Source organism: Vitis vinifera, chromosome 13 (genome assembly GCF_030704535.1).
Source record: "Vitis vinifera cultivar Pinot Noir 40024 chromosome 13, ASM3070453v1".
In the NCBI taxonomy this organism is placed as follows: Eukaryota; Viridiplantae; Streptophyta; class Magnoliopsida; order Vitales; family Vitaceae; genus Vitis; species Vitis vinifera.
This window is the reverse complement of record NC_081817.1, coordinates 17,244,988-17,317,076: the sequence shown is the minus strand read 5'-3', so window position 1 is coordinate 17,317,076 and position 72,089 is coordinate 17,244,988. Positions and strand designations below refer to the sequence as shown.

At 28.9% G+C, this 72,089-nt stretch overlaps 2 protein-coding genes across 4 annotated transcripts in view; both read right to left on the bottom strand.

Moving 5' to 3' along the window:
* LOC100248996 (3-hydroxyisobutyryl-CoA hydrolase 1) overlaps positions 1–9,208 on the bottom strand; it is a 16,764-nt gene extending 7,556 nt beyond the window's left edge. The window contains exons 1-6 of one of the 2 annotated variants that reach the window (XM_010660703.3): positions 8,914–9,208; positions 6,888–6,968; positions 2,303–2,371; positions 1,815–1,878; positions 1,474–1,553; positions 1,300–1,383 (exon numbers count right to left, since the gene is read on the bottom strand). In XM_010660703.3, the coding sequence (XP_010659005.1) occupies positions 1,300–1,383; positions 1,474–1,553; positions 1,815–1,878; positions 2,303–2,371; positions 6,888–6,968; positions 8,914–9,030 (495 nt within the window). In that variant the 5' untranslated portion in view covers positions 9,031–9,208. The remainder of the gene's footprint in view (positions 1–1,299; positions 1,384–1,473; positions 1,554–1,814; positions 1,879–2,302; positions 2,372–6,887; positions 6,969–8,913) is intronic. The other variant, XM_010660702.3, reaches the window with a different exon arrangement.
* Positions 9,209–36,136: 26,928 nt separating this feature from the next.
* On the bottom strand, positions 36,137–57,287 carry LOC100260736 (3-hydroxyisobutyryl-CoA hydrolase 1). 2 transcript variants are annotated; one of them, XM_010660705.3, is made up of 14 exons: positions 57,010–57,287; positions 56,101–56,181; positions 49,664–49,732; positions 49,202–49,265; positions 48,861–48,940; positions 48,687–48,770; positions 39,271–39,355; positions 38,658–38,743; positions 38,416–38,537; positions 38,230–38,299; positions 38,025–38,123; positions 37,822–37,923; positions 37,701–37,742; positions 36,137–36,446 (listed from the first exon to the last, which is right to left on the bottom strand). In XM_010660705.3, exons 1-14 carry the CDS (start codon positions 57,124–57,126, stop codon positions 36,309–36,311), a joined length of 1,239 nt encoding a protein of 412 aa, XP_010659007.1. In that variant the 5' UTR covers positions 57,127–57,287; the 3' UTR covers positions 36,137–36,308. The 2 variants fall into 2 exon arrangements, with proteins under 2 accessions (XP_010659007.1, XP_002272772.2); XM_002272736.4 differs by having other exon boundaries at positions 38,239–38,299.
* Positions 57,288–72,089: the final 14,802 nt, after the last annotated feature.

Sequence of the window (72,089 nt, the reverse complement as noted above, 5' to 3'; positions counted from 1 at the left end):
ATGCAATGAAGAAGTTATTTGGTTATAGGGGTTGCTTAGTAATTTCAAGTACCATAAAAAGTAATTATGATACTTGCTTAGTAATTTCAAGTACCATAAAAGGTAATTGTGATACATTGCAATAGTCAAAATGTGATATGTCTAGCTAAAAGCCCAATATTTTACTCAAGAACACTGAACATAAAGACTAAGTATCACTTTGTAGGAGAAATAGTGAAAAAGGGTCAAATCCTACTACAAAAGATTTACTAATGATAATGTATCAAATATGTAAACCAAGTATATCATAATAAAGAAACTCATACAAGAGAGTTCATTCAACAAAAGATGGTTTGTTGTTACCCAATACTTAGTGAAGTTCACATAATAACTTTGGAGTATTCTCTTATTAGTAGAAAATTAAGTCTTCAAGCTAGAGAATATTAAGAAAAAACCTAACGCTGGACAAAAACTCTATGTAGTTAATCTTTGACTTAGATAATGCTACTAAGTCCTATGAGTCAATGTTTCTTGATAATTATACTCATGATTCAAACTAAAACTTTATTGGTACTTGAGTTATTATTTGACTTTTTCTAATCTTTGTTCAAAACATTGTAAAAAAGTACATTTAATGGTTTGAACATACTTCAATTCTAAGGATTTAGGCATGATAGCTTGAATTGCTAGAGTGTAAATGGTAAGAGTTTCAATTATTTATATTTTCAACTTCTTTCTTTTTTTTTTCTACAAAAAGACTACTCTTATGTTTCAAGCCACATTAAATTTCTTTCTTTCTTTTTCTCAATTTTTTACATTTGTTATTATTTTTCACTTTAATTGAAGATATTGAATATATGTGAACAAGATTCCACAACAATATGAACATAAATTCAAATAAACGGAAAAAGTAATTCTTTTCTTGACATAGTAAAGAAATGTCTATTTTATTTTATTTGTAAGCAAAAATATACCTGTTGTAGATTTTGGTTTACACCATTTTGTTTGATTATAATCATGGAAGTCATTCTAATTGCAAATAAGAATAATCTCCATATTTAGAAACTACCTATTGATTAAGATAGGAAGATACTTGATAGTGAATAGTTTATCTAATCAATTGATAAGGAAAATTTAATTGATAGACACCTACTTCATGGAAACAAAAAAAGAAAAAAAGAAAAAAAAATGAAAAAGGATTACAACAATGAATTAATAAAAGTAAAACATGGAAGTAGATTTCACAAAATAACATATTGTTACATAATAATATTAATTAGAGAGATATTAAAGAATAATAAGAAGGGGGTAGATAAATACAGTGTTCTCAGTGACAACCCGAAACATTGAATTCATGGACAATCCAGCACCTCCACCCATTATAATTCCATTAATAAGTGAAACCTTCAAGGAAACAAATAGATCAACACAATGTTGCAAGGAGATAAAATATTGTTGTTTATCACCTACATGTATATGTATATAAAGTCTCACCAACGGTTTTGTAGATGTTGCAAGTAAATAGTCTAAGGTGAGTTGTTTCTTGTAGAAGCTTGCACCAAAGCTCCAATGTCCTATTCATTTGAGAAATATATTAGAAAATAACATATATCCATTGACACCTCGATTAAAAAAAGAATACAATCTTCATATTAAAAGTCGCACTTTGTCATTGTTTTGTTATCTCTATTTCACTTGCAGGAAATGAGAGTATGTTCAAGAGTTAGAGTAATAAGCAACGATATATGCCTCACCCATATTATTAAAGAATATGAATAAAAATAAGATGATGAAGAAGATGAGAATAATGTAAGAAAGAAAATGAAAAGTCTCACCTTCATTTATAGAAAGAACCATTCCTACAACATCTCCACCAGCGCAAAATGTTTTTCCTTGTCCCTATAAAGGAAAATTTTATGAGAAGATACTATTAAATAAATTTAAAAATCAAAAATCAATTAGCCATGCATGTGTTAGACCCATAATATGATTTTACTATATGTTAGAGAATAGTAAAATTTTATTATGTTAGAGAATAGTAAAATTTTATTATGTTAGACAATTTACTAAAATGAATCCAAATTGTTACCTAAGTGTTTGACTAATAATGAGCATTACTTTTTATTTTCACTAAAGAATTGAAGCTTTTTGTTAAGTTCCTAACATAAGCATACTAATTTACTACACATAAAATGTTGCATTTGTAATAAGTTAAGAAAATCTATTCTAAATTCTTAGTATTCATTCACTATCACATGTTATAGCATGCCTTTAGTTTCATCGAAGTGTAGATTAAATATTTCTTGATATAGTTCTTCTTTACCTTTAAAATCAAAAGTTTGACAATGGGATCCTTCTCATACACTTCCAAATTCCTTAAAATTTGAGAAATCTGCACATAAAATAATATTCAATAAAACCATCTGTTAATAGTATCATTGGTAATTCAACATCCCATTTGTCCACATAATATGCATAAATGCATGAGAAAAGAATGTACATGCATGTGCAAAAAGAAAGCGATAGAAAGATCAAGATGTTCCAAAGAATATACATCCTCAATATGAAAAAAAGTAAATTAATACCTTTTATCTTTACACATAAAATGAAAATTATGATGCTATGAAAGCAAAAACTTCTTCAAAATCTTACAAAATAGTTGAAAATTAACTCCATTAATAGATACAAGGTGAAGAATCTCCATAGGTCAATAGTTTCTCATCATTATGAATTGAGGATTCATTCACCACATTTTATGTGCATAGGAGTTATTTTCTCAACATGCTAATTGAAATCATATATTGCATAATTTTTTTGTCTAAATCATATCCTTAGCTCTTTTTTCATGTCCAACATACTTCCCAACACCAATTAATTTTGCCTAGTTAGTTCTCTCACTTTTCCATTGTGAATTTGTAGTTGTGAGTAAAAGAGCTCAAAGGAATACCTTAAGGTATATCAAACAAGTAAGGCAAGCAAGGAGATTTATTAAAACATATAAGGAAGTCAACACTAGCATTTTGGGTGACATAGTAGGGCAACATGTATGGTCCATGTCACTCAGTAGGTGGCACCCTACCTTAGACACTTCCATGTTAGGTGGCAATCAAAGTGACATGTTGTCCTAGCTATTATCTCTCTTGATTTTGCTTAAGTTCGCATCCTTTTGCTTTTTCTCCTCTATTCTTGGATCCAGTAAGCTATTTCATTCTACTAGCTTCCACCTAGCCAAATACATATGGAAACAATTGAGGAGTAATATAGGCCTATTTTGCAACTAAGAAGAGATTTTTTTCGTGCCCCAAAGGAGTTAAAGTTCTTCAAGCTTCCAACTATTAATTTCCTTATAATCTATCAATTCTATTAGCATTTGTTTATCTTTTATTAACTTAAATGTGTTTTTGTTGGCTTTAAGTACTCTAATTTACCTTGTACAAATTTATACATCTTTGGTACAATTTTTAAGGTTATTAATGGCACTATTGGTTTCAATATTTTATTTATGAGTTTCTATATTTATGATAATAGTTAGTAAGTATTTTTATGAGCCAATGAGAAAGAGTCCATGGACACTTTCCTAGGGTATTGAACACACCTCTTATGTTAAGTTGATTGTAAAACATTCTTTTGCAACTTAGGTCCCTATTTTCAAATAAGAAAATTCAAAGTCACTTGCCTTAGAAATTAAGGTTTAAGGGTTGCTTTTGTGGGATTTTAAGTTCTTAGTGGTTTGGGATCATTTCACATTAATATTCCCCCTATTAGACCTATAAGTCTAAGTTTTGGTAAAAAAGAAATATGAGAGTCTTAATATGAAAAAATGACAAATGTTGCAATGTTGAGGCTTTTACAAAGAGAAGTATTTAGGTTTTTTTTTATTATTGAAAATCATCCAAGTAGAGCATCTTTTGGTGTTTCCAAGTGTAGTAATAGAAGAGTGTACATTTGTACCCTAGGGAAAGTCTAAATGAACACCAATCCTCAACCTATTTGGTCTAATTAACTTTTGCATGCCTTATTCTAAAATTTTTCCAAAATCCTAGAAAATGCTAACCTTCTCTATTTCTTCCAAATGTCACCTTAAAAATTCAGTCAAATAGTTTTTTCCCTCACTTCACATTTAATTCACTTTTTAAAATTGTACGACTCCCCTATACCTTCACCACTTCCTAAGATTCAATACATGACTCATGGGTTTTAAAACTACAATCACAACCATGTACTTGGGGATATCACATAGGAATTTTGGCAAATGGTAAATCTTTTGGCATCATAATGAAAAAGAGCATTCAAAAAGGTGTGATAGAAAACTTTTGTGATGATTTATTTGGTTGTGATTGATATCACAACTATGTAAATTCATTCTACTCTCAGTTCGTTTTTTGTTTTGTAGATTATTAGAAATTTTAATTTAATTGCATATAGATTGTTACTTTTTGGACTTGTCATTTATTGTTCCTTGTTGGGGAAATAGTTGTGCATGTATGTGGTAGATTTAGAAAGGCCTAATTAGACTAGAGATTGTAGTCAAGATAGATTAATTAGAGTCTCCCTTACCTAACCTACACAACTAGAGATAAACAAAGTGGCTTGCAATCAAGGATGAAAATATCAATTTCGACAGATATATCGGTGACTTGATTTTACGAATATATCATGATATATCGAGAAATATTAGTAGATATTTTGACATAAAATATTGGCAAGATGAAAATGTTGAAAAAAAATAACAAATGATAAAATAGTAATAACACATGTATTGAATTTTTTATTGAAGATATATTTTAAAAAAAACATTAATATATGGATAAGTTTTTTATTTAAAAATATTAATAATTTTTATTTATAAATTTATATTTGTCTTATATTTAATTAATATACAAAATATGTAATAAGATAATTTAAATTAACTTATTTATAATGATTTTATTTTAATTAATTTATAATATAGAGTATAAAATATATTTATATTTATAATTTATAAAAGATATTTATAATTTATAAATGATGTTATAATGTTTAAAAGATATGTATAGGATGTATACATGTATATTTTAATATACATTCTTAACAATAATGAAGTTGGAGTCCAACCCTAACATCCCTAGCAAACAAGAGGGAATGGGTTCCCCTCTCGATATGTGTGATATCGATATGTCATCGATAACTCATACCTAAATCTTAATTAATAAAGTGCAATAAAAAGAGAATAGAAAAGGAAAATGGGAAAGGAAATTAAATGAATAAATTGTATCATTTACCTTTTATAAAGACTTGAGAGTTTCACAATATTAAATTTCTCTTAGAATTCTACTTTTCTATTATATTTCTTATCATTTTCATTTTTCATCATTTTCAAAGAAGAAAAATCCACATTCATCCTACCCTCTTTCCTTTTCCATGTTGTTTTCAAGATTCAAAGAAGCCTAAAATCCACCTCAAGAAATAAAGATTTAGACAAGTAATCATGTAACACTAGAACCAATATCACAAGTGGGCGGCTTGAGGAAAATATCATGTATAGTGTTTGAAATGTGTTTTCTGTGTTAAATAGAACATTCAAAAAAACGTCTTATTTCAAGTAATGTAAAGGAATTGGAACAACATTTCAAAGAGTAAATCAGTTTTTAGTTGTACTTATATATTATAATTATGAAAATCATAATTTTCTTAACTTCTTACTTTTAAATTTCATGACAAAAATTAAAAATAATAGAGGTATCAAGCTTTTAATTTTAATTTCAAAATTTTAAAACAAGTTTCAAAATGGAAAGACAAACAACATACAACTCACCCACATCTTATTCTTTTTTTTTTTATCAAACAACATATTTTACATATGACCATGGAAAAAAAATTTACATGCACACAAAATCATAAAAAAAAAATTGTTAAAATAAATTTCTACTTCTTATTTTTTGTTTCAAAAACAAAAATAAAAATTAGAGTAAATAAACATATTTAATATTTATACAAATGAAAAGAATAAATGTAAAATGATATATATAAATATTTAATAATTATAAAAATTAAAACATAATTGTAAAATTATTTATTTTCTTCTAAAAGCGATAAAGCCTGAACTTTTGTGATTTTATAAAGATTTAATATTTATAAAAATTAAAAGCATAATTACAAAATGATTTATGTTTTTTTACCTTTAAAAATAATAACACCTAATATATAAGGTAAAATTTTGTCCATTGAACGGGGTTATAAACATATGACCCTAAATACAAAGATATGGATAATGAACAAAACAATAGAATAGGTATAAAGCAATGGAACTTAAATATAAAACAATGAGATCTGAATTATATACATGACACCACCTAATTGATCGTTCCTTTTTTTTATAATTTTAATAAAAATTTTGGTAAACTTGGTCTAATTAAGCTTATCCTATACAATTTTAATTAAGCTTATCTTACATGATTTAACTTTTTATTTATTTATTCATATAGTACTACAACAACTACAACTATTATTATTACTACATAATCCTACCACTACTCCAATTATTATTATTATGGATGAATTCCAACTAATCAAGTTTACTTTGTAACATCAAGAGACTAAAAGCATAGCGAAAAAAAGAAAACATATTAATAAAAAAGCTTAATTAATTATTTGTCACAATCAAGAAGAGGAATGATATCATTAAGTACAAAAAGGCAATTCATTATGATACTTGAGCAAGTAATCAATTGATGTAGGAAAAGAAAAGAAATCTTAAGTAATTAATATTAAACTTCCAAAATAAGTACATTCTAGCAAGAAGAATAAAAACAATATGATATAAAAAATAAACAAATACAAAATATAAGATCCATGAGATAATGAAACTTAATTAAAGAATTTAATCAACATCAAATATTTCATAAATATATGCAAAAAAACAACCATACCATTTCATAAGTGAGACTGTTTAGCTTGTGGGGTCTATTTAGTATCACCTTTCGTACACATGAACTTTCCTCAAAAAGGACCTTAAGATTGCAAATATATCATTAGATAAGCAGGTGTCAATATAAGTTTGTAAGATGAATACAACCTCTATGGGCTACTTAATAATATTTCTTTAAAATCAATTTGTTGGGTTAATTTTGAATCAAAAGTTTTCTTTCTAATTTATTTATTTTTGTTTGTTAAAGGAAGTCCAATGAATTGAAGAAGACAAAAACATATAATATAATATATTGTATTATATACATACATAGCATAAAGAAGGCCACCAACTTTTCTAGAAGTAAACTTAAAAACTTAGAATTTGGATCTTTTTTATTTTTCTATTTTTATTTTTAGACTCATTGAAGAAAATTTTATGTGATAAAATTTTATTTTGAAATCCTATCACAACATTATTTAAAATAAATAAATAAATATAAATTTCGACAAAATGATATTAAAATTTTAGTCTCCCCATCTTATCTCTTTATTTGAAATCAAATCTCTAATTAACATAATTCTAACTTATTAAACTTAATTTTTTTAGTATAAATTAATTATTTTATTACTTGGAGAAGGAAGAAAGAATGACAGAAATTTCCAAAAGAAATGAAAGGTTAAAGCTGCATGAAGTGAGAGAAGAAAAATCATTGCATTCGTATATGAAGCTCAAATTTAAACGGTGACTGATCTAAGAAGCATATTTACATAAATAAGATCCAGATTTCAATATCAATAAGCTTGAACACTTGTTAAATATCACAAACTTAAGCTAGCCTGAAATGAAGGCATGCAACCAAAACTCCAATGAACATAAATTCTCTTTTCTTTCTTTTTTTTTTTAAAAAAAAAATCTGGATAAGGCTCCAATGAGCATACTAAATGTTTATTCTGAAACAAATCATAGATGGAAACATTGGATCAAGTCATCATACCTACTTCCAATGCAACATATGAAAGAGGACAAAGAAAATATCGAGAAATTAGCCTAGTTTGCCTAAGCCTAAGGACTAGGAAAAAGAAAAACCCCAAATTAGTTCCTGGGAATTAATTCCTGAAGAGGACCCGCTGATGCAGGAACAGTTAATAATTTCAAGCTGAAGAGAAATTGAAGCTAAAAACTAATTGTTTGAAAGCAGTAGCGGAGGCAGAAAATGACTTGAGAAGAGGAGGGGGGGTGGGCATGCATTGACCCTGCTAGTGGTTTGAAGAAAGCAGCAATTTTGCCATAGAAATTCTAGCATATCCGAAAAGAAATAGAATCCACCTTTCAGTTAAAGTGATGAAAATGCCGATCATATACATAAATAGTTGGGCAAGCAAGGATCTAATGGAGGATAATTGCTCTACACAGTAGCAGGACGGCCAACTTAAAAAGGAAGGAAAAGAAAGAAAGAAAAACCCTGTTACATGTGCATGTCATGTGTTCGCTAGATACCTTTGTCCTGTAGTGGGAAAGGGTGAAACTTGCCCAGATCATTTCCTCTCTTGAATTTGTTGAATTTTTTAAGATATCTTCCACTGCATGTATACCGCATGGACAGATTTCTTATTTGAATTCTTTTCCTCATGGCAAAGATACCAGACTTACCTATCCTCAAAAGGATCCAGGCTTTTAAAATAAGGGGAAACAATGCATCTTTTATTTCATCTCCTAGAAATAAAAATACATAACTTTGTCTTAAAAAAAAATAATAATAATAATTAATTAATTAATTATTCAATTAAGAAAAAACCGAAAGGTAGGAAAACATCCAAATTAAAAACAATTCCACTTCATGCAGCTGCCATTCTTTCTTCTACAAACTGTTTAATTTCTATGTCATGCCACGTAAAAATGCTAGAGGCAGCAGCCTTCTACACCATACAGTTTTCTTATATGTTGATCACAAATTTGCTTCAAAACCAAGCCCAAAAAAATTAGAAATAATGTCGCAAAATAAAAGGAAAAACCCCTCCATGGATTAACAAGAATTAACCAGTTACCTGGTTAGGCTCCGGGTGGGACAAGAAGCGGGAAGCCATGAGAGATGACGGGAAGAAGCTAGATGACTTGGAAGAATGAGATAGATACAAACCAATGAGGATGAGAGTTAGTAGCATATGAACCGAGAGTATTTATGGTTGTTTTACGAGAGCAATAATGGATGGTTTCAGGGCATAGCATTGAGTGGTAGGGTTTCTGGAATTGCCTACAAGAGAATCGTGGAAGCAGAAGATTAAGTGGGTAAAGGCATGCACATATGGTAGAGAAAAGAAGGCTACAAAAACTCAAATTAAATGGTGTTTTCTTTGTTACTTTGGCTGGATTTTCACTTTTGAAGGAATAAATTAACAAATAGAGCTACAGGAGAGACATGTCTTTAATGAAACGCAGAAACTCAGGCAGTGTGTATTAACAGCTCCATCACCTACTCCTTCCCCTCATTTATTATTCCCTTTTGATCCCAAATCTGAAAAATGCAAGACCGTGATATTTGAGGAAAAGAAGATGATTCATTGGAGTTTGGTACAAAACTATTCCTTGAAAAAAAAAATCTAGAATACTTTCAAAAATATCCACCAATTAAACTAGTTTTTCATCGGATCATCTTTCACTTTATTATTATTATTTGATATCAAAACCACAGTTGATAAGTTCGGTTTTAGTTGTAAGGTTAAAACAACAATCATCGATAATGGTTTTTAAAACTACAATTTAATATAAAGACATAATAGTTGGGTAAATATTATTAAAAGCAATAAAGATTAAGATTTTTTATTTTTTATTTTTTAAAAAAGGGTTAATTACTTTTATTGCATACCGCATTCACTTTTTTAATGAATGTTGAAGCTTGAATTTGTATAGGATCCATCATAATTTGTATGAATGTTGATAATTTTTAGAAAATAATTTCTCCACATATATGTATCTCATAGTATAATGTCACAACTTATCAAAATAAAAATATCTTTAAAAAATTAAAAAATTAAAATTAAAAGGAAGAAGAAGAAGTATTTATGCATGCTATTGGAAACTAGGGACATATGGTACCCCTTTTTTAGGAATTTTAAAAAAGATGAGAGGGAAAAGTGATTTACCAAAATTTGAGAAGTAATACAAAAGAAAATCTAAAATAGAAATTAAAGAATGCTTAACATGTCTTTTTTTATCTTACTTTGAGTTATTTTCACACTTAACAAATTAGTTCCTGTTGGATAAACATTAGAGTAAATGGCAAAAATTAATATTATACTTTTGCTTGGGTCACAATTTAGAATCCATTAGTTAGTAGTTATAGAAAACTCTTTTAATATAAAAAGATATGTTATCAGATACTTAACAAAATTCAAATGACGCTTTTAAAAAATTTTAAAAAGTGTTTTATTTTTATTTTTAATTTTTTCTTTTTTTCTTTCTTTCTTTCTTTCTTTCTTTTTTTTTTTCATTTAAGAAAAGTACTTGATAAGTGATTCTCCTAAAAACACTTCTAAAAAAATATTGACACTAAGAATGCGTTTGGTGCTTATTTTAGAATAACACTTAAATGATAAAAATTTTCTAACATTAGAAAAATTAGAAACACTTCCTAAAATGATTATCAAATGAGTTTTTAAATACTTCAAATAAAAATATTATTAAACATACTCTTACTCCCCTAACCTTCTCTTCTCATAGGATTTCTGGTAATGGAAAAGCTCATATAAAACTTGCTTCTAAATGAAATGCAATATCTTTAGGCTAACGTTTGGTTGGCATGATAGGATAAGATAAGATATGTTATGTATATTCTAAAATATCATATCCCATTGGATAGGATATGCATATCCTTATATATGATTTCTAATGGGATATGATATCCTTAGACATACATATCCTATATACATGAAATTTTAGAGTAACATATCTCATTTAATATGTTATATTATTTTATATTTATATTTAATTTCTGAAATGAATAAAAAATAATATGAAATATACATTATTTTAAATATCTAAAACAAAAATTATATTACATTCAAATATTTTCTATTTAAAAAAAATGAAAATTTTGTTATGTTTAAGAATATTCATTATTAAAATATTTAAATTTTATAAATAATTTTTTTTTTATATTATGTAGTTTAATATATAAAAATGATTTATATATTATATATTGATATTATTTTATAAATAATTTTTTAGTTTTTCTTTTTTAATTATAAATTTAATTTATAATAAAAAAAATATTTTGTAAAATAAGTATATTAAAAAATAAAAAATTGAAAAAAAAAATAGATTTTTGATACATGGGATTAATTACATATCCCATATGAAAGGAATAAAAAAAAATTGTAGATAATATATTCCACCATTTATCATATTCCATATTTGATTGAATATAAGATAAAATAAGTGATGAAATAACTTATCCTATCTCATCACCAACCAAACATGAGATAGTATATAATATCTCCCTCTTATCATATCTTATGTTATATTTGGTCAACCAAACATGACCTTAGGGTTATCATGTTTACACATATAATGTCTAGAACTCAAGCTATTTAGATATCCATCTATCCATGGTATTGGAAATTAGAGAAATATTGGAACCACTTTTTACAAGTATTGAAAAGGAGTGAGGGAAAAATGATTTACCAAAATTTGATAAATGCTGGAAAAGGAAATCCAGCATAATAGTTAAGGAATGCTTAATATGGGTTTTCAGTTAGGTTGAGTTATTTTTAAAATTGATAAATTCAGTTCTGATTTGATTGGCTTCCTCCCAAAGCTTATAAAAGTAGCTTTATATGTTCAGATAACTTTAAAGATAAATTATAAAAATCACTATATCTATTTATTCCTCAAAACTTGTTTTTAAGGACTTAATGTTAACCCTAAATCATGTTCAAATGTCTGATATCCCCTTTTGCTAGGATTTTTCTTCAAAAATTGATAATAAATAAATAAATAAAATAAAAATCATGTGATTTAGGCACGTGAAAAATTACATTATGAGCTACCTAAATTACATGTGATGTTGGTATGGTTGACAGGTGTCCTCATGTACTGCCTACAATTCAGGTGGTTTACAATATTGGAAAGTAAGGAGAGATGGGACTCATCTTGAGAAATATTGGCAAGGAAAGAGGGTTTAAAATTTGAAAATAAAAATTAAAAGAATGCTTCATATGGCATTTTAAGTTCTCACTTGAATAGTTTCAGTGTTTTTGGCTTTAACGGAAAGGTGAAGGTGAAACCAAAATTTTTTAAAATTTTGGCATTGTAAAATTTTTTACAAATTTTGGCATTGTAAAAATTTTATCAAATATAAAAGAACTTTCAAAATCTAAAATAAAGTTTTTACAAGAGGTAATATTTTTCTAATTTTTATATTAGGCTCTTTTTGAAGTCATGAGCACAACAAAAAATAATCAAACAGATATAAAAGCTCTTATTAAGGTTAAAACAAATTAGTTTCTTAAAAGTTAATTCACATTGCACTTAAAACTAGTTTAAGTCTTTAAGGTAACAACCTAATTTCTCGATTTTAAAACTAAGTTTAAGGTAAATTATAAAAATCATCCTTAAATCATTTTTTTATAAGATTTCTCATTTGAAATGGATGGAGAAACTCATGCAATTTAGAAATATAGACATTACGATATTCAATAAAACTCATGCTTAAATCATATGTAATATCCACATGCTTGTCACATGGACTTATCCATTAATTTTGGACAAAAATCCTAAACACATAAGAGGTTATTCATTAATTTTGGACAAAAATTCCTAACACATAGAGAGGTTTAGTATATATTTGAACATAGTTTAGGATGGAATTTGCTTTAAAAAATTAAGGGTTAAAATAAAACAAAAGTAAAATTATAGAAGTAGGGATGATAATATATGGGTTTAGTAGGGGTATTTATCCCATTCATCTCACCCCTGAATACGACAGGTTTAGGACAAAGATAAAAAATGTTATAAGCTAGTTTGAAAATAATAATAATAATAATCGATCTGAGTCCAGATTTGAATAGTATCATGTCTCATCCCCTCTCGCTCAGTGTCATGTATATAATGAAATAGAAACTATTATATTTTTTCATTTTACCTTTTTTAATATATAAAAATAAATTATTTCTCATAAAAATAAATTATATAAATTTATGATATTTATTTATTTATTTATAAATTATATTTATTATAAATTTAACTGATTTTTTTTAAAAAAAATTGAAAATAATTAAACATGTGGGACAATACAAGTATAAGAAATTCTTATACCTAGCCCGTATCGCACCTTGTTTAATTTTTTTGAACGATGATGAAAATAGATTTAAATAATCCAGACAAGAATGAGATGGGGTTAATTTGTCCCATTATCATCCTTATATAAATATTTATACAGGAGCAAGCATTTACTACTGTACCACTTACCAAAGATTTATAGTTGTACGAGCAGCTTCTAAATGCATTGCAGGGAAAGTAGAAGAGGATGCCATCTTGAGCATATTTTGCAAAACAAGGCATCAAGAATTAAATATGGGACACCACCTTGTTATTAACGATGGAATTGAATATGATATAAATATCAACTTCATGTTTACCGTTTTTACCTCCTCGCCAAAATCCTATACGTAAAGCAAAATGTGGTAGTAACTTCTCTGTCATCGGGATGAGCTCCTTATGAGTTGGGTAGGTCCTAGGCATCTACCCGTCGAGGTCATGCCTCTAGTAAAGGGAGCGTTAGGTGTATAGTAATACTACTCCACCGGAAATAATGGATGAGGAAGTGATACCGGATCGAATGGTTGCTCAAGGCATGGGATCTTTACCTCCCACTATGAACCTCGAGATTAGTAGAGCCCTAGAATGGGATTGATATATGGTAAGATTGTTAGAAGTTCCTATAATTATGCAGAATAATTATACGCCTAATTCTTGGAGAACAATCATAACCCTGGTCTTAGAACTTTATGGTTTTCACAAAGTAAATAAAGTAATCAAGAAAACATTTCTTGATCCATGAGATTGATCTTAAAGGTTGGTATTGAAAAAGAAATTCATAATAAAATTAAATTAAAAAATAAATAGGTCTTAGTAAAATATGAAAAATAATATTATAATAAAATCATAAATTATATTTTTTATAAAAAAAAATACTATTATAGTATATGTTATAAACATAAGGATATTAACATTTTTGTAAATTTAGGTTAAAAATGAATAATAATAATTTTTAAGATTATTTAATTTTAAATGTAAGGAAAAGTGAGTTTTGATTTACTAATTTGAAATATATATATATATATATAAAAGAACTCCAACTTTTATAAATCGATTTTACTTTCATCTATTTAAAAATATTTTAAAATACATAACTTTGTCTTAAAAAAAATAATTAATTAATTAATTAATTATTCAATTAAGAAAAAACCCCCCATTAGATGTCATTCTTTCTTCATGCAGCTGTCATTCTTTCTTCTACAAACTGTTTAATTTCTACGTCATGCGACGTAAAAATGCTAGAGACAGCAGCCTTCTACACCATACAGTTTTCTTATATGTTGACCACAAATTTGCTTCAAAACCAAGCCCAAAAAATTAGAAATAATGTCGCAAAATAAAAGGAAAACCCCCTCCATGGATTAACTAGAATTAACCAGTTACCTGGTTAGGCTCCGGGTGGGACAAGAAGCGGGAAGCCATGAGAGATGACGGGAAGAAGCTAGATGACTTGGAAGAATGAGATAGATACAAACCAATGAGGATGAGAGTTAGTAGCATATGAACCGAGAGTATTTATGGTTGTTTTACGAGAGCAATAATAGATGGTTTCAGGGGATAGCATTGACTGGTAGGGTTTCTGGAATTGCCTACAAGAGAAAATAAACCTACAAAAACTCAAATTAAATGGTGTTTTCTTTGTTACTTTGGCTGGACTTTCACTTTTGAAGGAATAAATTAATAAATAGAGCTACAGGAGAGACATATCTTTAATGAAACGCAGAAACTCAGGCAGTGTGTATTAACAACTCCATCACCTACTCCTTCCCCTCATTTATTATTCCCTTTCGATCCCAAATCTGGAAAATGCAAGACCATGCCATTTGAGGAAAAGAAGATGATTCATTGGAGTTTGGTACAAAACTATTCCTTGAAAAAAAAATTCTAGAATACTTTCGAAAATATCCACCAATTAAACTAGTTTTTCATCGTTCACTTTATTATTATTATTATTATTATTATTATTATTATTATTTTATATCAAAACCACAGTTGATAAGTTTGGTTTTAGCTGTAAGGTTAAAACCACAATCTTCGATAATGGTTTTTAAAACTACAATTTAATATAATGACATAATAGTGGGTAAATATTTTTAAAAGCAATAAAGATTAAGAATTTTTTTTTATAAAAAAAAAAAGAGGGTTAATTACTTTTATTGCATACATCATAATTTGTATGAATGTTGATAATTTTTAGAAAATAATTTCTCCATATATATATATATATCAAAGTATAATTTCACAACTTATCAAAATAGAAATATCTTTAAAAAAAATGAAAATTAAAAGGAAGAAGAAGTATTTATGCATGGTATTGGAAACTAAGGACATATGGTACCCCTTTTTTAGGATTTTTAATGAGATGAGAGGGAAAAGTGATTTACCAAAATTTAAGAAGTAATAGAAAAGAAAATCTAAAATAGAAATAAAAGAATGCTTAACATGTCTTTTTTTTTTTTTATCTTACTTTGAGTTATTTTCACACTTAACAAATTAGTTCCCGTTGGATAAACATTAGAGGTAAATGACAAAATTAATATTATACTTTTGCTTGGGTCACAATTTAGAATCCATTAGTTAGTAGTTATCTAGAAAACTCTTTTAATATAAAAAAAAATGTTATCGGATACTTAACAAAATTCAAAGGACGCTTTTAAACAATTTAAAAAAGTGTTTTATTTTTCATTTTCTTTCCTTTCTCTCTTTCTTTTTTTTTTTTTAAGAAAAATACTTGATAAGTGATTCTCCTAAAAACACTTCTAAAAAATTATTGACACTAATAATGTCATTTAGTGCTTATTTTAGAATAACACTTAAATGATAAAAAAAATTTAGTATAAGAAAAGTTAAAAACACTTCCTAAAATAAGATATGTTAGGATAGGATAAGATAAGATATGTTATGTATATTCTAAGATATCTTATCCCATTGGATAAGATATGCATATCCTTATATATGATTTCTAATGTGATATGATATCCTTAGACATACATATCCTATATACATAAAATTTAGGGTAACATATCCCATTTAATAATTATATTATATTATATTTATATTTAATTTGTGAAATGAATAAAAAATAATATGAAATATATATTATTTTCAATATCTAAAACAAAAATTATATTACATTCAAATATTTTCTATTTAAAAAAATGAAAATTTTGTTATGTTTAACAATATTCATTATTAAAATATTTAAATTTTATAAATAATTTTTTTTTATATTATATTGTTTAATATATAAAAATAATCTATATATTATATATTGATATTATTTTATAAATATTTTTTTAGTTTTTATTTTTTAATCATAAATTTAATTTATAAAAAAAAAATTTAAATGAGTATATTAAAAAAAATTGATAAAAAAAAAAAGATTTTTGATACATACCTCATATCTTATCATGGGATTAACATATCCCATATAAAAGGAATAAAAAAATTTATAGATAATATATTCCACCACTTAATTATCCTGTTCCATATTTGATTGAATAAAAGATAAAATAAGTAATGAAATAACTTATTCAATCTCATCACCAACCAAACATGGAATATGATATAATATCTCCCTCTTATCATATCTTATGTTATATCTGATCAACCAAACATGACCTTAGGGTTATCATACTTACACATATAATGTCTAGAATTAAAGCTGTTTAGAGATCCATCTATCCATGGTATTGGAAATTAGAGATATATTGGAACCATTTTTTACAAGTATTGAAAAGGAGTGAGGGAAAAGTGATTTACCAAAATTTGATAAATGCTGGAAAAGGAAATCCAACATAATAGTTAAGGAATGCTTAATATGGGTTTTCAGTTAGCTTGAGTTATTTTTAAAATTGATAAATTCAGTTCTGATTTGATTGGCTTCCTCCCAAAGCTTATAAAAGTTGCTTTATATGTTCAGATAACTTTAAAGATAAATTATAAAAATCACTATATCTATTTATTCCTCAAACCTTTTTTTAAGGACTTGATGTTAACCCTAAATCATGTTCAAATGTATAACCCCTTTTGCTATGATTTTTCTTCAAACATTGATAAAAAAATAAAAAAATAAAATTAAAATAATGTGATTTAGGCACGTGAAAATTATATTATGAGTTACCTGAATTACATGTGATGTTGGTATGGTTGTCAAGTGTCCTCATGTACTGCCTACAATTCAGGTGGTTTACAATATTGGAAAGTAAGGAGAGACCATCTTGAGAAATATTGGCAAGGAAAGAGGGTTTAAAATTTGAAAATAAAAATAAAAAGAATGCTTCATATGGCATTTTAAGTTCTCACTTGAATAGCTTCAGTGTTTTTGGCTTTAACGGAAAGATGAAGGTGAAACCAAAATTGTTGAAAATTTTGGCATTGTAAAAATTTTATCAAATATAAAAGAACTTTCAAAAGCTAAAATAAATTTTTTACAAGAGGTAATATTTTTCTAATTTTTATATTAGACTCTTTTTGAAGTCACGAGCACGACAAAAAAAATAATCAAACAGATATAAAAGCTCTTATTAAGATTAAAACAAATTAGTTTCTTAAAAGTTAATTCACATCACACTTAAAGCTAGTTTAAGCCTTTAAGGTAACAACCTAATTTCTTGATTTTAAAACTAACTTTAAGGTAAATTATAAAAATAACCCTTATTCTTTTTTTTTATATAAGATTTCTCATTTGAAATGAATGGAGAAACTCATGCAATTTAGAAATATAGACATTACGTACGATATTCAATAAAACTCATGTTTAAATCATATGTAATATCCACATGCTTGTCACATGGACTTATCCATTAATTTTGGACAAAAATCCTAAACACATAAGAGGTTATTCATTAATTTTGGACAAAAATTCCTAACACATAGAGAGGTTTAGTATATATTTGAACATAGTTTAGGATGGAATTTGCTGCAAAAAATTAAGGGTTAAAATAAAACAAAAGTAAAATTATAGAAGTAGGGATGATAATATAATGGGTTTAGTAGGGGTATCTATCCCACTTCATCTCACCCCTGAATACAACGGGTTTAGGACAAAGATAAAAATGTTATAAGCTAGTTTGAAAATAATAATAATAATAATCCTTCGGAGTCCAAATTTGAATAGTATCATGTCTCATCCCCTCTCGCTCAGTATCATGTATATAATGAAATAGAAAATATTATATTTTTTCATTTTACCTTTTTTAATATATAAAAATAAATTATTTCTCATAAAAATAAATTATATAGATTTATGATATTTATTTATTTATTTATAAATTATATTTATTATAAATTTAACTAATTTTTTTTTAAAATGAAAATAATTAAACATGTGGGACAATACAAGTATAAGAAATTCTTATACCTAGCCTGTATCGCACCTTGTTTAATTTTTTTGAACGAAGATGAAAATAGATTTAAATAATCGAGACAAGAATGAGATGGGGTTAATTTGACCCATTATCATCCTTATATAAAAGTTATTTAAAATGGTTTTGGTACATAAATAGGGATAAAATAGCTTTCCATTGAGAAATCTTTTAATACAAGTTGCAATCGAATGGTTTTTTTTCTTTTTACATCAATATTTGTAAATTTATAAATCTTATGAAACGGTATCCATGACCTTATAAATTTTATAAAATAACTTACTATGAAAAAATTTCTATATAGAAAAAGTCAAAATATTTGATTTTTTCTATAAAAAAAAAAATAATATATTGGTTTTTCCTTACTTTTTAATGCTTAATAAAAATAAAATATTACAAAAACAAGCAACTTAATACTTAATACTATTTAGTTTTAAGTTCTATTTAAAATTAAGTTAAAACAAAAAACAAAAAAAACAAACAAACAAATACCACCTAAATACTTTATTAGTAGTTAAAGCTACATCAAAACCAGCAAAAAAAACTATCCCACATGAGGCGTTACTCTAATGATCTCCCTGCAGGTAGAAAATATATGCCTACTAGGCCAAAAGTAAAGCTAATATATATAGCATAAAATAAAAGAAAAGCCTCCATGGAATGACAGTATCCATGCAAAGGGCGTACCTGGTTAGTCTCTAGATCGGACAAGGAGAAGAAGGCCATTATAGACTATTCAAAGCAACGAGATTGAGATTTGATTATTAGCAGATGATTCCTAGAGTCTGGCTCGCCTTCCTCCTTTTATGTATATTTTTATTTATACAGGAGCAAGCATTTACTACTGTACCACCTACCAAAGATTTATAGTTGTACGAACAGCTTCTAAATGCATTGCAGGGAAAGTAGAAGCGGATGCCATCTTGAGCATATTTTGCAAAACAAGGCATCAGGAATTCAATATGGGACACCACCTTGTTATTAATGATGGAATTGAATACGATAGAAATATCAACTGCATGTTTACCGTTTTTACCTCCTCGCCAAAATCCTATACGTAAAGCAAAATGTGGTAGTGACTTCTCTGTCATCGGGATGAGTTCCTTATGAGTTGGGTAGGGCCTAGGCCTCTACCCGTCGATGTCATGCCTCTAATCAAGGGAGCGTTAGGTGTATAATAATACTGCTCCACCGGAAATAATAGATGAGGAAGTGATACCGGATCGAATGGTTGCATAAGGCATGGGATCTTTACCTCCCACTATGAACCTCGAGATGAGTAGAGCCCTAGAATGGGATTGATGCATGGTAAGATTGTTAGAAGTTCCTATAATTATGCAGAATAATTATACGCCTAATTTAGGTATTGTTTGGTGGCGGAGCCTATATGCATGACGAAACGACAATTCTAGAAATTTTGAACAATGGATGAACTCGATGTTATATTTCATGCAAGGAAAAAATACAGAGACCACCTTGTGGATCAAACAATAAAGAAGTCGAATTAAAATTTCCAATCACCACGTGACACACGTCTTGTCACGGATATTTAAGTGTCGGCGAAAAAGGAGAAAATTTTGGTCACCAACTTGAAGTGGAGAGGATCCGAAGAGTGAACATATATTATGGGTGTTGCCCACAAGATAAAGAGAAATAGAGGAAATGGACTCGCATGGGAATTGCAGAGTTGGGCTGCCGACAGTGTGGATGAGGCTGAGGGAGGGAGCTCAGGCCCATTAAGAAACCAGAACAAACTTAAATGAATTTTCCAACAATGTCGTATCACGACAACCTAGTCAAACTTTACGGCAAGGGACCTGTTATCCAAATACTATATTTAAATATGTTAGGAATATTAACATTATAATAGTGGATACGCCTATAATTAAAAAAAAAAATACTATTATAGTATACATCATAAACATAAGGATATTAACATTTTTGTAAATTTTGGTTAAAAATGAATAATAATAATTTTTTCGGATATTTAATTTTAAATGTAAGGAAAAGTGGGTTTTGATTCACTAATTTGAAATATATATATATATAAAAGAACTCCAACTTTTATAAATTGGTTTTACTTTCACCTATTTAAAAATATTTTAAAATACATACACTTTTTCATGAGTTAAATAATTATTTCCTGAAATATCTTTTTACTTGATAATATTAAATAAAATTATCATAAATTAATTTATCCTTTTTATTTGATAAAATTGTTTTACAAACAAATACATTATAAACTTTTTATTATATAATATGAGATATAAATCATTATGGAAAAATTCACTAGCATCATCAAGTGATAAATGAAATCTTTTTAATCTCTAGTTAATAATGATTTTATATCATGTATTATATAAATCCTCCATCTTTTTACTCTCATTGTATTTCTAACTATTTCTCGATATTTATATTTTCTATCAGAGTGTTTTAACTATATTAAAATTAATATTTTATTTTTATATTATTAGATTTATAGTTTTTTTAATTCTAATTGTATTTTTTTTAAATTTCTTATTTTATTCATCTCAAATCAATTCTCACAATAAAAAAAATGGTGTTATTAACATCACAAATAAAAGGGTCATTTCAATAAATAATTATTTGAGTTATGAAAAGGTGCATGTAGTTTAAAATATTTTTAAATTGGTGAAGATAAAACTGATTTATAAAAGTTGGAGTTTTTTTCTATATTTTTTCAAATTAGTGAGTCCAAACCCACTTTTCCCTTATACAAATAATGGATAAAATTCAACAGTTTTTACATGTAAATGAATCAAGTTTTTTATTTCATGTACACATATAGTACTAAATTATGAATACAATATTTTAGAATATTTTGATTTAATTTGTAATTAATCAAATTGGTTTTTTGAATTCAAAATGATTCTTAAAAATTAAAAATTCATTAAAGAATTTAAATTATTAATTATGTCTTAATTTATAATTTATTTACCTAAATTCAAAAAATATAGTTGTGTATATAGGAGAAATAGTAAAATCATAACTCATAATATATCGGTTATGATCTTTTTTTTTTTTTTTTAATGATTAGATCAATTTTTTCAATTTCAAATTATTTTTAAAAATTATTAAACTTGTTAATGAATTTAACATATTAAGTCTTGTTTAATTTGGAGTTTATTTACTTGGTGAAAAAAATTAAAAAATAATGATTGTATGTAAAATAGAAATAATAGAGTTATTCTAGACCAATTTTTGTTCATTAATGAATCCAACGCATTATGTCTAGTTTGTTAGGACATTGAGTCTTGTGTATATGTTAACAAATTTATTCCTTTTAATGTTTGACCATAAAAGTCTTTTTAGATAGTAACTTGCTCTCCATTGAAGATCAAGAGTTGTTGTTCGTCTAACAGAAAAGTCACAAGTACATCGAATAAGGTTTGGCTTTTGAAAAATTAGGCTTTGTTGAGGTATTAAGAGGATCAATTTTATTTTAAACTACAAATGATTTAAAATTGAGTTTTGAAATAGAGCAAGACAGCTCAAGTGAGCCATCCCGCTCAAGCGCTCGGGGCGCTCAAGTAGTAAGCAAGTTGGCTTGAGTGGTCATGCATATTCTACCGAGCATTTTTCACATAAATTGATTTGGAACTCTTCCAAAACCAAAACTCTTCAGGTTTTTTTTGCCAATAAATACCTCTTTATTAACCCTTTAAGGGTAAAAGATCATTAAGTGATTAGAAAGAAATCACATTCTCTAGAGAGGGTTCTGAGAAAAAGGAGAAAGATATAGAAATGTCATATGATATAACTAGGGATGAATCAACACACATGGCTAAAAGAATAAAAAATGTCATGAAATTTAACAAAAGGTTTTACAAAAACAAAGAATCTAGAAAATGGAAGAGAACTAATAAACAAATGTCCAAAGAAATGGATAGAGGTTCCTCTAAAGGTAAGAAAATTGAGTGCTTTAACTATGAAGGTCTGGGACACTATGTTAGTAATTGTCTTAGCCCAAAAGATATCAAAAAGTCTATGTAGGCTACATGGAGTGACATAGACTCTAAAGAAAGTGTTTCCAAAGCTTCTGAAGATGCAAGGTATGATCCCAATGGCATTTTAGCTTTTGTTGCATTTGTGGAATCTATGCATGATTGTGATTGTGATAGTGATAGTGATGATGAGTTTATTGATGAACAAAAGGTTGAACTCTTGAGTAATCTTGTTGTTGAGCATGAAAAGTTAATTAAGAGTTATTTAAAAGATCATGATATTCTTGAAGGTCATAAAAACAAGATTGACATGCTTAATATAGAAAAGACTAATTTGCATGAAAAATTTAGATTTCTTAAGTCTGAACATCACTCTCTCCTTGAGAAGAATAATGTTCTCACTCAAGAGATCAAGAGTAATAAGCCTTCTTTATCTATGAATGAAAATTTTCACCTTGAAACTAAAGTGCTTAATGAAATACTTGATAAATGCAAAACCCATGGTGATACCCCAAAGATGAAATTCCCTTTAGTAGAGAAACTATGTTTGTCAAAGGTAAAGATGTAACCCCTAACCAAGCAAAATCTCCTAAAAAGATATCACTATGCACACATTGTAAGAAAATGGGACACTCTCAGTTTAAATGCTATACTAGGTTTTTAGAAAGGTTTGAATCTCAAATAAGTAGGTTGATGAATGATTTTAACTCCCTTAAAAATAACATCTTGAATAATGGGAAAGGAAATAAAACTAATTGGAAGCCTAGAAGTCAACCTAATTCCTCTAAGTCACCACCTAGGACTAAACAAGTCTTGTTGAGAAAGGATAGGGCTAAATGTCAAGTTATGTTTAATGCTCTTAAAGTTAAAACTTCTAGTGAGTGGTACTTTGATAGTAGCTGCTCTAGATACATGACAAGAGACAAACCTTTTTCACATCTCTTGAGGATTATAATGGTAGGACAATTACATTTAGGGATGGGAGCTTAGCTCATGTTAAAGATGAGGGAAGTATATTTATCCCTGGTTGTCCTAAGTTAGATGGAGTTCTCTAAGTAAATAAACTCAAGGAAAACCTCCTAAGCATTAGTCAAATGTACGACAAAGTCCACAAGGTGAATTTTTGTAAAGACTTATGTGAGGTAGTTAATAAATAGGGAAAAGTCCTTATCATAGGACATAGGAGAGTTGACAATTGTTATGCAATAAATCCTAACTCTAGAACACCTCTTGTGTGTAGTAAGGCAAAACTAGATCCTATCAAACTCTGACATAGAAGGTTAGGTCATATAAACTATAGGTAGGGACCTTGTGCAGTTGGTGAGTAGCAAAAAAGTTAGAGGTATCCCTAAATTTGTGGTGAACCTAAACCCATTTGTGAAGAGTGCATGAAAAGTAAACAAACTAAAAGTTCTCACAAAAGGGTTAAGGAAATTAGGACCACTAGACCGTTAGGCCTTCTTCACATGGATCTTGTGGGCCCTATGCATACTAAAAGTAGAGATGATAAGAGATATGATCTTGTGGTTATGGATGATTTTTCAAGATACTCCTTTATAAGTTTTCTTAGAGAGAAATCATGGGAAGTTGAACATTTGAAGTCATTATTCAATAGAATACAAGTGGAAATAATTGGTCCAATTGTAAGAATTAGGAGTGATAGGAGGAGAAAGTTTGATAATGTGGATGTTGACCTCTTTTGTGAGTCTAAATGAATTAAACATGAGTTTTCAGCTCCTAGAACTCCTCAACAAAATGGAGTGGCTAAAAGAAAAAATAGAATGTTACAAGAAATGGCTAGGGTAATGATTCATATACATTTTACCCCTATGCAATTTTGGGTAGAAACTATAAATATAGCATATTATACTACCAATAGTGTTTTTCTTAGGCCTAGAACAAAAAAGACATCTTATGAATTATCGACTAGGAGAAAACCTAACCTTAAGTATTTTTAAGACTTTTGGCAGTGAATGTTATATACCCTGATAGGGAGAACCTTGGAAAGCTTGATACTAAATCTGATGTTAGTATCTTTCTAAGCTACTTTACTACTAGTAAAACATATAGGTTTATAATCAAAATTCACAGATTATCTAAGAATCTTCTAATGTGGTTATAAATGATACTTGATATGATCAGGGTATAATTGAGAGTCAAATTTTAACCGAAGGTTAAATTGGGGATAACCCTAAAAATGCAGAGATCATGAAAGATAACCTTAATGATATCCTTGAAAGAGACATTAATCCCAATAAGTATGAAAATGTACCTCTAAATGATACATTTGATGAAACAAGGAGTAAACATAGATCCAAAATACTGAAGAACCACCTAATCCCAAATGTTATAGATAATGTCAATGAGCGTGAGGTTACTAGGATACAATCAAGATTAAATGAGATGGATCTTGTATGTTATACTTCCCAATTAGAGCCAAAGAATGTGGAAGAAGCCTTAGTTGATGAATCTTTGACTACTGCACTCTATGAAGAGTTAAATCAATTCACTAGGAATGGTGTGTGGTACTTAGTCCCTAAGTCTAAAGACAAACATGTCATAGGTACATAATGGATTTTCAAGAACAAACAAGATGAAAATTGGGTCATTATGACAAACAAAGCAAGATTGGTTGCCTAAGAATACTCATAGATAGAGGACATTGATTATGAAGAGACACTTGCACTTATAGCTAGATTAGAATCAATTAGGATATTTTTGGTAATAGCATTCTCCTTGAGGATAAAGCCTTATCAAATGGATGTCAAGAGTGCTTTTCTGAATGGGATTCTGAATGAAGAATTTTATGTAGAGTAACCTAAGGGATTTAAGGATCTGAAATTCCCCAATCATGTCTATAAGTTAAAGATAACCCTTTTATGGATTAAAGCAAGCTTTTAAAGCTTGGTATAAGAGGCTTATGGCCTATCTTTTAGAGAAAAAGTTTAAGAAAAAAATGAGTTGATAGAATCTTGTTTATTAATAGGTCTAAAGATGAGTTGTTGGTGGCTCAGATTAATGTAGATGACATTATTTTTGGAGCCACCTATAATGACCTTGCCCTTATTTTTTCTAAGGAAATGAAGACTAAATTTGAATTGAGCATGGTGTAGACCCTCCATTTTGTCCTCTTAGCAGATGTAACTAGGTGTCTTCCCATACTTCTCTCTTGACTCATTGTCATCCCTTGGTGGCCCATTGACACTTATATAGTTTCATTTTCTAAGCCACCTTCAGGGACTCTCTGTTAAGGGACTTATTCGAACCCACATTGTGACCTTGGCCACCCTTCGTCCTTAGGTTAGATCCCACTTAGGTTCACCTAGAACCACTCTGGTTCACATAGACCCGTTTAGACTCACTTAGACACGCTTGACCCACTTGGGCCTAGTTAGTTTTACTTGGCCCGCCTAGGTCACCTTTTAGGCATGTCTTGCATGGCTTCCATGACTTGTGTTCGTATGGTTGCATCACTTTTATTTTTTATTATTTTATTTTCATTCATTAATTCATTTTATTTTATTTATTTATTTTAAATTATTATTATTATTATTATTATTATTATTTATTGACTTTATGTTTTTTTTATTCATTTTATTTTATTTTCATTTTTTTTAAATGTTTGTTTTATTTACTTAGGCAAAAAAAAATGGAGAGGCATGAAAAAAAAATTGGAAAATGAAAAACTTGGGAACGTGTAAAGGGTTTTTGGAAAGGGGTCCTAGTGGGAGTTTCAAAGAGTTTTGCATGGGAAAAGCAAATAAGGGAAGTCTTGGAGAAAAATGAAGAGATCGGTAGAAAAAGAGGAACCGGCCGGTTATTCTAGGGGAGGAGGAAAAAAAAGGGAAATTTGAGGGAGTTGAGTAATTCTTAGAGGGACGTACCATTGTTTCTTGGAGTAGGAGACTTTTAGTCATTGGAGCTAAGAAGGACATTCATTTTGTGGTGGCCATTTTGGGAGGACCAGAGGAGCACCTTCAGGTATGGTCTCTTTGCAGATTTCCTTTTGATTCTCCTCATCACCCTATTCATTGTTCATTTCTTGATGTTTCTAGATATTCATTTGTTGATTTTAGGCATGAATGATAAAATACTGCATATTTACCTCTGTTGATTTCTTGGGTTGTTATGGATTGATAGTTATTGCTTCATCTCTCATTTCTCTGATTCCATTTTTAAGGACAACCTGACTTAGCCTCAAATCTATCGTGTCATATCATAAGTTTTATTACATTCTCTATTTCTCTCTTAAAACCACTTTGTATTCACATGGTCTTCAGCCCATGGATGGAATAATGAAACAGGGCTTCACCTAATGACTTTATTTTTATGCTCTGCTTTTGTAAAAGTTTCTTTTATGTTTTCCTCTGTTTTTAGTGGAATGGATCATAAGAATGATGCAATTTGGGTCGAGTTGATGGGTCTGGTTCCTCAAACTGTTCGTGGCATTTCTACAAGCGGGGTTTGAGAAAGAAACTTTGTGGAAGTCAAGCTGAAAATTGGTAGTAGTATGGTATATGTGTAGCAGATGAGGCCTCGAGTTTGAATGAGATTGATGTTGTATTTCTTGAATGTTACTCCTTAGGATTGTATGCTATAAGACAATGGGTTTTAGAGAATTGGAGGGTCTTATAGACAAAAATAAAAAATAAAAAATCAGGGACCATTTCTTGGTGTCAACATCATTTCTGGGGTTCAAACAAGGTTTTTTTGGAATGAATTTACTTGTCCAATTGTCCGATGCTCCAGAAGGAATGTTTTTCCATAACTTGAATGAAAAGATGAACCCCACACGCATGTGATCATCACGCATGGGTGTGGCTACCTTTTTTTTTTTTTTTTTTTTTCATTTTGCTATTAAGCTTCTACCATACCCACTGCCACTTGCTCAGTTCACCACCACCCAGACCATACAACCTATGTCGTTTTTGAACTTCACTTCCTTCATTCCCATGCACAAGGCTATCATCCTCTCTCCATCCTTCATGTCCATCAGGTTCACCACCATACCCATTTTTCCATCCTTCATGCTCATCAAATTTATCACCATGCCTTCTATCTTCAACTCATTACCAGCACCGCACTCCCTCATGATCACCACACAGCTCACCCATGACCACCACATCACCATTATGTAGCCCCACACCTTCCTCACAGCTCACCCACGGCCACCACACCTCCCTCACAGCTCACCCATGGCCACCACATTACCACCATGCAGCCCACACCTCTATCACAGCTCACCCACGACCACCATATGGCCATCCCATAGCTCCCACACAACCCTCATGGCCACCACACCACCACTATGCAGCAGCCCACAACCACCCCACGGCCACCACACCACCACCATGCAACCCACACCTCCCTCATAACTCACCCATGGCCACCACACCACTACCATGCAGCTCATACCTCCATCATAGCTCACCCATGGCCACCACATCACCACCATGCAGCTCACACCTCCCTCACAGCTCATCCATAGCCACCACACCACCCATATGCAGCTCACGGTCACCACACAACTCACCTACAACCCACAGCTCACCCACATCCACCATATGGCCATCCCATAGCTCCCACACAGCCCTCCTGGCCACCACACAACCACCACATGCAGTCTTTCAGCCACCCCATGTCCACCTCAGCCACCACACACAACCCACATGCACCCTACGGCCACCATAGCCACCACATGCATTTGTGCTGATGGAAGTTTTTCATTGTGAGAGAAAAGTTGTAAAAGATGCACAACCCCTTCAATGGAAGATATGCAAAAGTTTTTTTGGTAGTAGTTCAAACAAAGTGCTTGATGTCCAATTTGGAGTCTCATCAACAATTTGTAGAAGATGGCCACGTGAAAATTTATGAGTTCCTAGATCATTTGGAACTGATAAGTTAGCTTTGCATGGGAATATGGGTGATCAGATCCTCACCAATTGCATGGCCACCTTCCAGCATAATTCTCCAAGACACGTGTCATTCTTTTAATTCATCATTTGATGTTAAAAAAAAAAATCATATTTTAAAATTTTAATTTTTAAGAAATCCAATTCTCAAATAATTCTTCAAAATTCCATTCTCAAATAGTTTTTCAAAACACCAATTTCCAAATTTAATTTTTAAGAAATCCAATTCTCAAATAATTCTTCAAAATTTTCTATTTTCAAAATTCCATTCTCAAATAGTTTTTCAAAATACCAATTTTCAAATTTAATTTTTAAGAAATCCAATTCTCAAATAATTCTTCAAAATTTTCAATTTTCAAAATTCCATTCTCAAATAGTTTTTCAAAATACCAATTTTCAAATTTAATTTTCAAAACTGCAATTCTCAAATAATTCTCCAAAATTCCAATTTTCAAAATTTCCATTAATTTTCCAAAATTCCAATTTTCAAATAATTCTCAAAACTCTAGTTTTCTTTCAAATAATTTTAATTTCATTCTGATTTTCAAATATTTTTAATTTTGTAACTTTTCATTCTTCATTAAGGTGTTAGGTCACCGAAAATCCCATTTTTAAATAAACTTGCTACCATCTCCTTTCAAGTAAGCACTTCCGCAAATTTTCTTTGATTCTTAAAATAATTTTCCTTTTTCTTCAATTTTCAATAAGCATGAAAGCAATTTTCATAATTTCAAAATAATGGAATTTGTGAGATTAATTCATGCAAAATAAATTAGGCTTTGGTGGAAGCCCAACATTCATAACATTTCTTTCAAAAATAATTCAAGTGAATTGTATGGTTGATATTGTTTGATTTTGATTGGTTTTGTGTGAGATATTTTACACTTATCATTGTGCACTAACTTTATATCATGATAGTGCTTTATTACTTGTTGCCAAGGTACGCTCTCACTCTCACTTTGTTTATTTATTCGTTATTATGACTTGCTTTTGATCTATGATCATTTTGGTGTCCATTGATCTCCTAGTTAATTGTCATATTTACCTCACCTTATTAAGTAGAGATGCATTTTTAGGGACATAGAGGGGTGCTACGACCTTTACCGTACCTTCCCTATAAGTAACCTGACCCCCAGACCCAACTTTGGTTTTCCACAGACTATCTTTTCCAAATAAGGAGTCACACTTAGGGTTTTCTTTCTTATTTTGTTTTCCTTTAAAAATAAAACAAAAATAAGTGGTGACTCCAAGTATTTTCTAATAATCATATTTTCACCAAATAAATAAAAAGGCGAGTTGCACCATCAAGTGGGAACACATCGAGCTAAAATGCAGGGTCCACACACGGTAGGTGAACTAACCTTATTCTTAGGACTACAAATTAAGCAACTAAAAAGTGAAATCTTCTTTGTCAATCCAAGTATTCTAGGGAGTTAGTTAAGAAATTCTGTCTAGAATCTTTTAAACACTCTAGGACACTTATGAGCATTACCACTAAGCTTAGCAAGGATACATCTGGAAAAGATGTTGAGCAAAAGCTCTATAAGAGTATGATAGGAAGCTTATTATACCTCATAGTGAGTTGTCCTCACATATATTTTAGTGTTGAAGCTTGTGCTAGGTACCAAGCAAATCCCAAAAAGTCACACTTAACTACTATTAAAAGAATTATACGTTATATAAATGGGACTCTTGATTATAGTTTGTGGTATCCTTATGATTCTTCTTTTGTGATTGCTGGATATTTCAATACTCATTAGGTAAAAAATGTTGAAGATAGAAAAAGTAGATCTAGTTCTTGTTTTGTTATTGGTGATTGTCTTATAGCTTGACTTAGTAAGAAACAAAACTTTATATCCTTATCTACTACTGAAGTTGAATATGTTGTTGTTGGAAGTTGTTGTACACAACTCCTATGGATGAAGCAAATGCTAAAAGACTATGGAATTGAGCAAAGGACCATGAACATACATTGTGACAACTCTAGTGCTATAAATATCCTAAAAAATCTTATTCTTCATTCTTGTACTAAACACATTGAAATTTGTCATCACTTCATTAGGAATCTTGTTGAAGAAAAGGTTGTCTCTCTAGAGTTTGTCCTCATTAAACATCAATTGGCAGATATTCTAACATAACCCCTAGATTCTCTCAGGTTTGAGTTCCTCATAAAATCCCTGGCATATGCTTAATCGACTAATATTCATGAGTTTTATGCCTTAAAGTTTTTGAGCTTATTGTTTATATTTGTTTCCTTTGGCCTTCTTTTAATATTAGCTTGGGCGTATGATTTTTTTTTTTTATTTACTTGATATATTAGCATGATTCTTAATACCTCAAGTTTGTGAACTACAAGACTTGATGTGGATTGAATCATAGATATTTGTTAATCACTATTGACTTATTTGATTCCTGATAATTAAATGTCTTTGTATAGTGGAACTTCAACTTTAGTGACATCTGGTGCTTGATCAAGAAGGAGACTTCTTAAGGTTAACTCATAAAGTAGACTTTGATTTCTTTGGAAGGATCCATTGTCATGCTTAAATCTTATTATCCACATACCCTATTTGACTAAGATCATTATAATTGTTTCCCGAAGTAGTCCGTGTAAAATATTGAATCATTGATTAAGCATGATTCCCATATTCTTTCCAAGATTCATGCTCTCAACTATAAGCTACTCACTTGCAACATTTGGAACACACCCCCAAAGTTGATACAAAGGAAACAATGAACGAAAAGAAAATGAAAAATCAATATTAATCATGGTGTAAAATGTCTCCACTTTCAAAAGAAAAAAGAAAAAGAAAAAAAAAAATTGTCTAATTAAGGGGAAGTCAAGTTGTGTTGTATGTAGTTCAACAAGTCCACATTAAATAGAAATCTGGCAATCTTAGATCAAATTGATTGGATGTGTACTTTAATTTGACCAAAAGCATGATTAGATCTCTTCTAAGTGATAAATTTCAAAATATAGAACTAGACAGTAAGTCGTATTCCCTTGATCATCAATACTTTTGTTTCTATGTTCGCTCTCTTATACATTGATGCTTATGCAATGGGTTTCGAAACTAAGATTATGATTAAATCTGATAGTTGAACTTAAACCGCATTCTTGATGGATTGATGTATAATATCTATAGTAACTCACTTGATTTATTATCGATTAAGCTAATCTTGAAAGTTTTTTAACATGATGATTTGCCTAAGTTGTTGTTGTTATGTTTCTTGCCTTGTTTTTGAAATCACTTGTTTCAACTTAATTATGATGGGAAAAACCCGGATCTATCCATTCTTCAAGTCTAAATCGGGTCAGGAACATGCATAACTATCCTAACTTTCTCTAAATCTTATGCATAGAAAAAAAAAAAAAAAAAAACATTTTTATACCTTGAAAGGATTCAAAAAGTGCTAATGAAAACCATACCTCAGATTCGGATGTTCCGGAATCAAATTTACATGGTGAAAATGAAGATTGAAATCATAGAAGTCTCGTAAACCCGAAGTCTTCTGCTCGATGACTCGAACTTTAATCTTGGCACACTTCTGGTGGGAAGGAAAAGAAGGTGGAGGCTATGGCTCTCTATCTCCTTGGATGGTGGAAGAAAAAAGCTATAAAAACCCTAGCCCTAAGGGGTATTTATAGCGTTCCTAAGTGGGCTTAAGTGGCTTGAACCCACATAGGCTTAGGTCACTTAATCTAGCCCAAAATGGGTTTTAATTGATTAATTAACCCAATAGGGCCTACTATTTAATCAATTAGCCTAATCCAGAGACCTTGTTCACTTACCCTTATGCAACCTTACATAATTACCAAAACACCCTTATGCACAAAAGTGAGCCTATAGCCAATCTGACCCTCATAACCCATGTCAACAAGGTATATGAGCTCAGAGCGAGGACTACTAGGACCTATAGGAATACTGTCTCCCTCAGAATCCAATTCTAAAGTTGATTCAACATCCCACAATAGAGAATCAACTGAACTCCAATATCCTATGTTACAACGAGACCCCAAGTGCACGGGTCTGTGACCTGCTATCCATTATGTTCAGTCTCCCCATGAACTGGTGTATGTAGTATAACAAGGTGAAAACTATCAGTCTTCAAGACTACCTCTACTATCCTTGAGTTACAGATTCTCCTATTATGTGTTCAATTTAACATATCTTAGCTCTCAAAGAGCCTATGTCAAGTTTCCCTTAAGGAACTACCATAACCATAGTTTCCATGGACACACCTCCTTAGGATCACTCAAGAGGACACATTGTCTCAATCCCAAGAGATATCATGGTACCTTTATTAAGAATACTTATTGCTACCGAATTCCATCAATAGTGACCCAATTCATAGGGAATATATTATCATCTTACGATCTCACCCATAGGTTAAAGTCACTACTAACTTCAACACAAGCTCAATATTCTCTCAAGGTTAAGAGACAATACAATGAAGCAACTTGGTAGAGTCATGACTACTTGATAGCCTTAAGTCATAACTCACCATAGGTCCTGTCTAATGTGCAACCATACACACTAGTGCACTCATCATGGGAAACTCATCCCAATAGCCAAAATCAGTCATCCCTCCAATTAGGAGGTAGTGCACTACAACCTCTAATGAGTTTCCTAGGCCTATAAACCGACTGTGAACAAGTAATCTATTTGCAAGGAACCCATGAATTAGATCTTTTGTGCAACTCCTAATGCACTTAAGTCACAAAAAATGCAAAACATGCAGGTAAGAATGCTCATAAAGCATACTACATGGAATAAGAATAAATAAAAGTGAAACTGGAACATCATTAAATAAATTATGAATTCCAAATTTATTACATTGTGTCATGCTCTTAAGGGCTCTATCCTAACAATCTCCTACTAGACCTCAAAGTATCATACCTATAAAGCATGTCATATACTTATCTGAAACCTATGTTATCCCTGTGACCAACATAGACTCTTCATGTCAATGTCTTGGTGAACGAATCAACCAAGTTCTTCACATAAGGTATCTTCTCAACCATCATGTCACCCTTTAAACTATCTCAACACTTTGGAGCACAAGCACATAATCCCTCATTGTTCTAAGATACTTGAGTATATGCTTGACAGTAGTCCAGTGTTTTGGACCTAGATTAAACTGATATCTACTCACCATACCCATTGCAAAGAAAATATCTGGTCGAGTACATAGTATCGCATGCATAAGTCTACCCACTAAAGAGGCATAGGGTATTGATTGTATGCGCTCTTTCTCCTTAAGTGTTTTAGGACACTTATCCAGAGAAAAAGGAATTTCATGCCTAAAAGGTAATAAACCTTTCTTGGAATCCTGCATCACATACTTGACTAAAAGCTTATCTGTAGGTAGCTTGAGATAGCACTAGTTTCCTATTCTTGAGGTCCTTAAAGACCTTAATCCTAAGGATATACTATGCTTCTCCCAGATCTTTCATCTGGAATTTAGTAGAAAACTAGATTTTAACTAAGGACAATAACCCTACATCATTACCAATGAGTAGATTGTCATTTACCTACAAGATCTTAGAGCACCACCATGCTTCCCTATAATTTCTTGTACTCACAAGGCCCTTTGCTATGAAAATATCTAGTTAAATTATATAGATGGTAATATCAAGATAATCGTTTAAGAACACTACCTTGACATCCTATTGCAATAGCTCATAAATAAGATACACCGCAATAAGTAGGAGTACTCTAATGGATCTGAATATGGCTACTAGTGAAAAGGCCTCTTATATTCGAAACAATGTTTCGAACTATAACCTTTAGCTACAACCTAGCCACATAAATATCAACTTTTTCATTTACTTCTTTCTTTCTCTTTTAGACCAACTTACACCTATGGGTTTTATTCCTTCAGGTGCTTCTACGAGAACCTAGATGATTACTACCAAAAAGTACTATTTTGTAGACCTAATTATAATGGTTTTAAGCACCTTTGAGTAGTAATCATATTCATTTAACCCAATTAATTCATTAAGGTCCTTAGTAATTGGTTTTAACCATTTTGTGGCAAGTTTACATGTTTTTATCAGCTTATGAATCAATTCAAGCATGCCAAATGATGGAGGAGCTACTTGGACAATTCATGGCAAAGCTTTTGGAAGCTCAAATTTATGAAGAAACCAAGCTTTGGAGCCTCATAATCCTTTGCCTTAGTCGTTCAAAGGATGCAAGGAAAGAACAGTGGAGAAGAGGAAAACAGGGTAAGGAAAACAGGGGACACAGCTGCAGTCTTTCATTGCACTTTTTGAGCACTTCCCGAAGTCCATTTTCTACATTCTATATACCATTTCAAAGCTCAGAAAGTCAAGAATCCAACGCTTCAAACCGTGTACGATTTGGATCTGAAATGAGGAAGATATGGCCTTCGGAAGACAACTGCTCCAGGCTTGTGCGAAAATTTCGCACAACACCTTCCAAATTCGCACACCCCCCTTGCGTGGTGCGAATTTTCCCCTGTTTCTGCCGACTCCACACAAGATCTTTTCTTTTGGATATTTTTGTATAAATTTCCATTCTTCTCCTTGTAATCCACCAATCATAAGATTTATTAGCTAGGAAGGTTGGAAAAACTTCTCTATTTATATCCCCTTGCATCCGTTGTAACAAATATTGATAGATAGATATAGAACATGCGTGTTACGTTTTACAGAGTTTTACAGAGTGATATCAAGTTAATAAATCAAATAGAACTTAATAAATGAAATAAAATTACGGTTTAACTAAACTAGTTATATATTATTTAAAACAAATTAAGAAAAGAGTTTTATATATATAAAAAAAACTTATTAATTTTACTTAAATAAGGAAAGAGAAATAGATTCTTAGGATAGAGTTTGGAAGGAATATGAGTTTTTGGAAACTCACTAATTAAATTATTATTGATTAGGAAGTTGAAAATAATATTAAAGATAATAATAATATCAATATAAGAAATTCTTAGGATTATCCAACTTATAATTTTTAGTTAAATAGTAAAAACTTTTTTTTTTTTTGTTATGTTAGGTGAAGAGTAGACTTTTCAAGATTAATTTCTTTAAGATTTTTTTAGTACTTCTTTAAAGTTGTTTAGACAATAACATTTTGGTTAATATGTTAGTTTTGAAGTTGAAATTTGAGGATTATAGAATTTTGTTTTACTACTTTGAATAAGAATTTGGTAATTGGTATCTTTCAATTATAAGATGAATGTTTGGTTCAATTCACACTTTGAGTCATGCTTGAGGTGTGAAATGATCATCGAACTCTGTGTTACTTTGGTGGATTCCATTGAGGGCTGAGTTTCTAGTTTTCAGTTGACTCAAAGGGTGGTGATTTCTGGATCTCTATCGAGTTCATTGTAATCTTCTCGTTTGTTTTATCCATTATTCCGGTATCAAATAGCATCAACAGATAGATCACATTTGGTTCTCATATCAATCCCGTCCAGTCCTCTTTGGCTCTCAGTTCTCGTGTTGATCCCCTTCAGTTCTCATCAAATCTCATATAAACAGATTGAAACCAGCATTTCTGTGGTTTGTTGGCCCAACCTTCAGTTCCCTTTGTAGCAGAATGTTTATCAGGGTAACAGCCTAAATGATATGCTGTGGTCAATTGTGTATACTGCATAAAGCCTGCCCATTAAGCCGTCTAGGAAATATATATAGATGGAAATTAGCAAAGCCATGGGAACTTTTTTCAGTTGAGAAAACCATATAAATAAATTGCAAATCCCATCACATGATGAAACAGTCTAGTAGCTTAATAATGTGATACAATTAAACTATAGTACCATATTAATTTAAGTTTAAAGTTTATAAATGCTAATCGGAGTTATAGCTCCTTATACTCCTTTACCATCTTTCACAATCCAGCTAGAGTTTTGATTCCCATGTTTTGGCAAGGTTTGGTCTAGCAGGAAGTTGCAGATATTCCCAATCAGCATCATCAACTTTTTCAAAATACTGATTCACGAAATCATCACGAACCAGCTCCAGTTTTGAAGGCTCCCACTGTCAGAAATCAGGCAAAGAACAAGATAGAAGAATGTTACTTTCAAGCAGTACATACAAAGATGATTCTAAATAAAAATATATAGATTTTCCCTATGGTATAATAAAGACCTCATCTTGGAAGACAAGGTCCTATATCTTTAAATATATAATTTTAAGGTCATAGATAAAAATATCTTTGAAGTGTAGAGAGAGAGAAAGAAAGAGAGAGATAGAGGAAATAGTGTTATCCAAGTGGAGGTTTTCTCCTCCTAGCCATCAATCCTACACATATACCACCTCCTCCTGACCTTTATTTTGGCTGAAGATGTACATGAATGCTATCTGGCATGTTAAAATCTGGTTCACATTGCATACTATTACTAAATAATACTTTCCCATGTATCATATAACCAAAGCTTGTACTCACTCCAAATGGGTTTTAGATGGCTTCTCCTACGATAATTTCCCATGTATCTGGCATGCTTTATAATTTTACAGAACCAAAGCAGCATTACTCTTATTCAAAAGACTTACTCCCAGTCTATTTCTTGTTTTATTTTGGAGTACATGCAAAAGAATTGTATGGAAAATACAGAGCATAATTGCACACTATCGGGGAAAAAAATGCAAAAAGATGTCACGGAAATTGCTTTGTGAATATGAAAACTTTACATTTGGGTTTTTTCATCATTTTTGAATCTTAGACAAAAGAAATTCCATCCTAGGAGAATAGTCAAAGAAGATAATTCTTACTGAAAAGGAAACAAAAATGTTCATCTCTATTTTTTGCTCTATCTTGCTAGGAGAATACCACCTCCTCCTGACCTTTATTTTGGCTGAAGATGTACATGAATGCTATAAAAATATTGCTTGTAAAATCAGCAGGTAGCAAAAGAAGCTATAAAAATAGTCTTCCTTCCTCTAAAGGTGAAATAAACAGCATGCAAAAGTGTGCCTCAGATAATTGATGGAACCCGTTGAATCCCCTCTTAGGTTATTTTAGGGCACTCAAGTTATTTTCTAGAAAGATTTTGGCTGAAGGGGAAGATTGGACAAATCGAGGGCTTTTGTCATGGGATCGAGACCTGATGGACAGTTGTGCAGTTGCACCCCTGTTCTCCTAACTCAAATATAAGTTGTTTCTTTTCCCTTAGAAATGAGTAAAGTCTCTATTTGCACAATGAAAAGAAAAAGAAATGGATAATAAGAGTCTCATGATAAGAATATGAATGCTGCCAATTATTTTCTATGAAGAGATAGCATTATAAGTACCTTGGGTTGTTTGCCTTTCTCAAATAATTTTGCTCTTGAACCCTGAATACATAGGTTCTTGCCATATGAGTAATAGGTATCAAAATAGCTAAAACAAACACAAGCTATCCAATCTAGATACCTCAATGAAATCAGGATTGAATGTCCTTTGAAACATGTGACAAGCGATTGTATAGTCTTGGATTAGACAATCTTTAAGTTCTTTTGTTCGCCCTTCTCTAATCTAAATATGAATCAAATAAATATTTTATTAATAGAGTAGAATTACATTGTTAACTAAGGAACTTTCCTTCGAAAATGAATAAGCATTTATAATGTTCTTACCAATTTAAGAAAAATTTTAAGGCTTGTTGGAGAAGCTGACTTCATGGAACTTATTGCTTGGATTATCCACTTGTTATCTCCATTTGCAGCCTCATTTTCCTAAAACAAGTGAAATTATAATTAATTATGACAAATATCATAGTCAACATTGCTGCTTTTGTTTTACAAAAGATAGAATACATAATCAAAGAAACAATTTTTCAACCATAGTCACCAGCATTGATAGGATTTCTTCAACTGTCCTCCTTGAGAAACATTTGTTGATTGTCTCCAATCTATTTATCAATGCATCAAAGTCACTAAAAGTCATGGGTGTCATATGCATAGTTGCAGTGTTGTAACTCAATAAAAATGCTTAGGAATTCATATAATCAATTTGCATGAGAATCACCTCCTATAGGCGCTTTCTTTCTTTAAGGATATTTTGCTCGAGAATCCACTGATAACTCTAGAAATGGTTGATGCATCTGAAGAAGCCACCTCAGATAGTGCATTTTCCAGTAAAAGAAGATCCTGTAACAACAAAGAATATGCGAAAAAATTTTAAATCTTACCATTTATTCATTTATGTGAATTTCATTTAGAAAGTGCCTTTTATGATAACTTTGAATGAATATCTTTGAGAGAAAGTACCTTTGAGAGGACAAAATGGGTAGCAAGACCACAAGCAAGCATCTCCTTTCCATCTAGTCGTGCACCAGTAAGTCCTAAATATTCTCCTTCACATCGATTAACACAAATTAAAGGAAAATGTGACAAATCCACATGAACACAAATTAACTAATGTATCATGTAGTAGCTTAAGATATTATTTAAATTTCACTACAGAGAAGCTAGACCAAGGAAGGTTTTAAAAAAAGCAAGTTCTAGTTGGTTATTTCTATCTTTTTTTTTTTTGTTTTAGCACTTCAAAATTTGTCTATTTCTCTATTTAATATTCTTACATGTGACTTTTAATCAATTATTTGCCTAAGTTAGAAAAGGGTGTCTAGACCATATATATTACTAAATTATAGAAGTTAAATAATTCACTTATTTCACCATTCCCTTGTTAATCTTAAAAGATTAGACATAAGATAATAGTTTCTACAATATGTTCGACAAAATTCAAATGTATTAATTAGATGCATATAAAATTATATTTATCTAAAAGGGGGAAAGGGAATTGGGAACTACATGCCAAATTTTATGATGAAAAAACTATGTTGAAATGTTATAAAGTTATAAGAAGAATTGATAACTTTACCAAAATATCCTGGGAGCCTAGAAAGGAAATATGATGCACCGACATCTGGGAAAAATCCTATTTGTCCTTCTGGCATAGCAAATACCTACACAAATTCAAGAAACCATTGAATTAGTGCTACCAATATTTTGATATATTCTCAAAAGACTAAGAGCACATATATTTGATAGTACGGAGGACATTAGTTCCAATCCGGCTCTACTTTTAAACCAAACAAGAAGTAATTGTAACTCAAATTAATTAAGAAATCATAAGTTAAAGTATGCATGCTACTTAAAGATCAATTCACATGGTATGAAGTTTACTTATTATTTGCTAGCATCAAATAATTTGAAGAGACCAGGATTACATCCCTAACTCCTCTCATATTTGATTCTCTTCATTTTAGGATACTTTCCAAATATTGTAAAAATCAAATATTATTAATATTTGATTTCTCTAGATTTATGAAAATATTGATGAGAGTATCTTCATGCCCTTTATGGGCTTGATTTTGTGTATCTCCTTAAATATTTCATCTAACAAAAATATGTTTGGATCTTTATATTTAATTATAATTATATTGTTATGGTTGTTGAAGAGAAAAAAAATTATATCCATTTATTGACTTATGAGATCATTACAAACTCATAAAAATGAAAGACTAAGAAAATTGGAACAAGTTCTTTATGAGAACCAAAGAAGCCAAAACAATTGTAGACATAGTCTTGGACATGGTCATGCCCAAGGAAATAGATATTGAAGTGGTTTTTATTTTCAATAAAAATAACAAGTAATTCATATTCCTCAAGAGGATGTGGAAGAGAATGCAACTCAAGTCAAAATAAAAGGGAAAAATATAATGAATATTAAATTCAAATATATAATTTTCTTTTAAAAAAAATAATGGCTCTTCTACTTATAAATGTAAAAGTTCAACTAAATATATGGAAGGGACAAAGAATATCATTAAATATACATATATATCAAGAATAACCTACTTTATTGTTGATATGTATAGGAGAAAATAACGAGAAAAATACATCCTATTTTTTACATTTGAGCAATCAACATATGTGTAGATTCAAAAATATGTTTGTCAACAAGTGGTCATGATACTTTTATACATGCATCCAAAATTCTAATAAAGGTTAAAAATAAAATATTTATTTATTTAAAAAACCAGAAAACATCAATTAATTTATTTCAAATACTACATGCCAAATATATATATATATATATATATATATATATATATATATATATATATATATATATATATATATTAATTTTAGGTCAACTTTTAGAAAAAAAGGTTATGGTCTAATCAAATCTCTAGATGAGATATCAAAATGTTAATTTACTTGTTAATATGTTCATGATTTTTAAAAAATAGAATATTTTTGTTGAATATTAAAAATATATACTAGTGTAAAATGTGTAAAATCTTGGATCAGTCCATCTTGAATTTGGCACTTGGATTTAGACATTACCTTTTAGGATTGAAAATAGTGAGCAAGAAAAAACTAGTGGTAGAATTATATAGAGCACCTAAATCAATTATGTGAAGAATGTTTACTTAGAAAACATGGCCAATTAAAAAAGTTTTTGAAGGAAACAACTAAATGATCAATGAAGCCTTGGTTTAGATTATGTGGCACAATTTATCCTAACTCTTTTGATATGAATAAATATTTCTTACTCTTTGATCATAACTTTACTACAAAGAAAAAAAACTAATGTATTTAGTACTTCTAAGAAATTTAAAGTACTTATTGAAAAGAAAAAAAAAAGCAGTTGCAATATAAGAGCAAAGATATTCTATAGAGGAACCTAATTTACATAAAAAGAATTTTAAAATACTATGAGAATCATGGGATTCATGAACCTTTAATAGTTTCATATTCTCCAAAACAAATGGAGTAGCTAAAATATAAATAAAATTATTCTTAGCATGATTTGAGGTATATTGAGAAGTAAGAAAATGTCTAAAGAATTTTGGGCTGAAGCAACTAATTACCTTATTTGTTTATCTAATCATTCCTTAATCAAAGTGAATGAAATAAAATACCACAATAAGATTAGAAAAAAAGACATTATTTCACACTTGAGAATATTTGGAAGCATTACATATACATTTATGCTTTAGATCAAAAGCAATCAAAATCAGATAAAAAGAGTAGAAAACATATTTTCATAGGTTATAAATCAAGTTTCAAAGTGTATAATCTAAGCAATGGAAGTATCAACTTTAGTAGACATGTCAAGCTTAATGAAGAAGACACATGGGATTAGGGTGCCTAATAATGCAAATATGGTATTCCTCCACTCTTTGGTGAAGGAAAATAAGGGAAAACTTGAAAGAGATCACTAATCCACCTCCATTAATACATAAAATTCCAACATTATCTTCTTCATTGAGAAGTTCAAGTGAAGATAAAACTATGTTTCAAGAGCCTACGAGAGTTTATGAGAAAATAAATAATAAAATAATTTAATTCACTTTTGCCTTTTTGCGAATGGCAAACCAATACTTTCTAAAAAAGTAATACAGGATAAAAGATGCAAAGATACAATGATGAGGAAACATAAGCATGCAATAAAGAAGAACAATACATAGGAGCTACAATCTCTTCCAAATGGGAAAAAAGGAAATTGGAGTGAGATGAGTATAAAAAGAAAAGAATGGTAAAGAAGAATATTAGAATTATAATGCAATTATTGGCTAAAAGCTACAAACAACATGGTATCAATAATAAGGACAACAAATATATGGTTGAATTGTTATATAGTTTAATTTTGCATAATTAAAGCAAGCATATTGATACAAGATCTCATTTTATTATAGTAAATTATGAAAACGAGAGTGCAATTGAAATTTTAAAAATTATTAATATTTTTAAAAATACTCTAAAGTTTAAAGATGTTAGAAAGCTAAAAATTTTAGTAAAATTTTATTAACTTATGTGGTAGATTATAGAAAAACATTTCTATACTAACGTAATTGTGTCCTAAAATCTTTTTATATATTTTGTTACTGAGAGTTTTTATTTTGTTAGATATGAGTATGTATAAATAAGGGTTCTAGAATAGTTAAATAATAATGGTTGAAAGCACAATAAATTATGTCCTTTAATTGTTTTATTTTATTAGTTGTCTCTCTTTATGTAATTGTTATATGTTTATTTTTAGCCTTAAAACAAAAATAAGATTGTGATACAAATTTAGGAGCCAAGCATAAAAATAATGAAAGAGTATGAGGAGATGAGGAATAAATAGGACCATGAGTCCATAGGATGAAATATGAAAAACTGATTTTTAGAAACTACATGTAGAAAAGACATGGAGTAATGATCCTTTTATAGATTTTGAACTTTTTAAGTTGAGTTTTCAGTGCATTTTAACACTTATAGCATGTGTTGGCCAACTACACATAGAAAGGACTCATGGATTCTAAACTTTTCACCTTAAGAGTTTGAGTGCAACATCTTAACACTTGTGTTAGAGTTATCCATACAAAACATCATATTGAATGAAATTGGTATGTTTTCTATTACTTCAATCTATTTCTATCTCCTATTCAAACAATATAAGGTGACCATCTAGAAAAATAAATCTATTTCTTATTGAATAAGTTCAATTCCTATAATTTGGAGCCAAAATCTTATAATTCGCTGATCAGAGGATCAGAATAGGATATTTTATAGAAAAATGATTTACTTATGCACACAATGCTTGACAGAGTTACTAAGAAGTTGATATTTAGTCCAAATAAGGTGGAATATGTGGTTGGGTATAAAGTTTGGTTGGTTGGAACATATGTTAGAAGATATACAAGTATCTTTATTTAAAAATAATAAATAAAAATTCAAGTTGCACAAGTACAAGGACACTAACTTCTAAAGAGTTTACACGAATAATTATTTCCTAATAACTCAACTCCTCAAAAAAAACTAAATTTTATTAGTATTTGAATTATTATAAGACTATTATATCCTTGTTTAAAATACAATAAAAGAGTTGCACTAAGGGTTTTAAATATAGTTCAATTCTAAGATTTTGCGTGAAAGACACTATACTAGCAAAAAGATCAATTAGCAAATGTCTCAATTATCTATAATTCTTTTTTCTCTTGTTTTCTAGTAAACAAAAGACTATCACTTTGTGCCTTGTATGTGTAGGCATATTGTTGGTTGCCCTTAAATTAGTGTTTTTATCTCTCTTTCTCTATTTTTTTTATTTGATTTTATTTTCACTAACATTAATATATGCATTATGTGCAATCAAACTTATTCAACTATTGGTTTTGGAACCAATATTGAAATTTTTAACATATGAGATCAATGCTTTCTAATACTGAACAAGTCAAGATGAAAGGATTGGGCTCCATAAAGTCTAAGATACCAAATTCAACCATTCCAATTACCTAACATGGGAGTTGAAGATACAAGTGCTTGTTAGAAAAAAAAAAGGACAAAAAATAGCTCCTAAAGGAAAAGAAGACAAACTAGTAGAGATTACAAATGAAGATTTTTATGAGAACGATAGTTGGCCATGGTAGATTCCACTAGACAAGGTTGTATTGTTCAACATATAAAAAGAAACCATGAATAAAGACGAGAAATTTTCACAATTTATACCATGGAAAATCCATATCAAATTAATGATTTCTCCATGAAAATTTCTACATCTCTAGGATGGAAAGTCCTCTGAGCAAGAACAGTTGAATGAGTTCAACATAACTATGATTAATAAAAATGGTGTTTGAACTAAAAATTGATATTTAAAAAATGTAAGAGTTATTGATCTTCTACTTTGGTCAAGGTTGGAATCACTAGGTATTTTGATCATGATCATCATTAAAGACACAAATTTCTCTTATGAATTTGTAATATCAATGTTGCTCACAAAATAGTCACATATAAAATTAATAAATTCTTTAGGTGATGCAAATGGTAGCACAAAACAAACATATAGAGAATGGGGTCATGGTGCTAGTAAAGAACAAAATGGATCCAATTCAAAATGCAAGAGTAAAGGGAAGTAATGGAATCATGCAAAACATGAGCATATGAGAAAAGACTTAAGATTAAGGAAAACTAATCAAGGTAATTCTAAAAATAATATACAAACATGAAATCCAAGGGTAAAGCTTGTTAAAGTTGAAGATTCATTTGAAGAAATAGAGGCATTATTTGTAATCCTAGAAGAAATATGCAACATTAAAGAGTTTCAGATTCCACTATATCATTCCATATGACACTAGGTTGAGGTTAGTCACATACTTACCATTTATGTGGTGCTATTATTTACATGGTTGATGATAAGTAATGCAAAATAGTGGGACTTAGAGATGTTTCAATTACAATGTTGATGGTTCCATGCATTCAATTTAGTAGGCAAAACACATAATGAATCTAGGGAAGGGTTTTTTTTATCATTGAAAAAAATTGGTGAAGATGGTTTCCAATTTTCTAGTGAGAAGATGTAATTGAAAATAACCAAGGGGGTGTCAATGATTGCAAAGATGTAATTAGTTCATGATTTGTATCTACAAAAAAAAAAATACCATGGTTGGCAAGTTATAATTGTTAATGATATGATAGAGTCAATTTGGCATAGGCATTTGGATCACATGAGCAAGTAGGGATTTAGGCACTACTTGATAGAAATTTACTTCATGATTTAAAGTTTATTAATTCATAATTTTGTGAACACTAGCCCTATGGAAAGCACCATAAAGTCAGTTTCTCTCATGACATATTTACTGTATTTCTAAGGAATCAAATCAAAGGGAATTGTTTCATTTCTTTTCATTCTTGCACTTACTAAAACTTGGAATTAAAAAAAACAGTGAAACCCATCTAATTTTGAGGAATTGTTCTTCAAAGTGGAGAATGGATTTCCTTAGATTTGCCTAAAGAATCTCATTCTCTTTCTTTAGGAATGAAAATTGAACAAAAATACCCTTAAGAGATTTATATAATAACAAATTTATATATTAATTTGACATAATAACAAATTAAAAGCAATAACATATTTTCTAAAAAATTAAAAATAATGGAATAATTACTAAATATAATAAACTATTTTAATTAATTACCATTGATTGAGATAATACCATAATTGCATCATCAAAATTATAAAGGGTAATTAAATTAATTTATGACATCTTTTGTTTGCATAGGAAAAAAAATGTGAGCTTTATTCATGTAAAGAGTCTTATCATTTTAAAGATGCTAACTAGTGGAAAGTGTCTAAGGAGGAGGCAATGAAGGCTTTGTATCAAAACAAGATGCATGACTTTATTCAATTATCAATAGAGTAGAGGGATATTTGTTCAAATGGGTTTAAAATTAAGTTGAAAAGCATACTAATGGAAATATGAAAATATATGAAGCTTACTTTATAGTAAAAATTTATTCTCAAAAAATCAAGCATTACTTAGATAAACTTTCTCCTTTAATAAGTTTGGATACTATTTGTATTTTTTTGTGTTGAGTAGCTGCATTTGATTTGAAATTTAAGTAGCTAGATGTAAAATTGTATTTTTCCATAGTTGGGTACTATATGTATTTTGTTGGGTTTGATAACTACACTTGATTTAAATTTTAAGCAAGTAGATGTAAAAATTGCATTTTTACGTAGTTTGGGTACTAAGTATATATTATGTTGAGTTTTGTAGTTGCACTTGATTTGGAACTCAAGTAACTATATATAAAAACTGTATTTTTCCATGGTAATCTTAAATATAAGGAAAAAAAAAAAAGGAAGAATTTGATTATGATTTGAGTCCTTTATGAGTTTAGGATTCCATATAGTTTGAAAAAGAAGAAGAAAAATAAGAATTTGGTTGTGATTTGAGTCCTTTATGAGCTTAAGATTCAAAATGGTTTAAAGAAGACATTATGGTATTTTCAAAAGCCATCTGAATCCTTCATGAGCTTAGGATTTTAGATATATGATTTGGCTATTGTGTCTATTGGTTTTGAGTCTTATAAACTTAGGATTCCATATGAATTGGAGAAGGCACTGAGGTGTTTTTATAAGCGATTTCAGTCTTGTATGAGCTTAGGATTCCAAATATGTGATTCTAGCCATTGTGTCTGCTTTTTATAGTTATCATAGTGTTAGCTTTATAATTTTATTATATGTAGATGACTTGTTAATTGTTAATAAAAATGCAAATATGAAATTCATTGTGACTAAAAATTTTGAAATAAAGGATTTAAGAGTTTCTAATCAAATTCTTAGGATGAAAATATTCAAGGATAAAAAGAAGAGGAAAATTTGGATAAAACAAAAATGTTATATTTATATATTCTATCCTTACTTCAATAAAGAAGATGATGAACTAGTCAATACTTTGTTCCCTACTACTTGCTAGTCATCTTTAAAACAATCTCTAAGAACATAGACGTGGAGAAGATACATTATTTGTATGAAGTATAATATTCATTTGCAATAGGAAGCTTAGTGTTTTCTATGACATGCAATAGACTCTTCATTGTTTGAAAGGTACCTCAAAGTGTTTATTATTTTATAGTTGTCAAGATCTATAGTTGGCTGGAATTGTCAATGATACTATGCAAGATATCGAGATTTAAAAATCTAAAAGCATATATAAAAAAAGGTATTAAAAAATTCTATTACTAATCATGTGTTACAATCAAAATTTGCATTATTTATAACAGAAGTATAAGGAAGTCATAGAAGCATGCAATGAAGAAGTTATTTGGCTATAGGGGTTGCTTAGTAATTTCAAGTAGCATAAAAAGTAATTGTGATACTTGCTTAGTAATTTCAAGTACCATAAAAGGTAATTGTGATACATTGCAACAGTCAAAATGTGATATGTCTAGCTAAAAGTGTTGGAAAATTTTTTATATGGGCTAACATTAATTGAATAATTTGTATTTGCAAAAACGGGTTAACGGATAGTCTATTATATAATGAGCCCAATTAACTAGTGATCACATTTTGGATTGGGTTTTGCATCTTTTGAGTAGAAGCTCAGTTGAGTGGCAAGTGTAGGCTATGGGTCTCATTGAAGCCCATTATGGGAGGGCCCAATGAGAATCCAATTTGAGTTATGCTAAGTCCCCTCTCTAATCTAGATACAAAGGGTTTTTCTGTTTTCCCATAGAGCCACCATAGCTGTTATCAAGATCATAGAGAGGAAGACTTGGTTGCAACAATCAATCATGGTTTTTTATGATGGCTCAAACAGGTATGTTCTTTATAGTGATTTCCTATTGTTAGTATTCTTTAATCATGTATGATTAATCTATGTGATTATATAAATATTTTACAAAAAGCCCAATATTTTACTCAAGAACACTGAACATAAAGACTAAGTATCACTTTGTAGGAGCAATAGTGGAAAAGGGTCAAATCCTACTACAAAAGATTTACTAATGATAATGTATCAAATATGTAAAACAAGTATATCATAATAAAGAAACTCATACAAGAGAGTTCATTCAACACAAGACTTTTCTTGGGTTTGTTGTTATCCAGTACTTTGTGAAGTTCACATAATAATTTTGGAGTACTCTCTTGTTAGTAGAAAATTAAGTCTTCAAGCTAAATAATATTAAGAAAAAACCTAACGATGAACAAAAACTCTATGTAGTTAATCTTTGACTTAGATAATGCTACTAAGTCCTATGAATCAATGTTTCTTGATAATTCTACTCATAATTCAAACTAAAACTTTATTGGTACTTGAGTTATTATTTGACTTTTTCAAATCTTTGTTCAAAACAATGTAAAAAAGTACATTTGATGGTTTGAACATACTTTAATTCTAAGGATTTGGGCGTGATAGTTTGAATTGCTGAAGTGTAATTGGTAAGAGTTTCAATTATTTGTATTTTCAACTTCTTTCTTTTTTTTTTCTACGAATTAAATTTCTTTCTTTCTTTTTCTCAATTTTTTACATTTGTTATTATTTTTCACTTTAATTGAAGATATTGAATATATGTGAACAAGATTCCACAACAATATAAACATAAATTCAACTAATATGGAAAAAATAATTCTTTTCTTGACTTAGTAAAGAAATGTCTATTTTATTTTATTTGTAAGGAAAACCTATACCTATTGTAGATTTTGGTTTACACCGTTTTGTTTTATTATAATCATGGAAGTCATTCTAATTGCAAATAAGAATAATCGCCATATTTAGAAACTACTTAGTGATTAAGATATGAAGATACTTGATAGTGAATAGTTTATCTAATCAATTGATAAGGAAAATTTAATTGATAGACACCTACTTCAGGGAAACAAAAAAGAAAAAAAATGAAAAAGGATTACAACAATGAATTAGTTAAGTAAAACATGGAAGTAGATTTCACAAAATAACATTTTATCACAAGATATTATTAATTAGAGAGGTATTAAAGAATAATAAGAAGGGGGTAGATAAATACAGTGTTCTCAGTGACAACCCGAAACATTGAATTCATGGACAATCCAGCACCTCCACCCATTACAATTCCATTAATAAGTGAAACCTTCAAGGAAACAAATAGATCAACACAATGTTGCAAGGAGATAAAATATTGTTGTTTATCACCAACATGTATATGTATATAAAGTCTCACCAAAGGTTTTGTAGATGTTGCAAGTAAATAGTCTAAGGTGAGTTGTTTCTTGTAGAAGCTTGCACCAAAGCTCCAATGTCCTATTCATTTGAGAAATATATTAGAAAATAACATATATCCATTGACACCTCGATTAAAAAAAGAATACAATCTTCATATTAAAAGTCGCACTTTGTCATTGTTTTGTTATCTCTATTTCACTTACAAGAAACGAGAGTATGTTCAAGAGTTAGAGTAATAAGCAACGATATATGCCTCACCTATATTATTAAAGAATATGAATAAAAATAAGATGATGAAGAAGATGAGAATAATGTAAGAAATAAAATGGAAAATCTCACCTTCATTTATAGAAAGAACCATTCCTACAACATCTCCACCCGCGCAAAATGCTTTTCCTTGTCCCTATAAAGGAAAATTTTATGAGAAGATACTATTAAATGAATTTAGAAATCAAAAATCAATTAGCCATGCATGTGTTGGACCCATAATATGATTTTATTATATGTTAGAGAATAGTAAGATTTTATTATGTTAGACCATTTACTAAAATGAATCCAAATTTTTACCTAAGTGTTTGACTAATAATGAGCATTACTTTTCGTTTTCACTAAAGAATTGAAGCTTTTTGTTAAGTTCCTAACATAAGCACACTAATTTACTACACAGAAAATGTTGCATTTGTAATAAGTTAAGAAAATCTATTCTAAATTCTTAGTATTCATTCACTATCACATGTTATAGCATGCCTTTAGTTTCATCAAAGTGTAGATTAAATATTTCTTGATATAGTTCTTCTTTACCTTTAAAATCAAAAGTTTGACCATGGGATCCTTCTCATACACTTCCAAATTCCTTAAAATTTGAGAAATCTGCGCATAAAATAATATTCAATAAAACCATCCGTTAATAGTATCATTGGTAATTCAACATCCCATTTGTCCACATAATATGCATAAATGCATGAGAAAACGAATGTACATGCATGTGCAAAAAGAGAGCGGTAGAAAGATCAAGATGTTCCAAAGAATATACATCCTCAATATGAAAAAAAAAAATTAATACCTTTTATCTTTATACATAAAATGAAAATTATGATGCAATGAAAGCAAAAACTTCTTCAAAATCTTACAAAATAGTCGAAAATCAACTCCATAGGTCAATAGTTTCTCATCATTATGAATTGAGGATTCATTCACCACATTTTATGTGCATAGGAGTCATTTTCTCAACATGCTAATTGAAATCATATTTGCATAATTTTTTTGTCTAAATCATGTCCTTAGCTCCTTTTTCATATCAAACATACTTCCCAACACCAATTAATTTTGCCTAGTTAGTTCTCTCACTTTTCCATTGTGAATTTATAGTTGTGAATAAAAAAGCTCAAAGGAATACCTTAAGGTATATCAAACAAGTAAGGCAAGCAAGGAGATTTATTAAAACATATAAGGAAGTCAACACTAGCATTTTGGGTGACATAGTAAGGCAACATGTATGGTCCATGTCACTCAGTAGGTGGCACCCTACCTTAGACACTTCCATGTTAGGTGGCAATCAAAGTGACATGTTGTCCTAGCTATTATCTCTCCTGATTTTGCTTGAGTTCACATCCTTTTGCTTTTTCTCTTCTATTCTTGGATCCAATAAGCTATTTCATTCTACCTCCACCTAGCCAAATACTTACGGCAACAATTGAGGACTAATATAGGCCTATTTTGCAACTAAGAAGAGATTTTTTTTTCATGCCCTAAGGAGTTAAACTTCTTCTTCAAGCTTCCAACTATTAATTTCCTTATATTCTATCAATTCTATTAGCATTTGTTTATCTTTTATTAACTTAAATGTGTTTTTGTTGGCTCTAAGTACTCTAATTTACCTTGTACAAATTTATACATCTTTGGTACAATTTTCAAGGTTATTAATGGCACTATTGGTTTCAAATCTTTTATTTATGAGTTTCTACATTTATGATAATAGTTAGTAAGTAGTTTTATGAGCCAATGAGAAAGAGTCCATGGACACTTTCCTAGGGTATTGAACACACCTCTTGTGTTAGGTTGATTGTAAAACATTCTTTTGTAACTTGGGTTCCTATTTTCAAACAAGAAAATTCAAAGTCACTTGCCTTAGAAATTAAGGTTTAAGGGTTGCTTTTGTGGGATTTTAAGTTCTTAGTGGTTTTGGATCATTTCAGATTAATATTCCCCCTATTGGACCTATAAATCTAAGTTTTGGTAAAAAGGAAATATGAGAGAATCTTAATATGAAAAAATGACAAATTTTGCAATGTTAAGGCTTTTACAAAGAGAAGTATTTAGTTTTTTTATTGAAAATCATCCAAGTAGAGCATCTTTTGGTGTTACCAAGTGTAGTAATAGAAGAGTGTGTATTTGTACCCTAGGGAAAGTCTAAATGAACACCAATCCTCAATCTATTTGGCCTAATTAACTTTTGCATGCCTTATTCTAAAATTTTTCCAAAATTATTCTAAATGAAAATGCTAACCTTCTCTATTTCTTCCAAATGTCACCTTAAAAATTCAGTCAAATAGTTTTTCCCTCACTTCACACTTAATTCACTTTTTAAAATTGTACGACTCCCCTATACCTTCACCACTTCCTAAGATTCAACACTTGACTCATGGGTTTTAAAACTACAATCACAACCCTGTACTTGGGGATATCACATAGGAATTCTAGCAAAGGGTAAATCTTTTGGCATCATAAGAAAAAAGAGCATTCAAAAAGGTGTGATAGAGAAATTTTGTGATGATTTATTTGGTTGTGATATCAATTACAACTATGTAAATTCATTCTACTCTCATTTCGTTTTTAGTTTTGTAGATTATTAGTAATTTTAATTTAATTGCATATAGATTGTTACTTTTTGGACTTGGCATTTATTGCTCCTTGGTGGGGAAATAGTTGTGCATGTACGTGGTAGATTTAGAAAAGCCTAATTGGACTAGAGATTGTAGTCAAGATAGATTAATTAGAGTCTTCCTTACCTAACCTACCCAGCTAGAGATAAACAAAGTGGTTTGCAATCAAGGATGAAAATATCGATTTCGATAGATATATCAGTAACTTGATTTTATGAATATATTAGGATATATTGAGAAATATTGATAGATATTTTGACATAAAATATTGGAAAGATGAAAATATTAAAAAAATTTAACAAATAATAAAATAGTAATAACACATGTATTGAATTTTTTATTGACGATATATATATAAAAAAAATACATTAATATTTGGATAAGTTTTTTATTTAAAAATATTAATAATTTTTATTTATAAAATTATATTTGTCTTATATTTAATTAATATACAAAATATATAATAAGATAATTTAAATTAACTTATTTATAATGATTTTATTTTAATTAAGTTATAATATAGAATATAAAATATATTTGTATTTATAATTTATAAAAGATATTTATAATTTATAAATGATGTTATAATGTTTAAAAGATATGTATAGGATGTATATATGTATATTTTCATATACATTCTTAATAATAATGAAGCTGGAGTTCAACCCTAACATCCATAGCAAACAAGAGGGAATGGGTTCCCCTCTCGATATGTGTGATATCGATATATCACCGATAACTCAAACCTAAATCTTAATTATATGAAGCGCAAGAAAAAGATAATAGAAAAGAAAGATGGGAAAGGAAATTAAATGAATAAATTGTATCATTTACCTTTTATAAAGACTTGAGAGTTTCACAATATTAAATTTCTCCTAGAATTCCAATTTTCTATTTTATTTCTTATCATTTTCATTTTTCATCATTTTTAAAGAAGAAAAATTGAGATTCATCCTACCCTCTTTCCTTTTCCATGTTGTTTTCCAAATTCAAAAGAAGTCTAAAATCCACCTCAATAAATAAAGATTTAAACAAGTATCACGTAATGCTAGAACCAATATCATAAGTGGGCAACTTGAGGAAAATACCATGTATAGTGTTTGATATGTGCTTTCTGTGTTAAATAGAACATTCGAAGAAATGTCTTATTTCAAGCAATGTAAAGGAATTGGAACAACGTTTTAAAGAGTAAATCACTTTTTAATTGCACTTAAATATTATAATTATGAAAATCATAATTTTCTTAACTTTTTACTTTTAAATTTCATGACAAAAAATAAAAGCAATAGAGGTATCAAGCTTTTAATTTTAACTTCAAAATTTTTAAAACAAGTTTCAAAATGGAAAGACAAACATCTTATTCTATTCTTATCAAACAACATATTTTACATATGACCATGGAAAAAAATTTAAATGCACACAAAATCATAAAAAATCATTAAAATAAATTTCTACTTCTTATTTTTTGTTTCAAAAACAAAAATAAAAATTAGAGTAAATAAAAATATTTAATATTTATACAAATGAAAAGCATAAATGTAAAATGATTTATATAAATATTTAATAATTATAAAAATTAAAGGGAGAATTACGCAATAGGATGTGCTGGACCCGAACAATTACTAGAAAGGGTGGTCTCTTCTAATAATTCTTGGGGAGGACTTTAATAAGCTTAAATACCAAAACTGCCCTTCAACTAAAACTTTTAAAATTCAAAGCATTTAAAGCACTTTACTTGATTTGTCAAGACATTTATGGTGCGTGGGTCCACATTTATTGTAATTATTGATATTCAAATTTTAAATCAAAATTTTGGGTTTAACCCTTACAATTATATATAATTTGTAATTTAAATTTACTATTTAAAACAAAAATACTTTTGAAAAATATTTTCAAAATATCATTTATTGTTTTTCTTTTTACATTTTTTATTTTTATTCTAAATTTTAATTTTATTAAGAAAAAAAAATAAGTTTTGTAATTACATAATAAAAATGATGATTTTTTCATATATATATATATATATATATATATTATAATTTAAAATTGGTAAATTATGTTTTTGTATTAAATTCAAGGAAGATAAAATGTTTAATTTTTTACTCAAATTATCTAAAAAGAATAAGAAAATGATGGAGAAGGTTTAATCATTTTTTATTTTTATAATAAAATAATTTTTAAAAATTTATATGATTTTTTTTCCTTTGCATGGTGATTTTTTTTCAAATTTTCATATATAATTTTTTTTTCTCAATGCATCGAGTGGATGATGTTAATATATTTGATATGTTAAATATTAATAAGGTATAAAAAGCGATCCTCAAGATTATTACTTTTATTATAAAATACAAGTACAACAAAAATATGTTATAATTATAATATAAATACACTTACATTACAATAAAACCTAATTAGAAAATTTTTGAAATTTTTTATAAAAATGATAATTTTGTATGATCATATCATATTTCACAATATACCTATATTATAAATAATTTCTGAAACCAAATGAAATACTAATTTGAATTCAAGAGACTCGTAGTTTTATATATATATATATATATAAATATTATTAAATAATTTCAATACACTAGATAAATATTGTTAATATATTGATACGATGTGTTAATACCAATGGGGTATAAATAAACATTGTTAGAATTATTACTTTTGTAATAAAATATAGGTACGACATAAATGTATTATACTTACAATATAAATACACTATCATTACAATATATTACAACATAATTTAATTTATTTTTATTTAATTTTTTCATGTGCTATATTACCAAATGAATAATTGTGAGTTATTCCATTTAATAGGTGTGTGCTAGTCAATAGAATATTTATATATTATTCAATTGATGAGTGCTCGTAAAAAATAATTATTCATTATATTATGGTAACAAAGTTTTTAATTGTATGTTCCATATATAAAACGATATAATAACTTTAGGATATGGTTTTTATTTATGAGATTTTGAAAATTATTTTTTTTACTTTCTTTAAAAAATCTCAATTTTTTTGAAAAAAAAAATAACAAATTTTTAAACAGCCACTTGATTATTCAAAAGTGAACAACAATTTTTCCGGGCTGAGGAATGTATTGTTGATTACCTATCAACCTGTACTTACCATCATGTATGGGCCCTATATCATTGACAATCTCAAATTTATTTATAAATAATATAGAAAACATATTTAAAGATAAAATTGTCCTCTAAAAATCCTTGAGATGAGTAAGTCTTACTAGTAATTATTCTTTCTAGCCTACCCTATTGGGTAATTCTCCCAAAATTAAAACATAATTGTAAAATTATTTATTTTCTTCTAAAAGCAGTAAAACCTGAACTTTTGTGATTTTATAAAGATTTAATATTTACAAAAATTAAAAGCATAATTACAAAATCATTTATGCTTTTTTACCTTTAAAAATAATAACACCTAATATATAAGGTAAAATTTTGTCCATTGAATGGGGGTTATAAACATATTGTTCTAAATACAAAGAAATGGATAATGGACAAAACAACAGAATAGGTATAAAGCAATGGAACTTAAATATAAAACAATGAGATTTGAATTATATACACGACACCACCTAATTGATCGTGCCTTTCTTATAATTTTAATAAAAATTTTGTTAAACTTGGTCTAATTAAGCTTATCCCGTATAATTTTACTTTTTATTTATTTAATTAAGCTTATCTTACATGATTTTACTTTTTATTTATTTATTCATATAGTAGTACAACAACTACAACTATTATTATTATTATTATAGATGGATAAGTTACATTTAGCAATTTTCTTCCAAATTCATATTATTATTATTATTATTATTATTATTATTATTATTATAGATGGATAAGTTACATTTAGCAATTTCCTTCCGGATTCATATTACATCATTTCACCCCTCCAACCCAATTCATTTGTTTTTAATCCCTTGCCCATTTTCTCTTCTTGTTAATGGATGAATTCCAACTAATCAAGTTTACTTTGTAACATCAAGAGACTAAAACCATAGCCAAAAAAAGAAAACGTATTAATAAAAAAGCTTAATTAATTATTTGTCACAATCAAGAAGAGGAATGATATCATTAAGTACAAAAAGGCATTTCATTATGTACTTGAGCAAGTAATCAATTGATATAGGAAAAGAAAAGAAATCTTAAGTAATTAATATTAAACTTCCAAAAAAAGTACATTCTAGCAAGAAGAATAAAAACAATATGATATAAAAATAAATAAATAAATACAAAACATAAGACCCATGAGAGAATGAAACTTAATTAAATAATTTAATCAACATCAAATATTTCATAAATATATACAAAATAACAATCATACCATTTCATAAGTGAGACTGTTTAGCTTGTGGGGTCTATTTAGTATCACCTTTCGCACACATGAACTTTCCTCAAAAAGGACCTTAAAATTACAAATATATCATTAGATAAGCAGGTGCCAATATAAGTTTGTAAGATGAATACAACCTCTATGGGCTACTTAATAATATTTCTTTAAAATCAATTTGTTGGGTTAATTTTGAATCAAAAGTTTTCTTTATAATTTATTTATTTTTGTTTGTTAAAGGAAGTCCAATGAATTGAAGAAGACAAAAACATATAATATAATATACTATTTCTATTACTTACATAAAGAAAGCCACCAACTTTTCTAAAAGTAAACTTAAAAACTTAGAATTTGGATTTTTTTTTTTTTTTTTCAGATTCATTTAAGAAAATTTTATGTGATAAAATTTCATTTTGAAATCCTATCACAACATTATTTCAAATAAATAAATAAATATAAATTTCGACAAAATGATATTAAAATTTTAGTCCATCTTATCTCTTTATTTGAAATCAAATCTCTAATTAACATAATTCTAACTTATTGAACTTAATTTTTTTAGTATAAATTAATTATTTTATTACTTGGAGAAGGAAGAAAGAATGACAGAAATTTCCAAAAGAAATGAAAGGTTAATGTTCAGTGGTTGTAGAGGTGAAGTAACAGTTGAGGTCACCTTCAAAACTCGTCTGCTAATTTCTTTAACATGCAAAATACTACAAACTGTTTAATTTCTATGTCATGCAACGTAAAAATGCTAGAGGCAGCAGCCTTCTACACCATACAGTTTTCTTATATGTTGACCACAAATTTGCTTCAAAACCAAGCCCAAAAAAATTAGAAATAATGTCGCAAAATAAAAGGAAAAACCCCTCGATGGATTAACAAGAATTAACCAGTTACCTGGTTAGGCTCCGGGTGGGACAAGGAGCGGGAAGCCATGAGAGATGACGGGAAGGAGCTAGATGACTTGGAAGAATGAGATAGATACAAACCAATGAGGATGAGAGTTAGTAGCATATGAACCGAGAGTATTTATGGTTGTTTTACGAGAGCAATAATGGATGGTTTCAGGGCATAGCATTGACTGGTAGGGTTTCTGGAATTGCCTACAAGAGAATCGTGGAAGCAGAAGATTGAGTGGGTAAAGGCATGCACATATGGTAGAGAAAAGAAAGCCACAAAAACTCAAATTTAATGGTGTTTTCTTTGTTACTTTGGCTGGAATTTCACCTTTGAAGGAATAAATTAATAAATACTTTCGAAATGTCTTTAATGAAACCCAGAAAATCAGGCAGTGTATTAACAGCTCCATCACCTACTCCTTCCCCTCATTTATTATTCCCTTTTGATCCCAAATCTGAAAAATGGAAGACCATGAAATTTGAGGAAAAGAAAATGATTCATTGGAGTATATATATATATATATATATATTATTATTATTCCCTACACACACACACACACACACACACACACACACACACACACACACACACACACACACACACACACACACACACACACACACACACACACACACACACATATATATATATCAAAGTATAATGTCACAACTTATCAAAATAGAAATTTCTTTAAAAAAATAAAATTGAAAGGAAGAAGAAGAAGTATTTTATGCATGGTATTGGAAACTAGGGACATAGTATTTTATGCATGGTATTGGAAACTAGGGACATATGGGACCCCTCTCACACACACACACACACACATATATATATATATATATATATATATATATATATATATATCAAAGTATAATGTCACAACTTATCAAAATAGAAATTTCTTTAAAAAATTAAAATTGAAAGGAAGAAGAAGAAGTATTTTATGCATGGTATTGGAAACTAGGGACATATGGGACCCCTTTTTTAGGAAATTTAAAAAGATGAGAGGGAAAAGTCATTTACCAAAATTTGAGAAGTAATAGAAAAGAAAATCTAAAATAGAAATTAAAGAATGTTTAACATGTCTTTTTATCTTACTTTGAGTTATTTTCACACTTAACAAATTAGTTCCTGTTGGATAAACATTAGAGGTAAATGACAAAAATTAATATTATACTTTTACTTAGCTCACAATTTAGAATCCATTAGTTAGTAGTTATAGAAAACTTTTTTAATATGAAAAATGTTATTGGATACTTAACAAAATTCAAAGGACGCTTTTAAAAATTTTTAAAAAGTGTTTTATTTTTCCCTTTTTTTTTCCATTTTTTTTTTAAGAAAAGCACTTGATAAATGATTCTCCTAAAAACATTTCTAAAAAAAAACTAACACTAAGAATGCGTTTGGTGCTTATTTTAGAATAACACTTAAATGATAAAAATTTTCTAGTATTAGAAAAGCTAAAAATACTTCCTAAAATCACTGTCAAATGGGTTTTTAAATATTTCAAATAAAAATACTATTAAACATACTCTTACTCCCTTAACCTTCCCTTCTCATAGGATTTCTAGTAATGGAAAAGCTCATATAAAACTTGCTTCTAAATTAAATGTAATATCTTAGATATAGGAATATGATATCCTTAGACATACATATACTATATACATGAAATTTTAGGGTAACATATCCCATTTAATATGTTATATTATATTATTTTTATATTTATATTTAATTTGTGAAATGAATAAAAAATAATATGAAATATATATTATTTTAAATATCTAAAATAAAAATTATATTACATTCAAATATTTTCTATTTAAAAAAATGAATATTTTGTTATGTTTAACAATATTCATTATTAAAATATTTAAATTTTATAAATAATTTTTTTATATTATGTTATTTAATATATAAAAATAATTTATATATTATATATTGATATTATTTTATAAATATTTTTTAGTTTTTCTTTTTTAATCATAAATTTAATTTATAATAAAAAATTATTTTGTAAAATGAGTATATTAAAAAATAAATAAATAATAAAAATTTGATAAAAAATAAATTTTTGATACATGGGATATATATATATATATATATATATATATATATATATCTCATATCTTACCATAAGATTAACATATCTCATATGAAATGAATAAATAAAATAAAAAATTATAGATAATATATTCCACCACTTATCCTATTTCATATTTAATTGAATATAAGATAAAATAAGTGATTGAATAACTTATCTTAACCCATCACCAAGGGATACAACATAATATCCCCTCTTATCATATCTTATGTTATATTTGGTCAACCAAACATGATCTTAGGGTTATCATGTTTACACATATTTGTCTACAACTCAAGCTGTTTAGAGATCCATTTATCCATGGCATTGGAAATTAAAGAAATCTTGGAACCACTTTTTACAGGTAAAAGGAGTGAGGTAAAAGTGATTTACCAAAATTTGATAAATGCTGGAAAAGGAAATCCAACATAATAGTTAAGGAATGCTTCATATGGGTTTTCGGTTAGCTTGAGTTATTTTTAAAATTGATAAATTCAGTCCTGATTTGATTGACTTCCTCCCAAAGCTTATAAAAGTTGCTTTATATGTTCAGATAACTTTAAAGATAAATTATAAAAGTCACTATATCTTTTTAATCCTCAAACCTTTTTTTAAGGACTTAATGCTAACCCTAAATCATGTTCAAATGTCTGATAACCCCTTTTGCTAGGATTTTTCTTCAAAAAGTGATAAAATAAATAAAAAATAAAAATCATGTGATTTAGGCACGTGAAAATTATATTATGAGTTACCTAAATTACATGTGATGTTGGTATGGTTGTCAGGTGTCCTCATGTACTGCCTACAATTCAGGTGGTTTACAATATTGGAAAGTAAGGAGACATGGGACCCATCTTGAGAAATATTGGCAAGGAAAGAGGGTTTAAAATTTGAAAATTAAAATTAAAAGAATGCTTCATATGGCATTTTAAGTTCTCACTTGAATAGTTTCAGTGTTTTTGGCTTTAACGGAAAGATGAAGGTGAAACCAATTTTTTAAAATTTTGGCATTGTAAAAATTTTATCAAATATAAAAGAACTTTTAGACGCTAAAACAAAGTTTTTACAAGAGATAATATTTTTCTAATTTTTATATTAGGCTCTTGTTGAAGTCACGAGCATGACAAAATAAAATAATCAAACAAACATTAAAGCTCTTATTAAGGTTAAAACAAATTAGTTTTTTAAAAGTTAATTCATGTCGCACTTAAAATTAGTTTAAGTCTTTAAGGTAACAACCTAATTTCTTGATTTTAAAGCTAACTTTAAGGTAAATTATAAAAATCATCCTTAAATAATTTTTTATAAGATTTCTCATTGGAAATGGATGGAGAAGCTCATGCAATTTAGAAATATAGACATTACAATATTCAATAAAACCCATGCTTAAATCATATATAATATCCACATGCTGTCACATGGACTTATCCATTAATTTTGGACAAAAATCCTAAACACATAAGAGGTTATTCATTAATTTTGGACAAAAATTGCTAACACATAGAGAGGTTTAGTATATATTTGAACATAGTTTAGGATGGAATTTGCTTCAAAACATTAAGGGTTAAAATAAAACATAAGTAAAATTATAGAAGTAGGGATGATAATATAATGGGTTTAGTAGCGGTATCTATCCCACTTCATCTCACCCCTAATACAACGGGTTTAGGACAAAGATAAAAATGTTATAAGTCAGTTTGAAAATAATCATAATAATAATCACTCTTGAGTCCAAATTTGGATAGTATCTTGTCTCACCCCCTCTTGCTCTGTGTCATGTATATAATGAAATAGAAAATATTATATTTTTTCATTTTACCTTTTTTAATATATAAAAATAAATTATTTCTCATAAAAATAAATTATATAAATTTATGATATTTATTTATTTATAAATTATATTTATTTTAAATTTAACTAAATTGAAAATAATTAAACATGTGGGACAATACAAATAAAAGAAATTCTTATACCTAGCGTGTATCGCACCTTGTTTAATTTTTTTGAATGAAGATGAAAATATATTTAAATAGAAAATATATTTAAATAATCGAGACAAGAATGAGATGGGGTTAATTTGACCCATTATCATCCTTATATAAAAGTTATTTAAAATGTTTTTGGTACATAAACAGGGATAAAATAGCTTTCCATTGAGAAATCTTTTAATATAAGTTGCAATTGAATGGTTTTTTTCTTTTTCTTTTTACATCAATATTTGTAAATTTATAAATCTTATGAAACGATATCGATGACCTTATAAATTTTATAAAATAACAAAGCACATACTTGTTTATTTATTTATTTAGAAAGCTCTTCAAGACATTAATAGCCAAATTTTAACAAATTTCTCTTTAATAATATCTTCTAAGTGGGTGTTTATTTTTTTAGTTTTTTGTTAAAAGTAATTTGTTTTCAAACTTTAAGTTGTTTATTTTTTTACTTTTTCATAACTTACTATAAAAAAAAAATCTATATAAAAAAAGTCAAAATATTTGATTTTTTATAAATAAAAAAAAGTAATACATTGGTTTTTCCTTACTTTTTAATACTTAGTAAAAATAAAAAATTATAAAAACAAATAACTTAATACTTAGTACTATTAAGTACTATTTAGTTTTAAGTTCTATTTAAAATTAAGTTAAAAAACAAAAAACAAAAAAAACAAACAAACAAACAAACACCACCTAAATACTTTATTAGGAGTTAAAGCTACATCAAAACCGGCAAAAAAACTATCCCACATGAGGCGTTACTCTAATGATCCCCCTGCAGGTAGAAAATATATGCCTACTATGCCAAAAGTAAAGCTAATATATATATATATAGCATAAAATAAAAGAAAAGCCTCGATGGAATGACAGTAACCATGCAAAGGAAGTACCTGGTTAGTCTCTGGATCGGACAAGGAGAAGAAGGCCATTATAGACTATTCAAAGCAACGAGGTTGAGAAATGATTATTAGCAGATGATTCCTAGAGTCTGGCTCCCCTTCCTCCTTTTATGTATATTTTTTTTTATACAGGAGAAAGCATTTACTACTGTACCACCTACCAAAGATTTATAGTTGTACGAACAGCTTCTAAATGCATTGCAGGGAAAGTAAAAGAGGATGCCATCTTGAGCATATTTTGCAAAACAAGGCATCAAGAATTAAATATGGGACACCACCTTGTTATTAATGATGGAACTGAATATGATAGAAATATCAACTGCATGTTTACCGTTTTTAGCTCCTCGCCAAAATCCTATACGTAAAGCAAAATGTGGTAGTAACTTCCCTGTAATCGAGATGAGCTCCTTATGAGTTGGGTAGGTCCTAGGCATCTACCCGTCGAGGATATGCCTCTAATAAAGGGAGCGTTAGGTGTATAATAATACTGCTCCACCGGAAATAATGGATGAGGAAGTGATATCGGATCGAATGGTTGCTCAAGGCATGGGATCTTTACCTCCCATTATGAACCTCGAGATGAGTAGAGACCTAGAATGGGATTGATGTATGGTAAGATTGTTAGAAGTTCCTATAATTATGTAGAATAATTATATGCCTAATTTTCGGAGAACAATCATAACCCTGGTCTTAGAACTTTATGATTTTCACAAAGTAAATAAAGTAATCAAGAAAACATATCTTGATTCATGAGATTGATTTTAAAGGTTGGTCTTGAAAAAGAAATTCCTTGCTGAGAAAACAAATTAGTGAAAACTTGGTTTCTTTCCCTTAAACCCTTTAGTTTGACGTACTTCACTTGACGGAGAGAAAACTATATTTATAATGGGTAGAGAGAGGACCAAATCTAAATAGTTTCCTATCACATTTCATTAACCTGAACGGTTAAAACATATCTTCAATTGACCAATAGGATTTTAGTACTTAATATTATTAACCATAATTATCCTTTAAATTAAATAAAAGATAATTAATAAACTCATCATGATTATCTCTAAATTAAATAAAAGATAATCAATAACAAAATAAACCATGTGGGCCACATAAAACTAACATTCTCCCACTTGACCCATGTAACATCATCATGGTTTAATAATAAAACATAATATGCATAGTATAAGCTAAATCCTTTCTTACATTGGTCACATCATAAATCATCATTCAGTAAAAACTAATAAAGATCATAGCGGTCATAGTCATTATCACGACATAGTCCCTTCCATGTATCACAATATATAGTTTCAAACTTAACATGATCTGTAATGAGATATATCATAATGGTCCAACAATAATGTCTTCATTAGAGACAAATCCTATTAAAACTCACATAATTCATTTATGTATATATACCAACGATAAGAAACAAGATATTTAAATGTCAGAAACAATATTTAAAAAAACTCAAAGTGTCAAATAAATAAAAGCATAAAATAATAACGCGATGTTAACAACGGTACCTAATAATGCCCATTCTTTCGACATGTTCATTAAATGTCTTTGGCGGCAATCTTTTCATTAATGGATCCACAATCATAAGGTTGGTGCTAATGTGCTCAATTGACACCCTATGTTTATGAACTTCTTCTTTAACAGCAAAGTATTTTACTTCCATGTGTTTAGCACCTTTTGAATACTTGTCATTTTTTTTTAAAAGAAGACTGCTGCAGAGTTATCACTCTAAATTTTCAACGGCTTGGCAATACTGTCGACTATCCCAAGTCTTGAAATAAAGTTCTACAGCCATAATCCATGAAATGTGGCCTCAAAGCATGCCATAAACTCCACTTCCATAGTGAATGCAGCAATGACAAACTGTTTTGCACTTTTCCATGAGATCGTTCCTCTAACTAAAAGGAACAAATAGCCAAATGTGGATTTTCTTATATCAATACATCCAGCATAGTTTGAATCTGAATATCCAATCACCTCTAGATGATCAAATTTCTTATAAGTGAGCGTGTGATCTTTTGTTCCTTGCAAGTATCTCAATACTTTCTTTACAACTTTCTAATGATCCAAACCTGGATTACTTTGATACCTACCTAGCATTCCGACAGCAAAACTGATGTCTGGCCTAGTGCAAGTTTGTGCATACATCAAGCTTCCAACAAGTGATGCATAAGGAATCCTTTCCATTTCTGTGTGTTCCAATTCAATTTTTGGGCATTGCATAAGACTGAATTTATCTCCTTTTTGAATTGGAACAACACTTGTAGAGCATTTTTCCATCTTGAATTTCTTTAGAACTTTATTAATATTTGCTTTTTGAGGCAATCCTAACAATCCTTGTGATTTGTTATGAAATATTTCAATTCTTAAACATAGGATGCCTCACCCATATCTTTCATTTCAAGGTTCTTAGAGAGAAATTTCTTGGCCTCATGTAACAAGCCAAGATCGTTAGTAGCAAGCAAGATATCATCAACATATAAAATCATAAATATAAACTTGTTCCCACTGACCTTTAGACATATACACCAATCAACGGTGTTTTCTTTAAATCCAAAAGAAGTGATGATATCATTGAACTTAAGATACCATTGTCTGGAAGCTTGTTTAAGTCCTTATATTGACTTCTTGAGTTTACACACCTTCAACAAAAAAAACCCTCAAGTTGATCCATGTAAACTTCTTCCTCTAAATTCCCATTTAGAAAAGCGATCTTTACATCCATTTAATGTAACTCTAAGTCATAATAAGCCATCATTGCCATGATAATTCTAAAATAGTCCTTTTTTTAAACAGGAGGAAATGTCTCATTATAGTCAACACCATCTTTCTGACTAAAACCCTTGGCAATGAGTCTAGCTTTATATCATTTGATATTGCCATTTGAGTCGTGTTTGGTCTTAAAATCCATTTACAATCGACCCTCTTACAACCTTCAAGCAATTCGAAAAGATCCCAAACTCCATTGTGATCCATGGATTTCAACTCTTCTTTCATGGCATCTAACCACTTAGAATTAACACTTTCTATGGCTTGTGAAAATGAAATTAGATCTTTATCAATTCCTAATTCAAATTCTTACTCTTGTAGATAAACCACATAGTCATCAGAAATAGCAGGTCTTTTTTGTCTTTGAGACCTTATTAATGCTACTTCATGTGGTTTATTCACTATAGATTCATTTGCAACAATTTCATTATGAGGAACTTGATCATTTATTTGTTCTTCTTGTAAGTTGTCAAACTATTCAGCAACTGTGGGAACAACAACCTGAGAAGAAGTTATAGGTAAAGAAATTTGTACCCTAACTTCTTGGATTCCTACTTTACATGATTCCACACTCCCACTAATGTCTCAATTTTCTATGAATTTAGCATTTCCAATTTCAACAATTCCCATACTATGGCCTGGACAATAAAATTTATACCCTTTAGATTTTTCTAGATAACCAATAAAAAAGCCACTAGTTGTTCTTGAGTCTAGTTTCTTTTCATGTGGACTATAAATCCTTACTTCTGTCGAGCAATCACAAACATGCAAGTGTCTTAAACTAGGTTTTCTTCCCATCCACAGTTTAAAAGGGGTTTTTGAAACTGCCTTACTATGAACCCTGTTTAATAAATACATGGCAGTTTTCAAGGCATGCATCCATAAAGATAAGGGTAAAGAAGAATAGCTCAACATACTCTTAACCATGTCTATTAGAGTATAGTTACACCTTTCGGCAACACCATTTTGTTGCGGTGTACCTGGCATTATGTATTGAGCACATATGCCACGCTTCTCAAGGAATTTAGCAAATGGACCAAGACATTGTCCAATCTCATTACGCTTTCCATAACATTCACCATCTCTATCGGACCTGACAATTTTCACTCTTTTATCTAGTTGTCTTTCAACCTCATTAATAAACACCTTTAGGGCATCTATTGATTGAGATTTTTCATGCAACAAATGATATAACCATAACATGAAAAATCATCAATAAAGGTGATAAAATACTTTTCTCCACCAAAAGATGGAGCATCAAAAGACCCACATATATCAATGTGTATAAGTTCAAGGAGTTGTGTGCTTCTTGTGGCTGTTTTCCTAATTGTGTATTTTGTTTGTTTTTCTTTAATACAATCCACACATATGCTAAGATCAGTAAAATCCAAATCATGAAGGATTTCATTCTTTACCAATCTTAGTATTATTTCTTTAGATATGTGACCTAAGCGTTTATTCCACAAGTAAGCTAAACTTTCATCAATTAAACCACATTTAGTACCAACATTATGATGCAAGGTTAACAATGTCTCAACAAAAAGGTTATCAAGTTTTAATTTGTATAAACCATCACATAAAACACCAGAACCAATGAAGCATTTACGTTTAAACAAACTAAAACATCCATTCCCAAATTTAAAAGAGTATCCAATTGTATGAAGTTTAGATAAAGAAACTAAATTTCTAGAAACGGAAGGAACATAAAGAGTTTGAAAAAATATCTAAATGATGTCCAATATCTAAAATCAAACAATAGCTTCCAATGGCTTCAACTTAAGCTTTAACTCAATTCCCCATGAAGACAAATTTTTCATTTGGATTTATGGTTTGGATCATAAGGAATCCTTGCATCGTATTAGAAACATGAGTGGTATAACCAGAGTCAATCCACCAAGTATTATAAGGAACTTCTACCAAATTTGATTTGAAACATACAAAAACACTAGGCTTACCTTTCTTTTCGAACCATGCCTTACGTTTCAGGCAATCTTTCTGGTAGTGTCTAGGCTTTTTACAGAAATGACACTTATCATTTTTGTGCTCCTTCTTGTGGACTTGGGTAGATGTCACATTAACTTTATGTAGTCCTTACTCGCCCTTTCCATTCTTCTTTCTAAGCTTCTTTCCAACTTCTTGCTGACCCATGAGATTAATTGAATGAACTCCTTGTTTCTTTACCCTAGCCTTCTCTTAAATGAGCATATTATGCAATTCATGCACATTCCATTTATCCTTAATAGTATTATAACCCATTAGGAATGGGGCATATTGAGAAAGCAAAGAATTTATAAATTCAATTTTGTTGTTACATTTATCATTTCAGTGACATGCTCATGCATGGTACATGAACCATCAAACTTCATTATAGTTAATATACCCATTAATGTCCCAACTGATGACTTATTAGTAAAGTTAGATAGGGACCATTCTTTCACAAATTTCATATCTTCCTTTGCACTTTCAGTCTTGGGAATTGTGGACTTAATGTTGTTTGCTACTGTCATTCGCATAAACATCAGGCTTAGTCTGTTTGCTCTTTCCCAAGCCTTATAGAAATACCTATATTTTGTGTTGCTTGAATCAATAATAGCAATAGGCTTATCAATTAAGAGTGACAAATCAAGATCGAGAACACCTAGGTGAAACTGGATTTGTTCACACCACTCAAAAACATTAAGCCCATTATACTTTAAAACAGACGAAGCTTAAGAATGAAGAGAAATATGAGCAGATACTGTAAACACATAGAAAACTCATACATTAATGCTTAGAGTCATAAACTCAAACACATAACATAGATTCAAATTTTAATAAACAATAAATGTACATTGAAGTTCTCTTTTGGGTGATCCAACAACGTACAACAATAACCATAATTAATGCTTAATTTTACATAATTGGTAATCATAGATATACTCTAACTTGACATGTTTGCTATCTTTGGATATACTAAACATATCAAAATAAGGTGTATCAACTAACCACGATCATGTTCATTGATATAAAATTAATTTATCAACCTTTGGGCTATCCTTAAATATTTTATATCAATGAACTTCAATATACTCATGACAAAATATTTACATATCATTATGTCATTTCGCATATAGTATCACATAACCATGAGCAATTGAACTTTATTTAATTTGATATTTATGAAAGACTTTCTAATTTGGTCACTTTGGTGACTAACAAATTAATTTATACTATAGATATCAAATTAGATAAAAATATTACACAATTTGATTGACATCATACTTTAAGGTTTGGCCACTTTGGTGACTAACAAACCATTACAATATGTCGTAATCAAATTACATAATAATAGAACACTTCAACATTAACTTTCGTAAGATAAAACTTTATTCCATAAGGTGCTTATCATTCCATAATTCTCACATATAGTCATCAATAAATTAATATTTATTGTTAATCAAAGGCAAAGTTAAAAAAAATACCATCATAAATAAAAAAACTCATGATATATATATATAAATGACATATCAATAAAAAATGATTGATGCAAAAGTTGGTTTAATAAACTTGATGAACCCATTCACTAAAATATATCAATCATCAATATATGCATTAAAAGAGATTGGTAAACCCAATATTGAATGTCATATCTTTATATTCTCAATTATATATTCATGGCAATTCTTATTATATGGTCCATCAAGAATTTTGCAAAAAAAAAAAATCCAGAATTTTCAAAAACCCGATAAGAAGCCCATTTAATAAAGATTACAAATAAGAAATTGAAGGCATCGTGATGAATTTAGAAAAAATAGACTATATAAAAAAAAATTGACAAAATCTTTTCATTGCAATGGACAATATAATCAATAAATTTAATTCTCTTGTCGAAAATTCAATATCATAAGAGAGAAACATATAATAATCTCTTTAAAGGAAAATCACAAGTTCCTAAACCATATGCTCTGATACCACATGTTAGAAGTTCCAATAATTATGCAGAATAATTATAAGCCTAATTCTTGGAGAACATTCATAACCTTGGTTTTAGAACTTTGTGATTTTCACAAAGTAAATAAAAGTAATCAAGAAAACATACCCTGATCCTTGAGATTGATCTTAAAGGTTGGTCTTGAAAAATAAATTCCTTGCAGAGAAAACAAACTAGTGAAGACTTGGTTTCTCTCCCTTGTAGTTTGACATGCATTACTTGATGGAGAGAAAGCTATCTTTATAATGGGTAGAGAGAGGACCAAATCTAATTAGTTTCCTATCATGTTCCATCAACGTGAACGGTTAAAACATATCTTCAATTGACCAATAGGAATTTAGTACTTAATATTATTAACCATAATTATCATTTAAATTAAATAAAATATAATTAATAAACCCATCATGATTATCTTTAAATTAAATAAAAGATAATCAATAACAAAATAAACCACATTGGCCACATAAAACTAACAAAGATGGTCAAGCCCCATTGTGAGCCTCAAGATGGTAAAACTTTAGGATCGATTAGTGTGAATAAGAGTGATTTGGTGGACCATACAAGGAAGATTAACCTAATCTTATTGGCAGTTAATTCATTTGATAGTGATTTTAAAGAGCATTTCTAACATTTTTAATACTAGAAAAGACAAAAATGTCATCTAGAATTATTGTTAAATAAGTTTTAAGTCTTTTATGTATAAGGTACAAGTGGTATAAGAGTTAAAAATCATATACTCATATGACAAAGAGTCTCATACCAAGGAAGGACTTCTTGGAAAATGACCGATGAAGAAATGATCTAAGGTAGATGTGCAAGGCCGGAGATCATGAGCTTTATATAAGTTCCCGCTATAAGCCTTGGATAGGTGAGATAAAGGCCTCAATGAGTGTGACTTCTCATCTGTTTTCATATGAGATGGTGAGATGCCTTCCATATGTGGAGTCCAAGGACACATATGGTGAGATGCCTTCTATGGGAATTAAAGTGGGCATTGAATTGAATTGAATTATGCTGAGTTGTTTATATATATTGGTTGAGAGTCTTTTCAATCTCTGATTGATACAAAGAAAATGTTTAAACAGAAGACAAATAATGAAAAATAGTTTACCCTGCTGTAGTTGGTTTACTGTCTCGCTATTTATGAGAAAGACTAGTATCTGGATTTGTAGATCCAAGAAATCTTGTCCAATAAGTTATTGTAGCAAATTAGAGAAAAGCCAAATAAGGACAATAAATGGAGAGACCGAGTCCTAGTCATGTGGTTTTTAATTCGTAAGGTTAAATATGTGATTGTTGTGGTGGACTTGAGAGAGAGTCTATTCTGACTTTTCAAGATCAATTTAATTACTTAAAAATTTAATTTAAATCTTTAAATAAATTAAATATATTTAATAAAATAATTTAATATTACAACTTAAAGTTATAAATAAATTTAAGTATCAAGTCAAAATAATAAACTTATTCTTAATTTTAAATTTTTTTATTTTATTTATGGGTATTAGTGATAGTATATTTTAAAATTATGCAACATAATAGGGATGACAATTTGTGTGGATGGGTCATATTCGTATCATGTTAAAACATAAATATTCTACTATATAGTTCAATCCAAACTTGACATAAATAATAATTGTGTCAAAAATATAAACTCAATACTACTTGATTATTAAACAGGTAACACATTATATAACTCATGTAACCATTTAATAATTAAGTTTTCTTATTTAATAATCAAGTTAAATTAGGTCTTATATATTATCTATATGATTAATATCTCAATCAAACATGTTTATGATTCAATTGTCTTATTTATTTAAAAATAAATTTAAAATAAGTCAAATATGACTAAATAGTTTTAAAATATAGTTAAGTTAATAATAAGATTATTAGATGGGACAATTCAAGTTAAATTCATTTTATGCAGGTTGACTCATCCAAAAACATGTGTTGCTTGGATCATACACTTTCAAAGTATTGGTTCTCATTTGTATTAGTACAAAAAATACCCCTTGACTTGAATTATAGTCTTCAATTGTTATTGAACTGTTTGTAGCTTCCTTCTTCAAAGAAATTATAAGAGTTTCTTATCATTTCATTAGTCTTTCTTATTTTCCATCCCTTTGGATTCTAGATACAAATTGATACTTGGTAGAATTTAATTGGAAAAATAATAATAAGAGATATAGAAAAATTCAAACACTCTAAAAAAATTTTGGACTCACCAATAATTATATTATTTATATACAAACTTGTTAATAAAAAATAAGAATTTTAAGCTAAATTGAAAAAATATCTTTTATTTTTAATAGATTAAATTCACAAACAAATTTTAAAGTTCAATAAATTTCATCTACCTATCCATTCTAGCATTGAAGGACTCTAGTAAAAAGTTTTCTTTATATTTAAAGTTAGAATTGATTAGTCATACCTATCCAATAATCAAATACGAGTAACTCGCTATTCATTTGATTTTTGTATCATAATCATTATATGGAAGAGATAACTGAATGGTTTAAGATGTAACATTGGAATTGCTATGTAGACTTTTGTTTACCAAGAGTTCAAATCCCCATTTTTCCGTACTTTTACGTAATTAATTAATGTTATTGAGTGCACTATATCAAATAACAAATATTTCAGTAGTTAGACCTTTTTTTTATATTGATTCTTTATTCTTAATTGTTGTGGTACATAAAATATTGTATTATAAATCGGACAAGGAATAAAAATATCACGACAAACTTTATAAAACCTTTTAAATTTTGATCGTAATTTTCTTAGTTCCAAAACCAAGAATCCTCACATAAGTGTAGCTGTGATTTATAATCTTAGAAATACTTTGAAGAGAAAAATATTTTATTAGTCAACTTTTTCAAAGTAATTCTTCTCTATTCCGTTGATTTTAGGCATAATTTAACATACTTTTTAAAATCATTTCTTTTTTAACGTAAGTTTTTAAAAATTCTCAATATTAAAAAACATAATATTTAATAAACAATCTCATTTTTTATAATAATAATAATTAAAAAAAATATACATGCACACAAATAGTGAAGTCATAACTGATGAACAACTGACATTATCCTCAAATCTTATCGGTCAGTAATCAGCTCTGTTGCAAACAGGGCATTGATTGTGTACATATTATTAAAATAATGATCCTTGAATTAATTTCCAGACAACCTTCATTTACTCTAATGTCACCATGTCTCCACCACTCTTCTCAACTTATGGTTGATTCATTTTTTTATTAAAATTTAAAAAAAATTACACATATTTATTAAAATTTAATTAATAGACATAAATAGTTGGTTTTTCGAGCTTAACAAAATAAAAGTTGGAAACAACTTTTC

Excerpts from the sequence above, each read along its gene's own strand:
- LOC100260736 (XM_010660705.3), bottom strand. The coding sequence starts at position 57,126 with ATGCTACTAACTCTCATCCTCATTGGTTTGTATCTATCTCATTCTTCC. Across the intron at positions 39,356-48,686 it reads GGGTTGTCACTGAGAACACT|GTATTTGCTATGCCAGAAGG; the intron begins GTATTTATCTAC and ends GAATTTGTGTAG. Across the intron at positions 38,538-38,657 it reads CCCATTTTGTCCTCTCAAAG|GATCTTCTTTTACTGGAAAA; the intron begins GTACTTTCTCTC and ends TTGTTGTTACAG.